The following is a 72,089-nucleotide window of genomic DNA, read 5'->3' as shown; positions in this document are numbered from 1 at the left end:
TGCAATTAAACAGAGAAAGTTCAACATTTCTAGGGAGACGCACTGTAACTGGTTACGGTATGCCGATAGTGAATTGGTGTTTGCACATGCAGATGTTAGGCACATAGAATTTAATTGTTCACCATTTAAAGATTGGAAAATGCTGTTAAGGGTTAAAATAGGTATCTTACCAAGTCACAACAGTTCTAAAACACATGTGTATTAAAGAGGTAACCGCTAGTGTGATATTTACAAAAGGTTTGTACAGGAAAAACAGAATCGATAAATGCGTTGTTGGGCACAGCTTATTCCGATAAATTATTCGAAAACAGACATGTTCTTATTGCCATAGTTCACCCAGTTATTATAACACTTTCATCACGAGAAATTCCTCTTAGAAGGAGGTGGTTAAAAGATCAAAACCGCGAGGGTAGCAATTTTAACTTCTTTATTAACTGGATAAGCAGACATGATGAACAACTTTCCAACCATCTGAAAAGTAGTCTAAAGAATGCGAAGTATACATCGCAATTCCAAATGGAAACATTACATGTATGGTTGACTATATACGTGAAAAGATTGTATGTGATGTTTCAAAATGCCATTTTTTTGGCATCATAGTTGATGAAATGACTGATAGTAGTGTAACAGAACAGATGAGTGTTTGTGTGCGGTATATTGTTGGTAAGGAAATAAATGTGTTTTTTTAGAACTGCCACGAAGTGATGCAAGGACCATTTCAAACAACCTTATTGAAAACCTACACAACTGGACATAGATCTAACGAAGTGGCGAGGGAAAGGGATTGATGTTGCATAGACAAGGAGAGGCAAATCTAATTATGCACTCAGGTTCCACCAATTCACAATTGTATGAGCACCTTTCAACATCTTACTCACTTATCTTCAAAAAGGAAAACAATCTTAACAGACACATGTCGGGTAAAAGCGCAGTGTCGACCTTTTTAGCCGATGCATCAGAGTGTGAGGAGGAAAACGGGGCTGTCATATTTCAATGTGCCTCGAAACGACAGACTCTCCCAACACTCAGTGTTTCATTAGTACCCTGTTGGTTCATTATGAGCATATGTACGACGCACTAAACGATACTGTTGAGGAATCGTCTGGCAAGTCAGCTATTGATGTGTCAAGTTATTTGTGGTCAATGGAAATCGAGTTTATTGTGGAGGCATTTTGACCCAATATATATTGGCATTCATAAGGCCACTACATGTCTGTTAAGCCTGTGACTTGTTACGGCCGGGCTCACATTGAAGCTAACAACCTTGATATCCGCAGAGGTATTAGAGCCAAATCCATCTATTTTAAAAATATCTATGACAGGTCAGTGAGAATAGCTGTACGAAAAATTATTGTGCAGTGTATGTTTATGAACCCCATTGTTTTGCTCCCCATAGCTTTACAGAAGAAAAAAAGGTATATATAGATGAATTTATATAGATTTATAAATATATACTTCTTATTTCAAAATCATGTGGAACGACGGTTGTAAATATTTGAATCAGTTGCAGGCGTACTGATATATGTGAAAAAGAGTGCCGGACGAGATCGTTGAGGATCTGCTTGAGATATGTGTGCAGATCCGCCGTCTCGTCGGGAAGGCGGCGCTTAGTAGTGTCGTCGAACTCCTGCCGAGACGTCACGCGTCAGCTGAAGAGCGGCGGCTTGTCTTCCTGGTCGTCAATTCCCAGCGGATCAAGACGGCGGCAGTTGTGCCAACCAGGCACATTTCAAGCGACGGTGTAAACCTCACGCACGAGGGTAATCGCGTTCTGCTCAGGTGTCTGTATCATGCAGTACCGGTAGTAAAGGAATATAACGAAATGGCCCTTTTCAGGGCCAATAAAACATTACGGAAATAATGTCTTACAATTGTCAATCAAACACCACCAGTTTCTGTTCTATATTCTGTTAATTAAGTCAAGTTTTATTAGATTTGTTCATACAAAATGACATTAAATGGCGATTAATTAACACTGTCTTTTATATTAATTATTTGTATCCCTTTTTATACAAAACGGACAAACGCGGACATCATACAATATATACGTCTTCAATAATAATTCACCATCCTATAAGTGCATTGGATGCAGCGGTCTTACATTTCTCACGACTTACATTTCTCACACCGTAGTGTGAAATCTGTAAGATCTTGCAAATCTCACGGTCTGATAATTCTCACGCTACACCGGTTTTGGCTGACAAGTCTAGCGGTTAGTTCGGCGAGACACTTTCAGCGGCTGGTTTCATTCTTCCAGTATGGCAGATAGGGGCAATATCCTAGATGAACTTACCAACCAGCAACTCGTTGATAGTTATCGTTTCAACAGGGCAGGCCTCAATTACCTTGAAACATAAGAGTTTGTCGGCTTTTGACAAACTCCTTATTACTCTAAGGTACTTAGCAACAGGGGGAATGCAGCTAAACGATGCTGACATGCACAATGTCTCACAGCCAGCAGTATCAAAAATACTGACTGAAGTGACAAATCATCTGTCATCTGCTGATGTTTTGGGAAGGTTTGTGCGTTTCCCCACTAACAGTGTGGGAGCTTGATGCACAGGTTCAACAGTTTTATGGACTGGCTCAATTTCCAAAGGTGGTGGGTGTCAGATGGTACCCACATACGTATTCAGGTCCCTTCGGATGAGGGGCCGTCTTTTGACAATATGAAGGGTTTCATTATGCAATTGTGAATAAAGCAATTGAACTCAACATATTGATACACAGTTATCTTTTCTTAAACTCAGGGACAGAGACTGATTAAACACCACATCACATACCCCATCCAAAGTACCCAGTACTGTGACAGTGACATTGCATTGGAAAGAACTGAACGCCTGCCTGCCCTGATGCGCCTCCTGCTGCACACAATTCGGCTTCTCCATTTCCTACATCAGTCCTAGCCCCTCAACTCTGCGCGGAAAAAGATCAGGATTGCTGTTCAATCAACACTCAACAAGTCCTGCATGTCAACATCGTCTTGAAGCTTTACTGACGATGAAGCTATAGATCCGGATTATAAAACGGAAGTCTCAGTCTACAGTGACTTAGAAGATGATAACCCAAGAAAGTAGGTTAGGCCTTCATGAATTGTCCTGATTAGTCTTTGTCATATATAATTTCAGTATTAAAGGAAATCGTTATCATTGTGCAATTTCATTATCACCAACATATTAAGTCAATATGAGAAGTAAATTATCCGCATAGGGCTACTTGAATTGATAAATTGATTCCAGGGCAGATGTACTTGAGCAGAGGAAGTGTCTTGTGTTTGAAGACAATCTGTTAGAACTGATTAAGATATGTGAAATGTACCATCTTTCAACAAAAGGCAAAGTCTGCATAGTCAAGGGATAAGCTATGGCCATCAAACAAGCTTGTGAATATGGACATACCAGTCACAGCCCAAAGTAAGAGGTGTGCCTGCTGGAAACATTCTTCTTAGTGCTGGCATTTTGTTTTCCTGATGTTCAACTTCGAAAGTGTTGATATTTTCTATTTCGTTAACATTTTATCAGTCTTTCAACTTTATTTAACCATCAAAAAACTGTATTGTGGCCAGTGATTGAGAGTGTGAACAAAGCGTAATGACCGACTCATAAGGGACCTACTAGGCTAAGAAAAAGAGCTTGTGATTGCTGGAGATGGACGTTGTGACAGACCGAGACAATTTGTAAAGTTTGGGGTATACTCCATGATTGATATGCACACCGGGAGAGTAGTTGCCATTGAACTTGTGCAGGTTTGTTAATATAAATCAGATTTTATCATTTTAAATATATGCAGCCATTTTAGTCAAGTCACATTGGCTATCAATTGAGTGTTTATAAGTCATTTATTATCATGTGTCTCTCCAAATGCATGAAGTTGTCTGCTGGATGACTTGCCATGCATTTTGGGTTTTAAGCAAAATATAACATGACAATAAACATGGCACAGAAGTTGATCATAGGATGCCTTCAGTTGTGTGCAAGACCCATGCATGTATGTCAAAAGTAAATGTCACACAGAATTGTCAAAACCTAGCCATAGAAGTTTTGTTGATTTCGCAAGAGATGTACTTATTATCATGAGTTGTTAAACAGATCGACAAAATATTCCATACGAATGCCTTTGATGATTACCTACTTTGTAAGTTGACATGAGAATAGATTAACTGCAAGTCAATGGTTATTATGTAAAAAATGTCTTCACTGATTTAACAGTTACATTGTATGAATATGTATACCAGGGTGATTTAGCAACATGTTTATTAATATGATGTATTTGATATAAACTATCTTGGCTATTTGTGAAAAGCAGAGCAGAATAAATTCATTTCTATTATTTCTGTATATCTCTTTCAGTCCAATAAAGTGAATTCAAGCTATTATATGGAGTTGAAAGGCCTAAAGAGAGCATCTGACAGTCTGCGCAGATGTGGCCTGTACCTTGCAAGATCAGTGCATCTACAAATACAGAAGTGGATTAGAGAGAATTTTCCTGGGACTGTCCATTACTTTGATGTTTGTCATATTTGAAAAGGTAACAAACATTTTGTGAAGCTGTGAAAACATACATGTATTATCTAATGTATAATCATATTGAATGAACTAGATTGTCGGTCTAAGTCTTAAACACTATAATAATATGTTACAAATTGATTAAGCCAACTACTTCGGCTAAGTACTGAAGATGAGCAATTGTAATTGTTCATTATCAGACAAAGCGTGGTTAATTTCAACCAAAATTTGCATAAACAGTCACAATGAGGAACTATAGGATCTTACTTCAAAACGTTTGTCATATAATAAGAAATACCTTATTCTTCAGTGATCATTTCAAAACCAATATGTGATTAAAAACGAAAAACCAAGATTTGGCTTATATCACTTTCCAAAGGTTGCATTTAGTACATTTTTTACATACATTTACTGTGTTTCAGCTATGAAAAAGAAGCTCCATGCACTTTCTAAGGAAAAAGCCTGCAACATAGTCTGCAAGTGGATGAAGAGTATCACCAATCACCTTTATTGGTCGGCCGAATCCTCCCAGGGAGAGGATAGCTCCATGATTGTAACAAAGTGGACATTAGTAGTCACCCATGTTAAGGACATTCATACTGGACATGGTGACCTCTACCGGCAGTGCACAAACGGTCCCCTTGAACCCCGAGAATGGTTTAAAAGGGCTCAAAGGCAGCTGCCAAAATGTAAGACATTCTTCTAAACAAGAGACTGTGGATATCAAAAAGCTGTCCACAGTATTTCAAACTTCATATCTGGTATCATTTCACAGTGTTATCAATCACTTTGCACCAAAATATGACAGCATATTCCTTTCACGGACAAATGTGTTGCCAGTACCTGACATATCTACATTTCAATGAAAATGTGCAAAGAGGGAAAACAATGTCAAAAAACGGTTCAACCTTAAGATAATATTCCTAAAATATAAGGATGACTTTTCAGTCAAGTTTAGGTGATGAAATGACCTTTGGTTATGTGAAGGAACATTTCGAAGTGTGCATGGAAATCTGTGGAGAAAAAAAGCATCAAGATGTCAACCCCAGCCCCGCCTCCCCTCACACCAGGAAAGAGAAAGCCGACCAAGGTTGAGGTTACAAGGTGTTTAGGCAAAAGCAAAAGGTTGAAAATTTAGTGTTTGGGAATAAAGAAACAACATGGATTGTGACTGTTTGTATATATATGCTAATTAACCAAGATTTGTCAACAATTTATATTTTTTTCCATTTTTATGCCCCCGAAAGGTGAGCATATTAAAATCGCACCGTCCGTCCGTCCGTGTGACCGATAACTTGTGTCCGGGCTGTAACTTTCCCTTGTATGGACAGATTTTAAAATAACTTGCCACATGTGTTTGACATACCGAGATGACGTCTCGGGTACAAGACCCGTGTCCCTACCTCTAAGGTGAAAGATACTCTTAAGTGTTTATTCACAATGGAATGCTGAATATAAGGACATAACAGTGTAGGTTGTCAAGTATGGGTGCTATATTTTTATGTTCAGAGGTAATTTAAAATAACTTGCCATATGTATTTGACACGTACAGGCAAGATCAACTTTTCTTGTACTGACCTTGTTCATAGGTCAATGTCACATTCGGGGGCATTCGTCACATATTGTGACAGCTCTTGTTTAATAGTATAACTTGTGTCATAATTGAATTATTTCCCGTGATGGTTGTTTCTGTATAAACGCATTTATAATCTAATGAATCTTTGTGACAGTGAAATGTCTTTTTTGTATTATCCTTTCACTAAAGTTTTGAAAATTGCTCCTTAAAAGTAACTTCATGGTATCTGTAAGATGTCATTATCACCTTTCGCTTTTTTCTAATCCAGCCTCTTGATCCGATTTCAAAAGTTGTTGTTTTCTATTAATTCAATGCTAGAGATTTGTTGTACATTTCATTTGGTGCCTCTATTGTTTGAAATAACAATCATCCTTAATATAAATGACAAACCTAAACCCATACCACATCTTATTTGTTTTAAGTCCCCTACCGGTTTCATCGGAGGAGACTAAAGGTTTACCCTCAGTCCGTCCGGAATGGAGATTATGCACTTTAGTTTATTTTTTCTTCAGACAAGGTAATGCAGAGTTATTGCCCTTGCCATTAAAGATTAAAGAGCCAATTTGGTCATGTGATGATTCAAAAATGTGACATTATGTATACGAAATTGAGAATAGGATGTCTGAAACACAGACAAAACAAAAACTTGACAGTGTTGGTGACTTTGTTGACAATATAAAATCACAGAATTTCACAAGCGCTCAGTTAGTCATTTTAAGTCAGTGGCCATCACAACAATGGTGAAGGTGGGAATTTTGTACTAAAAAACATTAAAAAGCAACTTAAAAGGTGGATCCCCCTGGAATGCCAATAGAAAAACACTGGACTATGTTTGCTCGAAATTCAGATACTTTGCAAAAGGCACGTTTAATCTGTTTCTGATTCATGTATACATTAATCACGCCAAATGCGTATAGGTAGGTAATGGGTAACAGTTATATACATAAAAATATACCAGTAGGTGCAAGAATGGTAAAGTTATAAGAATTCAAATAAAAGTGTTTGTGTATTTTTTTTAAGTGATGAATTAATGAATGTTTGATATTGACTTGTAGATTCGGAGAAAGTTAATTGACATTGTTGGAGTATCCGACGAAAGCCCCGTTGTAATATATCAGTAGAAACTACTGCAAGGAGATATCTTGTGGCGTGCTTTCATCCAAACGTCTGGTGATTTGAACGACCACTTTCAACATGCGTATGGCGTTTTAATTTCTTATGCGGATACTAAAGTTAATTCAAACATGTGTAAATTTAATGCAATATACATATAACGTAATTTCATTTCCATGTATGGATTGTGGTTGGAATAAAAATATAGTTTATGCGATACAGAGAGCACAATTCCATATGCGGAAAACGCCCCCTTGACTTCGGGCTGATTGAAGTTAATCGAAATGCCAATGACAATTTTGCCAAGTATATCACAGGTAATGCATGGAAAATACAAGTATTTGTTAACCTAAACGAGTTTTAAATTTAAATTTCATATCAAAACAGGTTAATAAATCTGAGCATTATCTCTATCCTAATACACGGACATTAATAGGGTTCTTAACTACAGATAAAGAGTACCACTCACACCGGTGTTTTTTACCCCAGAAAAGCGGCAAGAGAATCATAATATTGAAATCAAAACAAAAGCTGAAATAGCAATTTTTATTGAAGGACTCACCGAGGCTATGACAGAAACCCATACCCAGAACGGTTTGGTTTATAATCCAACTTGGCTCGCTAGGAAGGTATAGTGTAACCCCTTTTATTTGCAAGCGGTATTGCGCATTATATACAATCCGCTATAGAAGAAAACTTACGGACGTGTCTGGAAGTATTCCTTCCAAATAACAATTGGTACAGTTAGACATGTGTTTCCGTCTGAGCTAATCTATATGCATGTATTCATAGACATACTTACCAGAGTGATCCTGTCCTGTTGGGTAGGAGTGTTTATTAGTTTTAAATTGACGGCAATAGATAATTTCGAGTTGTATTTATGCATCAAAGTGTTAATTTTTATGTACGCCGACCCGTGTGGCCAATACCTGTTCCTGCATATTTTCCCGAGTAACGCGAAAAATGTACTGAAGCCACTGAATTGTACACGCATAAACATGTTTTATAGGCATTTAACAATGTTTTTAGAATTTTAAATAAGTTTATCATTTGCCGAAAAAAACGTCAAATATTTCTGGTCAGGCCTGTACTTTTTCACAGATGCTACTGTATCTTACACATCACAATTTGCAACGAGCATTTTAACGACATCTACGCAGGCGATACACGGCAATTTTCTAGATTGAAACAAAAAATCACTGAAATATCACGATTTTTTAAGTTTTGCGTCGGTTTAACGTGAAAAACGGTAGGTAAATGTTTTTTCCAAGAACCCTGCGCATTTATGAGCAAGGTATAGAATTATGCTGATTTATGATTTGGTAATAATTGATCATAATGCATCCATCCATGGTGCACAGGAGTTCGCCGTTCATTACATCTTTGTGAACAAAGCAAAAAAGTAAACTTCTTTTGTTATAAATATTGCCTGATCGGGCAATAATTACCCAATGGAGCAATATTGCCCGATCTGGCAAGTTTCACAAGCCTGTTCAATATCTCCAATGCTGTTGTTTTCAAGTATTATTGTGATTAAAATTTCAGAAGGTTTAATTATTTTTGTCATCCTTCGCACCGCCGTGTTTTCACAACCTATATTGAATGTCATTGAAACAATGGTTGCAACAGTGAGCAGGAGGTTGCAACATTTGGCAACATTTGGCAATAATTCGCAGCCGTTGCATTGATAAGTTGGATATCAAGTACGCCGATTATGGACCGTTCTGAGCCTAATACGATTATTAGGTTCTCTTCATCTTTCATTCCTGGTACTTCCTTCACCATGCTCTGGTTGAAAGGGACGTACAGCTCTCTGAAATGACAATTTCATTGTTTCTTTAAGAAGGATATGAATACATGTGTGTGTGTGTGTGCATAGCAGTGTATGTAGCTAAATGCAAATTGACTGTATTAAGATTAATTTAAGACATCCAAATAAATCCAGTAAATGTTGCACAATCATGCAAGCCTGCACTAAATAAAATGGCAATGTTTTCCGGCCTTGTTCAATTTCTTGGTCAACTCTGCAGTGGTAGAAAATAATGTCATGCTAGCTGTAGTATAAGGGTTTGTTCCTTCAAAACACTAATAAGGACTAAGTCCGGTTATTGTGATTAAGGTGTCTCTCTTAATACTTATGTAAAATTAGGCTCAATGTAAAGGATATATATATTTATATACTAAATGTGGTACTACAATTTATCTACATCAATTATATTAAATCTATATGGATCAAGTTTTTCTCTGTGTGTTTGTGTTATATATATATGGCAAATGAATATTTAGATGAATATTTAGATTTTTACCCATGTTTTGCCATTATGCTGGCTAGCAGTCTGAAGCAGCGCTTTGACAAGCAAGCACACACCAACGCCTTCTTGAAGATTCCTCCAAACGTTGTGTGGGAACCATATCCCTGGAAATAGAAATGTTTCACATTCTAGTGGCTTCCTTAACAGTATAACTCTTCTTTTTTTTTTCCTCTATAATTCAAAAGTCTAAAGTCAATGTATTGATGCATTGTAGATGAAATGAAATACTTGTCATTCTTTATTTAACAGAAACAGAAATTCAATTTAACAATGATTATATCATACCGAGTACCCCATAAGTCCTTCACACTCCCTCCGCCATTTGACATCTTTTGTGTTAAGCATTGTCATCTCTGTGACGCCTGACAAGCCCGGATGTATGTTGCGCATTACCTATAAGACATTTCAAAATATATTAATATAATGATATTTGATTTATGAGATTAATATTAAGCCATAGATGGGCATACTAAAGTATGTGTTCTGGTAATTAAGTAGTAACATACCGTAACCCTCTCAGGGAACTTCATTCTGCAAACAAACTTTCCAAGCTGTAATCTGGGCTCAGCTGAAACTAGACAAAAGGAAATTTCGGGCATCAGTCAATGCAATAATAAATTCATTGGTTGTTTATTCATTGGTTGTTTAATAATAATAATTAAATAATGTGTATCCTTGTAACTCATCCCATAAAAGTTTCACATATATTTATACATTATATATGTATATATATATATATACATAAATTATATGCATCTATCTAAAACGAATCGTAATTATTGTGATACTTACTGCAGGTACAGAAGGTAATTTGCTGGTCATTCATGATTGTCATCAGATTTCGGACAAAATTCAATGGTGTTGGTGGCATGCTGCAAGGTACTGAAGTGGAACGATGTTGTCATACATGTGTTGATACCCAACATCTCAATAACTGCCTCACCATCTTCCTGCAAAAAGACACGGTCAGAAATGTACATAATTGCGGCATTAATGTAAACTTGTATTAGTATGAAATTATATGCAAGCCATGTGCATTCTTCAAAAAGTGTTCCAAAATGTATAAATTCACTTTATTTAACTCCATCATCTTTGACTTTGATATTAAAATTCTTTCTGCTAAAATTATACATGCATTTCGGAAAAGAACTTACTTGATAGCTTGTGATCATGATCAACTCTTCACTTTGGGGTTTTACTGCAGATACCTGCAGATAGAAGAGGGATTGTAGCTCTTCCTACATTTTAAAAAAACAACATTATATATATATATATAATACTTAATTACACACAAAATGGGCACAAAATTATGTACAACTTACTAATTTGAATCATAATTAGTAATATTTAAACCAGTTATTTCCGCCAGTGCCTTGCAAATTTGTAAAATAATTGAGATTGGGAAAAATACAAAATAACAAAAAAGTGAATGGCATATTAATGAAAATTAATAAAAAAAATCGCAAGAGGAAACAGCGTATAAAGGGCAGTTTAAAATTGCACCATGATTAACTCTCTCAATGTCACTGGGGACTTTGAACAGGCCGGCTCATTTATTGAAAATCATCTCAATTATATGAACTTTCATCAAAACTGGCTAACTCCTCAAAATGAACCAGTTCATTACAAATTTATATTCTATGATTTGCAAGATTTTATCGATACATATCTAAAATGTAATGGTCAACATAACTGCATGTCTCAATCATATACTCACACATCATTCTTTTTAAAAAAATACACCAAGGGACTAGACATCCGATTGGCAAACTTAATCCGGATGCTGTTATAAATGAAGCTTAAACCAAAATAAGAAATCACATATTTTATTTTGTTTATAAATGATTTAATGTAAAGCATTCTTATACTATGTTATAATCATACCGCTTAAATTATGTTTCGGTGTTTGTTACTGAGTGTGACAAAGAAGATGCAACTGTTTTTGTCATATTTCCATATCTAGTTCATGTCGCTCGTCTTCGTGATCAATTTGCTTTTTAAGCAAGGTCATCCTGACATCATTCTATCTGTTGCCTCTCCAACACCTACATGTAACAATGGTGACATAACATTAACGCGGGTGTTTTTTTTATAAATATGTCATCATTGTTAACGATTTAGGTATGAATCGTTAGTTAGTTATATAAAAGCAAATCAAGAACTTATTAATGTATGTAAAGCAAAGAAGTTAAGTACCATATTTATACATAACAATAAAATGCTATGAATATAATGTTATAAAAAATAAATAAACATCTACTGTACCATAACCAGGCATCTGGGAGATTGGCTTAACATGCATACTGCTAAAGGTCATGATATAACAGATAAACTCAAATCAATGAAGCACATAATAGTTAACCTTATATAAATGATAGACACACACAAAATACTTAAACTATTGCAACAATAACGACGCTATAACAAGACATCGTCATAACGATAAACCGTATCGTATTGTATATATTAAGCAAAATATCAATTAAAAAGACAAATATTCATACCAAAGACTTTCTCGTTGTCGGGCCCGTCGTCGTCGTCATGGTTATAAGGTGGCCATATCTACATCTGCTCACGAACACGACAATAATGTGCCAACGCCTGGACACAATATTTATTTAATTTATATAAGTCTGTCTTTATAATATCGCCATTAAACATGAAATATTTCCTTGCAATTATCATCATTATTATTATTCATAATAATGTTCTTACGAGCCTTTCTCGCCGTTCCTCTGAATTCTTCTTTGCCCTTGCTTTTAAAATCTCCCAACACTTCTTAAGTTGTTGTTTACACAGAGGGGGGAGGACTTCCCAATAAAAAATAAGTTCATTTGCTAAATTCTATCCATGTGCTTTTTAAATAATTGCTTAAATATCAGTATTTTTACATTCAAGTGTTATTATTTTTATTGACTTATTCCTTTAAAATGTTAATTTCACATTCAGAATATTATTGGCGCTTGTTTTCGCCATTTCTAACAAAGAAATACACAGATATCAAATAAACATATGTAAACCTTGACATCTTTAAACCCAACAATCAAACAGATTATCCGATATGGTAATAAATAAATACATGCATATTTACTGCATTGGTCACTTGGCGAAGTCGAATGTTAGCGAGGCGTTTGAATACGTAAAGATCACTTGAGTGCTTATCATGTTTTCTTTGCTGTCACGTAGAGCGCGGTGTTCGGCAAAGATCCGGATGGAGGTAGATCTGGCCCGTCATTATGATTTCCGTTTGTTCGTCGATCATGATGCTATACCAGCTTGAGGACACTACCTCGTCCCATGACGCTTTCCATGTGACTTAACCGAGCAGCAAAACAACGTAAACATACAAACCGAAATCAGATTTCTTGAGAACTACCTTTTGACATGATATTAAAGTGATGCGTCTGGTTACAAACTAAAACGTATGGTGTTATAAACAAGAGCTGTCACAGAGACAGCGCGCTCGACTATTCCGCCGCTTTTCAGTGTAAGGATTGAAAAGTTTTGGCGAAACATGCATGGATCACTGTTGATTTAGATTTCAATGCAATACATGATGTGCTGAGATATTAACATAAATGTATTTACATGGAACATTTTGACCAGATTTTTTAGTCGAATTATAAAGGGCCATTATTTGCAAAATACAGTTATCTAACTTATTCAATTACGCTGGGTGGTTGAATATCACTGTATTAAGTCTCAATGCAATCTATCAATTATTTGCTGAAATATTATCCTATGTGTGCTAACATGCAAGACCTTAACCAGAATTTAGTCGCATAATAAAGGGGCAAAAATTATATAATATGAAAGATAGAGTTATCTTAATTGATTAAATAAGGTTAAATAGTTGAGAGCATGTATGTAAAGTTTCAATGCAATACATGATGTATTCGCCGAGGTATTGACTTAAAAGTGGTAACAATCAAAACCTTAGCCAAAATTTCTATGTCTAAAAAAGGGGCCATTATTTGAATATAATGCAAACTAGAGTTATCTACCATTGTATCAAGTCTCAATGCAATACCTCATGTAGTTGCTGATACATTTACCTATGTGTGCTTGTACGCAAAACCTTAACCAGAATCTCTAAGTCGAATAATAAAGGCCCTATTATTTGCATTAAATGCAAACTAGAGTTTTCTAACTTGGTTAGTTAATTAGATTGGATGGTTGAGTACCATTGTATAAAGTCTTCATGCAATACCTCAAGTAGTTGTCGAGATATTAACCTATGTGTGCTTGCATGCAAAACCTTAACCAGAATATCTTATTTGAATAATAAATGGCAACTGCTTACATTAAATGTAAAGTAGAGTTATCTTACTTGGTTAATTAAGTAGTAGGGATTGTTGAGTACCATTGTATAAAGTCTCAATGCAATACCTCAACTAGTTGCTGAGATATTAACCTATGTGTGCCTGCACGCAAAACCTTAACCAGAATTTTTAAGTCGAATAATAAAGGTCTATTTTATTGCATTAAATGCAAATTATTTTTCTAACTTGGTTAATTAAGTAGGTTGGATGGTTGAGTAGCACTGTATAAAGTCTTAATGCAATGCAGTAGTTGCTGAGATATTAACCTATGTGTGCTTGCATGCAAAACCTTAACCAAGGCTTGGGTGAGTAGTATAGCACTCCATATTCTTCGAATAGTCGATCTAATAATGCGAATTGAAATACCACTTTATTTTCATACGTTCATTAGATTTTATCGTTAATGTTTTGGTCACCCCAATGCCCTTCACTTTTTCCAATCTAACCTTGTAAATGCTCTCGTGTGGTTGTTCCACTTGACGCAGAAAGAAGAGAAGGCACATTGGCACCTTCATCGCTTCCCGGATGACGTCACGTTGGATTGCAAACCCAGTCCTCACCCTTCCCGATATGGCTGCATTCGACGTCACGAAGACGGTAGTCTCCGTGTGCGAGTCGGACTCCCCGGGGTTTTCTGTGTCTTTCGAAAGGACATGAAGGGGACGTTCACCCATATGGTCTGGTCTGGCGAACACTTCTTCGGACACCGCTGGGTCTTTGCGCAGAATAAACATAACATCCCCTTGCCTGCAAACATAATTTACAACTGTGTATTAAAATTTGATCAGCAATACATAAATAGTTTTAATGTTTAATGAGTCACACATATTCAATTTTAGAACAACATCCGAAACATGTGGTCCACCGTGGCATGTGCTACTCGTGCATTTCGTGCTCTTGTTTTTAGCTCGAGTATTCAAAGAATACGTGGGCTATACTACTCGCCCCAGCGTCGGCGTCGGCGTCCGGTTTAAGTTTTAGGGCAAGTTGGGATTTTCACTTATAAGTCCAATACCCTTCATTCAATTGACTTAATACTTCACACAGTTGTTCAGGGTCATCACATGATAGGTTAGATAACTCCATATTATTCTTTACACTGATTATGGCCCCTGATTGACTATGGAACTTAGGTTAAAGTGTTAGGGCAGATTGGGATATTTATAAATAACTTCTATACCCTTCATTCAATTGACTTAATAATTCACACAATTGTTCAGGAACCATCACCCTATGAGGTTACATAACTCCATATCTCTAATACAAGTTATGACCGCTGATTGACTTAGGTTAAAGTTTTAGGCAAGTAAAAGTTAAGGGCAAATTGGGATTTTAATGAAAAAAAATTATACCGTTCATTCAATCCACTAAATAAAATTCAGAATTATTTACGACCATCTAACAACAAGAAACATAACTCCATTTTAACCCTTAATCCAAATTATGGCCCTTGATTTTTTTGATTTTTTTTAAATTTCTTTATTTGTATATTATTATCCACATTTTCATAATGGGAAATCAAGTTATTTGAATGACTTGCGTCATTGTTCGGGCGGGCTGGTGGGAGGGCAGCATCAAAGTCACCTTATGTATCGAATAATTTTGGTTAGGTTTGACATAAAGAGACCAAACTTGGTATTATAACATCGTTATTGTATTCACTTCTAAGTCAAAGCGGCGTAGTCGAGCGCGCTGTCGTACGACGGCTCTTGTTTATACACATCTAACTAAAACTCGTTTTTCGTCCGACTTATCAATTACATACTCCTTTTCCCTTTAAAGACACCTATCTGAAAATATGTAAACACAATCGTTAGATTTTTGCCTTATAATATCTGGAAATACAGAATTAGAATTACGACGACCATTTGCTATCAAGTAATAATTTATTAGACACCAAAAGAACCTTTAAGTCCGCGAAGCTGTGTGGTAGTAGGTCATACTTTAAAAAGATCGAAAATGATATTAATTCAGTAAATTGTTAATTTTCATGTTATGAAATTGCCTCAGTTTTTTCACAATTCGTTTCCTACTAAATTACTATTCATGAGCACCACAACCTATTCATTGGCACCACAACGTTCAGAAAATCGAGCGTAGTGCAGCAAGTATAACAAATAAAGTTCTGAAATATTTAACGCGGCAACCTTTTGTCAATAAAAAAGCCACACACATGTAAAGAAATTGCTTAAACCTAAGGTACAAGAACAGTTCTCAAGAAAATCCAGATGTTTACGTTTTCAACACTAACGTCTAGCAAGTTATGCAAGTTCTAGACGATCAGATATTAAATTTTATGCAGAACTTTACACTTAGAACAACTCATGGCCATTCCTATGTGGAACTACATTCTCCATTTTTTCTTTACTCGTATAAACCTCTAAAAATGAAAAATAAGAAACCATCCTCACTGTTTACATCCATATTCCACTCATTGGCACTATAACGGAAGACGCGTTGGAGCATTTTCAACACATAACAAAATGTTATGGCTCCAATGATTACCCGCCATGAGTATCGCTATTGGTAGATAATTACATCTAGTTCAAGTCAAATATTGATTGTATGAAGGCCACCGGTCCATATACCGATATGCATAATCCGAGTTGACCGGGCATAGAATTCTCAAAATATTAATAGTTATGTTTTCTATTTCATTTCATTTTATGCCAAACATAAAATATTTATTATCTTAACCTTAAGTAAAGACAAACAAAGGAACACAATATAGGTGTGCCAACAAGCGGGGTATTTTATTTTGTATATTCTGACAATTCAATAACATTCACACAGGCACTGATTCCCTGAATAGCCATAACATGGTGAATGGCTCAATGTTCCTATACACAGTGATGAATGCTTCTGCATTGTAGTAATGTCCGGAATCAATGCCACTCACAGCCCTCTACACGAATAAACTCCCATTCGTACGTTGGTAACACAAACAATACCAAACTGAAAAATAAATATGCGTTAATAACACAGAAACAATCATCTATTTATATATCATTTTTTGTAATCAATAAAACACGTTACTAGTGTACAATGACACGATCCTCTCCGTACCCCACTTGCTTATCGAATGATTTCCCAAATCAGTACATAACCCGATACTTGTAATTTCCTCGAGGAAAATGTAAAACTTATATAAACTACAGTACCCTACAAAATCTACCTCACAACCGAATTTTACATTATCAATTCCGATAATAAATACATTTATGTTTTCTATTTCATTTCATTTTATGCCAAACATAAAATATTTATTATCTTAACCTTAAGTAAAGACAAACAAAGGAACACAATATAGGTGTGCCAACAAGCGGGGTATTTTATCGACAGTAAAAGAACGGGTGCGTAAACAACAGTCAAAAGTATATCAATGAATGAAATATACCTAAATTGTATAACAATTCATGTAATCTATAAACCAAGATTAAGAGATACAAATTTCTTAGTGTCATCCGATTCCCTGACATAACGATCTTTTGCATTTTCAGATTTCCATCTGCCATGCCTTTTGAACAATCGTTCAGGGACACCCCCATTAGCAGCCGCCGTAGCACCCCCTGAACGGAAAGATCTATATTCTGCAATGCATAAAATAATCCTCGCACTCAGAGTACGACTTCGCAAGTATCTGATACAAGCGGAACTGTCCAAGGGACTAAACATATTATGTTATACTTCGCACACAGTGTACGAACCTCATTTACATCAGATGTAAATGGTATAAGAAACACACATTTTCAAATAATATCTTTACGTAAGTTATTTTAAAATAACTACGAAATACGATGATAAAAACCTTATTTTCTCATCTCATTCTCATTTCACCCAAACAGTCACTATCATCATGAAAGTACTTATCATTGTTTAGGCCCTCCGATGCCGCTCTCTCGTTTGACAGACGACCCGCCGACCAGCTCGCACTCCCGCCGGAAGTGTCCTTTCCGTCCGCAACCGAAACAGATGGCGTTGGTGTTGGCGTTGGACCTCGCTTGGTAAGGGTGGTAGGGGTGAAAAAGCTGCTGTCTATCCCTAACCATGACCATGGATGTCGCTCGATTGGAGAACGCAGGACTGGAGAAGTAGCCTTGGCCGGAAATCGCTGACGTCACGGTGGCCGTTGGCGGTGGACCAGCGCGGCGAGAAAATGAAACAAAGCTTGTTCTCCCTGGCCACGTGGCATGCCAGCTCCTCCTTCCGGTGTGTCGCTACGACCGGCCTCCGACTCCTTCCTCAAAACACTGCCTTTCCGTCCCCCCAAACATAGCCTAGCAGTGGCTTATTAAATTAAATAGCAATATTAAGTATTTAATTTCTAAATTTCCAATGTCCAAAAAAAATAAATAGTGTTCACAATAATAAAACACGCTACTAGTGTACAATGACACGATCCTCTCCGTACCCCACTTGCTTATCGAATGATTTCCCAAATCAGTACATAACCCGATACTTGTAATTTCCTCGAGGAAAATGTAAAACTTATATAAACTACAGTACCCTACAAAATCTACCTCACAACCGAATTTTACATTATCAATTCCGATAATAAATACATTTATTGTGGCATCCTAAATAGTTATTAGCTATTGACAAATTGTTTCTAATTGTGTGTGCATAAAACAAATACAAAGCTTTTTTTACAAAATTTCTCCATTTGTTGTTGCTATTATTAGAATGAATGGTAAAGACTATGGTATACTTAATACGTAGATGATGTATACACTTCTCTTTTATTTCTATACACTGGACATTTAATAACAATATGATATTCATCCTCAACAACATTTTTACAATATAAACAAAAATTATGTTCCCTAATAATTCCGGTATATTATTCAGTTGTAAATTACTAGCTATTAACAATATCATTTCATGCTTCAATACAAAGATTTATATTTTCACTACATTTTAGTTCTTTAATATGATCATTTTCAATGCAGATGTTTGAGGTATACTTTGTATTTCTTCCTCCGGCTCACTGTCACTTATAGCAATGCCATTTGAACAACCAGTTAACCATGAAATCGATAGAACTCTCTGACACCGAATTTATCAACTCATGTAAGATTTTCAGGCATAGAAATAAAATAATCCATTAAACTAGTCGCAGATTCTCCAACAAAAGCTATTTGCCTTCTATATCATCGTCATTTATCCCATTCAAAATACGCTACCAGTCTGTTTACATAAATCTAATAATTATAATGATATCGCATGTGAAATTTTGGATCTTTTAATCAGAGACCGGAGGTTGACATGTATGCGCTCCGTTATATGTTGAAAGATTTTCTATGCTAACAACTGCTTAGTTAACAATGAAATTTAGTTAAATTAACCAAATAATAAAATGCAATTGGTGGCCTTTGAAACTCGGATTGTAATATTAATGTAATAATAAATAAAGTAAACGATAAAAGGGTTTATATTTGTTCCGGCGCACAATGAACTATTATTATGTTTATTGACCCATTACAATGCAAATTTTATAAAAACTGAATCGGACATTGCGATTTTTAACCTAAATATGATAATAACGAAATAATTATTGATCGAACTCATGGTTAATTGTATAAAATCCCGACCAAATTAAGGAACAAATTTGACTTTGATGTGTGTTAATGACTTTTGTAAAACTCTATCGTGTCTGTATAAAAAGGGGTATTTCAAAAGTAGCCATGCACAATCAAAGCTTTGATTTGAAATAAAGACTGTGATTGGTTTAACTTGTGTTTATTTCAATTAATGCTACATTCAACATGAATATTGAATCAGAGTACAAGACATATAATGTTTTCGAAAAGGACGCCGTTCAATGCATGACACTTAAAGCATTTCATAAAAATGGTGGGTATTTTTCGTCTCTCTTCTGTTGTCACTTCTATGATTTTGGTGAGAACAAAGTATTTTATAAAAAAAACATTTCAAAAGAAGGAAGATTTGTTAAAAACTGAACTATGTATAAAATAGAAATACGTTTAAAGCAGAGGTAGCGTACTACCTTTCTTTCAATTGTATTTATAATCTACTGTGAAAAACTACAAGTTTCAAGGCACTGCGGTTATAGTCTAAAGGAAGAATACGAAAGACACAGCTGTCGTACATAATGGTGAAATAACTGTTTTAAGAAGTTACACAGTACTGCGAAAGCATCATATTTAAAAACAAACAAAATACAAGCCTTATTTGCTATGTGGCCTTTTGATAAACGGCATGGATGGATCATGCATGATGTCAGCCCAAAACGGAATGTATCCTGGTCGATGAATGCCTTAAAGGCCTAGTTTAAGGAATGTTTAGAATGATAATCCCCTGCTGTGCATCAGTACACCAATTTTTTTTGATTTGCTTTATTATTTATTTTTTTTGGAGGGGGGGGGGGGGTCACTTCTAGATGACTTAAACTAGGCCTTCAAAGAAGTTCTTCAATAGTGATTCCCATGTTTATATAGCAATTGTATTATTGTTTTATTTCTTATGTGGAATTGTTTCACAGCGGATTTCCATTATTTGCTATATATGGAAACAACAGTGTTTACACATTTATTCGAAACTTTCGGAATACAATTGCTTTAACGCTGTATTTCTGAAAATAATAAATACGTTATCCGTTGATTAAAAGCAGGAATTGATTTTGTTTCAGTCTCCTCTGTAAGTTTTAAAAAAATACCTCCAAACCTGGGCTGGTATTCAATATTGGTCTTAACTGGACCTAAGAACGATGTAGCTAATCGGATTATTTGTTATTAAAAACTGACCAATAGGGTGAATGAAGGCAATAATGTGTGACCAAAGGATTGACTTAAATCGCATATCGAATGGCACCCCAGATAAAGACATCACCTGTTAGTGAACAAATTAACACGGGCAGTCGAACGATACAATCAAACAAAAATCGATCGTAATACTCAGTTCTACAATGGTTGAAATACTCTTAAAGGGACTAGACCCAATGTGGTCCAAATACAGTATTTCCTCAAAACAAGCCCAGAATTGTCAAAGCGAGCTAGAAGGAGGCCGATACTACATAATTTTACATGATTTAAAGAATGAACACAAAAATCATGTTGCTGTCTCATCTGAGTTTCCACACTTAAAAATAGCGCATAATGGTTTCCCATTAGTATTTACCTATATCCACGAATTGAAAAAAATGAAATGAACAAATAAATAAAAGATAAAAGCAAAAATAAAAATTATTGATTTCATGATGAAACCAATGTAAACCTTACTCACTCGGAGCTCGATGATGTCTTCATACTTAAAATTGGTTACAAACATTTGGATCGGTCCTTTTTGATGTATTGCTTTTTGGAAACTCTATTCTGATTACATATGAAACAAGAATTCTTTAAAGATGGAGCTGTTAGACGCGCATGCTGTCTTAGTGTGTCTTTTTGCCGTTGTAACATTCCATACAGGTATTCCTTGTATTTTTTAAAGATGTTTAATGAAGATGTACGTAATAATTGTGACATACAGTTTTCCGAGGAAATTAACATTTAAAGTTTTCGTAAAAAGCGACAGTCTCGAAGTTCATACCAGCTATGCTTTATGAGGTTTTACCCCGCTATTTGTTACGGGATGTTTTAGAGCCTTTTGAGGAGAACGTGCATTCGGAGCTCCTTAGCCAGTTTTATCAAAAACAACGTATATGGACGGTTTACAAAGTCAAAATTCGGTACACTTTAACAACGCTGCAAGAAAATCGCGTAGTAGTTTTAATTTAGCAGTTTAAATTAATGACTTCACTCTTGGGAATCTTCATGATGTTTGCAATAAAACACTTCACTGGCAATCAATTTAAACTTAGATGATACAAATACACGTTAGAACGCTACACTTAATTAATAATATAATTCAAAATTTTACGAACTACTTCTACTGATGTACCGGAATGCATCCAAGGTTGTTTTCGATAGAAAATGGCCGATGAGTTCCGAATGGAGAACGCGGTATTGCATGGAGTGGAACGCGGTACTGCATGGAGTGGAACGCGGTCCAGCATGGAGTGGAACGCGGTTCTGCATGGAGTGGAACGCGGTCCAGCATGGAGTGGAACGCGGTACTGCATGGAGTGGAACGCGGTCAAGCATGGAGTGGAACGCGGTACTGCATGGAGTGGAACGCGGTCCAGCATGGAGTGGAACGCGGTATTGCATGGAGTGGAACGCGGTACTGCATGGAGTGGAACGCGGTACAGCATGGAGAGGAACGCGGTACACAGAAACACTTTAGTTTACCAAAATGTATATTTGTGATACTTTATTTTGTAGGATTATGCCAGCAATGCGCTGATAACACCAGGTTTGGTCCAGGTGGAGATATGGAAAATGGAAACTTGCAGGGACCCGGGGGGTTGACGAGTAGGTCATTCTTTTTGTGAATCTAATATCTGTTTTATTATTCATTATTTCGTAGAGTCATGCAACCATGTTTTGTTCAAAGTGATACGTTATTTGGTGAACCTAATATCTATATTTATCATCATTTTTTTCCGTAGATTTATGCTACCATGTTTTACTCAAAGTGACACGGAATGTAGTGAATGTAGTGAACTTATATCTATTTTATTATTCATCATTTCGAAGATTCGTGCCACCATGTGTTGTTCAAAATGACATGGAAATAAATCGTTTTATTGCGACGACATTTACAGCCAAACTCGCTAGGTCGAAGTCGTTGGGAGCAAGGTAAATAGTTCGAGATAACGAACATTTGATATAACAGAAATACAAAACATGTTGACCTTACTTAACCCAACACATTCGAAACAAAATCGACATAACTAGAACAGCGAGATAACCGAGTTCGACATAGCGTGTTTTGGCTGTAGTATGAATATCTATTAGTATCCGTTATAATACATTATTCTGTAATGTAGATAGTTAAGCCATTAATCGGACCACGCTGGCTAAAGTAGCAAAATTGTGCTTGAGCCTATAAAAGCATATTATATCCTTACATGGTATATGCCGTCAGTTGAAAAATATGCAGTTATCAACTATATATCTTCGGGTATTAAATGTACAATTTCAAGAATTTTGGAAGCCAGGTGACCCCATATTATTTCATGTGACCAATAATAATAAGATAGCATAATTACTCATACGTTATTGCCAATGGCTCTATGAACTTACAAGCTAAAAATGTAATGGTTCAACCAGTATACATGTCAGATAGCAATACCATACTCATAAGCATTCAATCTGATAAAAAAAGCTGACCAATAGGATGAATACCTAAAACCACTGGGCCCCAGAATATTTTTCTCTATTTAAGCTTATTTGTACATTGGACAACTTAATTGATTGTTGAGAGGTTTCAAAGTGAAGCAGCCTGCATGGCAAAACAAATTTCGTTTTCTCACGGACCTGGGGAGGGGGCGTGGTTACAATTGACTGGTGCATTATACGGGGCAGATCTCTTCAAACTGACCATATTACACAAATTATACCAAAACAAAAATAGCTTTCTATCATAATGTCATATATATATATGCTAACTTTTTAGACCAAAAGAAATACAACATTCGGAACACATCGGCTATTTCCCATCCAAAAATCCTCGCATGAATATGGACGTTTTACAATGTCAGAAATCTTTACATTTAACTACGCTGCAAGTAAATCGCGTATTTATTTCAATTTAGCTGTAAACCTTAATACTTTACTATTAGGACCCTTTATTATTTATGCAATAATACACTTCACTTGCAATCAATTTAAGCTTAGTAATACAAAAAACACGTGTAAACCCTATAATTGATTAATACTATTATTTGTTTTATTACGAACTACTTCTACTGATGTATTGGCATACTTCCGAGGCTGTTTTCGATGGAAAATGGACGAGGTGTTCAGAATGGAAAAACAACTGTTTGTATCTGATTTCATTATAGCATGAATACCAGTTTCACACGGAAACCCGTCGCAATTTGTCTGAAAACGTTAACTGGTATTTCCAATAAAAAACTAGTGAAGTTTTATCTAATATTGAGAAAGAAACTTTAACAGACGGGACAAAATTGTCCACCGGCAATAAGAAAATTAGGGTAGGGTGCTAAAGCTTAAGGTATGTCGGGAAATCGGACCCTTTTTGTTTTGGTTTTTACTTCTTATGCTTTTCTGAAATAATTGTGTTTAACCAAAAACATCGTCAGGTATAAGATTGCCATTACTAAATACTAGCATACTTTATTTAACTGTTTTTAACATTAACAACCTTCAAGCACCACTCCAAGAAAGTATACCTAATATTTATATAAGTATATACCTGATGTAATATTAATTTGTAAGTATTTGTAAGTTATAGTTCGTGAGAATTTTTTCCAGACACAGCATTTGTGAGTAAAACGGAAGCAATCGACTGTTGTGGAGTGCTTGACCGGTTTGAAGCATATGTGAGGAACTCCGGTACCTTGTACTACCATATTTGGCGGCCAAACAGCGCGGGAGATTACACAATCATCGGGGAGTGGTCCCAATCCTGCCAATCTCAGAGTGGTCTGTATGCTTTTTAAAAACAAAAGTATCGATTTATGTTATGTTGTCTATGGCTGTTTGCTTTATATTACCCTACCTTTGTATCTGCCCTGAGTTCAGTTAGGTCTAGCAATCGCTCACATTAGCTTACGTTTGCAAACTGTTCTGTTTTGTACCCGTTAGCCGAAGACTACTTTACTGAACACAGGTCTGGTAGATGAATTGTTAAACACAATGTACAACCTGCCTAGTAACGATAATGAAATAACGACATTATACAAGAAAGGATACCATGTGACTTGTCTATTACGTGTCCAACTATGGCATTTACTCGGAGACTGCGACCACAATGCGCCAAACTACCGTATTTATTAGCAGACAGTGACCATTATGCGCCAAACTACCGTATTTACTCAAAGACTGCGACTATTATGCGCAAAACTACCGTATATACTCGTAGACTGTGACGATACTGTGTCAATCTACTGTATTTACTCGCAGACTGCGACCATAATGCGCCAAACTACCGTATTTACTCAAAGACTTTGACCGTAATGCGCCAAACTATCGTATTTACTCACAGACTGTGACTATTATGCGCAAAACTACCGTATTTACTCGCAGACTGTGACCATAATGCGCCAAAACTACCGTATTTATTCGTAAACTGTGATCATAATGCTGTAAACTACCGTATTTACTCGCAGTCTGTGACCATAATGCCCCAAACTCCCGTATGCACTCGTAGACTAAGGCCATAACGCTTCAAACTACCGTATTTCCTCTTAGATTGAGACCGTAAAGCTTCAAACTACAGTATTTACTCGCAGACTGTGGCCATCATTCGCCAAACTACCGTATTTACTGAAAGACTACGATCATAATGCGCCAAACTACCGTATTTAGGCGCAGACTGTGACTATAATGCGCCACACTACCGTATTTACTCGTAGACTGTGGACATCATTCACCAGACTACTGTATTTACTCTAAGACTGCGACCATAATGCGCCAAACTACCGTATTAACTCTCAGACTGTGACCATTATGAGCCAAACTACTGCAATTACTCGCATACTGTGACCATAACGCGCCAAACTACTGCAATTACTCGCATACTGTGACCAGAACGCGCCAAACTACTGCATTTATTCGTAGAATTTGACAATAACGTGCCAAACTACTGCATTTACTCGCATATTGTGACCAAAACGCGTCACACCCCTGCATTCACTTACATACTGTGACTATAACGCACCAAATTATTGCATTCACTCACATACTGTGACTCTAGTGCCAAACTATTGCATTTACTCGCAGATTTTGACTATAACGCGCCAAAGTATTGCATTTACCTGCATACTGTAACAACAACGCGCCAAACTGTTGCATTTATTCGCAGACTAGTTATCACAAGCCAACCTACTGGATTTACTCACAGACTGAAACTATACCGTGTCACACTACTGCATTTACTTGCAGACTGAAACTATACCGTGTCACACTACTGCATTTACTTGCAGACTGAAACTATACCGTGTCACACTACTGCATTTACTTGCAGACTGAAACTATACCGTGTCACACTACTGCATTTACTTGCAGACTGAAACTATACCGTGTCCCACTACTGGATTTACTTACAGACTGAAACTATACCGTGTCCCACTACTGGATTTACTTGCAGACTGAAACTATACCGTGTCCCACTACTGCATTTACTTGCAGACTGAAACTATACCGTGTCACACTACTGCATTTACTTGCAGACTGAAACTATACCGTGTCACACTACTGGATTTACTTGCAGACTGAAACTATACCGTGTCACACTACTGCATTTACTTGCAGACTGAAACTATACCGTGTCACACTACTGCATTTACTTGCAGACTGAAACTTTACCGTGTCACACTACTGCATTTACTTGCAGACTGAAACTATACCGTGTCACACTACTGCATTTACTTGCAGACTGAAACTTTACCGTGTCACACTACTGGATTTACTTGCAGACTGAAACTATACCGTGTCACACTACTGCATTTACTTGCAGACTGAAACTATACCGTGTCACACTACTGCATTTACTTGCAGACTGAAACTATACCGTGTCCCACTACTGCATTTACTTGCAGACTGAAACTATACCGTGTCCCACTACTGCATTTACTTGCAGACTGAAACTATACAGTGTCCCACTACTGCATTTACTTGCAGACTGAAACTATACCATGTCACACTACTGCATTTACTTGCAGACTGAGACTTTAACGTGCAAAAAATTTGTATTTACTCGCAGTGTGTGATTTTAATGTGCCAAACTCCCGCATTATTGTTTTATTCACAGACTGCGATTATAACGTGCCAAACAGCGAGGAGATCACTGTAATGTCTGGGGATCTCTTTGGATGGTGAGTTCAGAAAAAACTTGGTTTAAACAACTGTTGGCATTTTTTGGCATTATTAATTCAACGGTTAACGGCCGAGATCCATAGCTGTCATTATTATTCAAAGTACATGTAATGAAAGAGATATCACCGCGCAGGTGGAGCAGCTCGGAGATGATTGAATACGAGATCCGTTTGGAGACGTTCTACACGTATCAGTCTACGGGGCTCACCAACGGATCTACAGCGTCCTTATCGAACTCTGTGAACTTTCGGGAATACGCCTTCCGGATCACAGTTGACGATAGTATGTGGTAACATTAGTTCAGGTCCTAATACATTCTGAGCTCCTCGGCCATTTTCATCAAAAACAACCTCGGATGTATGCCGGTACATCAGTGGAAGTAGATTGTATTTTTTTGAATTATTTCATTTATTAACTGTTATGTTTTAGACTGTATCTATTGATATAAGTTTAAATTGATTGCCGGTGAAGTGTATTAGTGCAAACATTATAAAGCTTCCCAAGAGTTAAGTCATTAAGTTTAAATTGCTACCCAATCTACTTGCAGCGGACTTAAACATACCAATTTCTGAGTATGTAAACCATCCAGATACACCCGAGGTTGTTTTCGATAAAAATGGCCGAGGAGTTTCGAATGGTCCCAATATCACGAAAACACAAAATCTCAAAGTACCTTACCACATTACCGCATAGCATTATTTTCTTTACATGTTTTACGATGTTTAAAGCGCATTTTTTTAGATTAGTATTATATAAAAATGGTCCATGTTTTATAAAAATTACTCCAACAGCAAAAATTAAACTTGAGTCCTTTTTTGAGTATTAACTGAATATTTACATGAAAAACTACAGAAACAAGCTCAGTAGCAAAAGTTTAAACATAAACCCCGTTTAATGACACAGGGTAAACGCAAAAGACATAGAACACAAAAACAAAAATCACAAACAAGAAACATGACACAACAGCACAAAAATCCACAAACAACAATGTGCATTTAAAAACAATGAGGTGTGTTTATCATTTATTAAGATCATTTTTTGTTCCAAAACGACAAAAATAAGAAGCAAACAAAGGTTACAAAAATAATGAAAACAAGTGAGCACTGTCATCGATATTAAACCAATGGTATTTTTTACATAGACACAGTTTTTCAGAACTTTGTTTAAGTAAATAACGTTGTAACATCATCGTTTATCATAATAGTTCACTTTTGAATATTTAATTTTATTGTAATGGATACACTTGCATATTAGGTGCTTCATGGAATTTGCTTGCGTGCCCTACTGCGTTCATACATCATAAACTCAAGAAAAAAAAATGATATCAATCCTTTATTGGTATTTTGGTTGTTCTGTTTTTGTTTTGTTTTTAATCTTTCATCCGTCTTAATATTATAATTTAAGATCGTAATCCGTTTTTCAACGATCTGGCAAATGACGGATCGACCAGCACCGATGTGCTTGAGACGACTGCTGTAAGCACTTCCATATGGCAGGTTTGTTCCCTACTTTTGCACATGGCCTTACATTGGGAGGAATTTTCATTCAACTTGACCCCAATTTTGTGACATTCCCTTTGAAATGTTCATCCCACTAAAACATATCTGGATCTCGAACTAGCATGTTTGTCGCATGCACTTTCATTTAATTTAACACTTACAGTCGTCTGCTATGTTTAGCTTGTCCTTCTCCATCATCGGCAACCACGGTAATTGATTCGGCTAAATTTTATATATACCGTAGAACAATTGACTGACAAAATATCGTTTAAATGAAAATGCATGAGACAGGGGAGACAACTTCTTCTGCCAATGAGTTCGCAAGTTCCAAGTACTTATTCTTCAATAACCCTAAAGTGTACAAAGCCTCCGTGGCCGGGTGGTCTTGACAGCTGGTGAAATTTATTTTACAAAAAGGACAGACCCGGTTTGATTCCGGCTTTCGCCAGATTATTTTTCTATAAACATGCATCTGGTACCTTTTGGTACCAATGAAACTCCCTCATTTATTATTCATGATTACGAGATTTTCTCAGCCAAATCGCCCACGGTACACAACGAAGCATAGCGTAGTATTGTATCGTTGATATCCGACGATTGTCCTCATGTTAAAGTGCCACTCTTATTCAAAATCAATACATACACATGTATAACAAACACAAATTTTGAGTGATAAATCTTAAACTACTTACTAAATAATGCGTTTATGGAAAATATTAATTGCTAAATAACAAAATTGTAACCGTGTGTTTAATAGCTGAAAACGCAAAAATATTAAATGATTGGTAAATGCTAAAAGATTTACTGTGATTTACTATCGTCTCATAAGGTAGAGATACCGTGTTAACTGCAGCTTTCTTTCAAATTAAAGCCGGTATCCAATATAAGAACTATTACCTGTGATATTTGTTCATCATTTTTGGTATATTTAAACAAATGTATTAATTGTGGTAAATCTTATTTGGTATAACGAGTGCATCTTTAAGCTTATTCAATGCATCCATCTGGTAGATTCGTACCATGTTATGTAGATTTCGTCCCAGTTAACTATTTACAGGTTCGGCCATATAAAATAAAACATAATAAAATACTACCACCTTCTGGCAGGTTTGTCCAAAATACTTTACATTATCTGCTTCTGGTAGGTGTTTGTTATGGTGGCATACTTCTGCCACCAGATAATCATATTACTAACTAGTTAATTAAGTGGTTAACTAGTTAACTACATAACTAACTAGTTAATTATGTGGTTAACTAGTTACGTAACTAGTTAACCACTTAACATTAAGCTGGTTAAATAATACAAGAATGGCAGTTGTAGGCACTAACATGCATTTATTTCCCGTTATGATCTTTTATTTATAGTTACGTAACTAGTTAACCACATAACTAACTAGGTAATTAAGTGGTTATAAACTAGTTACGTAACTAGTTAATTACTTAATAAACTAGTTAGTTATATGGTTATCTGGTGGCAGAAGTATGCCACCATAGTTTGTCAATTATATAAATTTAAATGATTTTTCATAGTTGGAAAGTTTTGTACTACAGTCGAAACTCGCTATGTCGAACTCTCTTATCTCGATGTAACGGTTTTGTCGAACTTTTTTTAAATATTTTGTGTTAAATTAGACATGTTTTATATTTCGGTTATATCCAATGTTTGTTATTTCGAAATTTCTGAGGTCCACATAACTTCGAAATAGCTACTTGTGACTGCATACACTTTCATTCGTGTGTACGTGAAAATGTTTACCGTCTTTAAAAACATAACTAAAATTGCTGATGAAATTTTTCTCCAGAATATTTATGATTAAGGAATTGCAATCAACAACAGTAATTATCAATAAAACGGTACCTTTTGCACATTATAAAATCATTGCCTTTCCCTGTTCAACGCTTCATACTTTTTAATACAATTTTACAGGTTGATCCAGACGACAATGACATAAGTGACGTCACGAGCCTCACTGTTACCATGGCTACCAACGCCTACTTCAGCTTCGATCCCAGCACAAGTAAGGCAATTGGTGATAGTCAAAACTTGTACTCGTTAAATATCTGGTTCGTATGCACGGGTATACAATCTTTAACGAATATTTACATCGTACAATAATGGCAATATATTAGTTTCACTAAAATACATGTATATGTCTTCGACTACACAAGTTACTTACGCAAAACAGTACTAATCAGTACGAACTTTCCCAAAATTATCTACAGACTGAAACTCCTCAATTTATTATCCAGTTCACTTGACTGTTCGTACACAACCTGTGTTTGTATTCCACGTGATAATATATGCTACGTCGGAAGGCAATATTTTGCTTAAATATAGACTTAAATCAAAGATAACTTTTCTGTTACTACACCATTTTTACTGAAACAATGGGCAGTCTATGCCGCATAGAGAGACGCACCTTTGTTTTATAACCGGAGTTTGATAAGGTCATTCGTTTTATCAAACACTTCGACAAAACAATGTTTCGACAGTGTTCCGTCAGACGGCCGTATCTTGAAAAGGTTTTTCGAAGTGTTATAAGAAACTAAACTCTTAATCAAAATTTGGTAAATTTGGCTCCGTAAGCGGCATAGACTGCGCTATGTTTCATTTAAAATGGTAAAGAAAATTCGAAGCAAAATATTGCCTTCCGACGTAGCATTTATGACGCAAATTATCAAGTGGTATATACACACACTGATAACGGCACGACTATATACTTTCCCAACTATCCCACTTTGCAGACGACGTGTCGGTGTCTAGTTCTCTGTTCACCGCGCCATCGCCCCAGGTATTGTCATTCACCGTTGTAGACCAGTGTGGCAACACAGAGACCAGGGTACTCAACGTCAACATAATCAACTTCGTATGTCACTTTTCATAACGTATACTACATGTATACTTATTTTCAATACAGTCAAAACCCGCTTTGTCGAAGTCGTTGAGATCACGGGAAATACATCGAGATAACGAACATTCTATAAAGTCAAGTCAAGAAATTTATAAAGTAATCAAAGGCCACCGGCCCAAAATACGTGACATACATAATAAAACAAATAATATACGAGTTGTGTCAAGAAAAGGAATTTAAGCATATATCCGGATATAAGTGTTTCATTTTAATTATTAATTTCTAAAAGAAGATGATATAAATACTATTAGAAAGACTCATAATTAGTTGCTATAAAACTAAATACAAAACGTGTTTATAAGCCCGAACCCATTTGATAAAAAAGTTCGACATAACCAGACCATCGAGATAACAGAGTTTGACACAGCGAGTTTCGACTGAACTACATTCGAAGTGTTCGGGGCCACATACCAGTTGTAATCATTCGCTGCTTTGCCGATTTTTTGTTTTTGTTTTTTCAATTTGTATTAATAAACTGAAATCGCTATTCTTTATATATCGTGATTTCGAAGTCGAAATAACGGACAAGGGGCCCGTTTCTTAGTTGTAAACCTTACGCTGTTTAAGTGTTCTCAGTGAAACCCGTAAAGGTAATGGCATAAGCTATACGATAAATGTTCTAACGATAGTTTAATTGAAAAGTAATGTACACCAAAATGAGGCTACGATCAGAAGCCTCACGATCTTTATCAAAACAGGACCCTGCTACGATCAACGACCAAGGGGGTCCGTTTTAATAAGATAGCTTAGAAATAAACAGCACGCTGCTTAAGAGTGCTCCCATTCAGGCAAAATCTATGCGATCAATGTTCTTAAGATATCATTTACGCCCTAAACGAGGTTACGCCTGAAAATCTACGTTCTTAAGGCATAAGATATTTATTGAAACGTGACCCAGATTCGGTATTTCAAACCTATTTATCAATTATTGTTTCGAACTCGGTCATCCCATAGTCTACGAGAGATTGAGATGGTTATGTAGCACAATCAGCGCAAGAATGACCAATACTTCGTGAACGTTGTCATTTTCTTATAACTCTTAATCCGAATTATCGTTAAAGCGAACTTTTTTGTATCTGTCCCGACGACCTAGAATTAACAGAATTTAGATGTACGTTAGTTACCTTCGATGACAAGTACTTATTTGAGTGATTTCGCTACGCTCCAACTGTTTTCGTTCACAGTTCAACACTAGAGTGGGTTATACCGCCTGCGTTATTAACTAAATTATTTCAATGCTGAAATTACCACATCCTTTCATATGGCGATTTATTTTTACATGTTATACATTTTTTGCTCTTGGTCAGCACACTTGTCTTGGTACTTACCGTCGGTCTTAAGTGGACTTATTTCACTATTTCCCAAGCGTTCAGTCCAAGCGTATTAACTCAATAAAACTCGGTACATATCTGCAGCCTCCGTTCATAGAAAATCTCCCCAACGCCACAAGCATCCTAGAGATAACTGAGACGTCGACGTACCTGTACACCGTTAACGTGACGTCATCAGATGTGGTGACGTGCATTATAGACCAGGTCAACCCGAACAGCGGCGATTTCAACATCATCCAGGCGGGAGGAACGTCTACATGTAAGAAAAAGGGAATTTATAATCAATAGTTTATAGTTAATAGTTCCATTCATCTTAGAAGGTCCCTTTTCCGCATACATTTGTGTATTTTAGTTTTGTGGCCTTTAAATAAATTTGTATATTTCTACTTAATGCAAAGAAACAGGTTAATAAATAAAATAATGATCAAGTGTTACAAATGCAAATAATTCGTACCTAAATTCATTGTAGACTGGGATATATCCACGATAAGTGGCTGTTACTTTGACTACGGTACGGCCCAGGCGCACGTGCTCACGATCAAGTGCTCGGACACGAGTGGAGACTCCGATGAGCAGACGTTTACTGTCAACCTGATACCCAACCAGGTAAGTAAAGTCATGACAGAGACATTGCTACAGTACTATTTGCTCTATGCAGTTTTGGGAGTGTAACCCGTTCACGAAAATTTTCTTTTGAAATCCATTTATAACATCTTGTTTGGGAAATCATTTATGAAATCTGCTTTAGAAATCCATGGGTAATATATGGTTTTGGATTCCTTATAAAGCCACCGGTGATCAACAACCTGGCCAACTCGACGGAACTTCACGAAGATACGGACACAGAGTCGTTCCTCTACAGGCTGGACGTCACCGACGCCGACAGCCTGTCCGTCACGTGCAGCTTAACGGCGACGTCAACCGAGTTCCGTGTACGTCAGGTTACCGGGAGTACAGGTATGGCTCTTTAGACAACGTCGTGCGTTCACGTCTTTGTAAATATGTTGGTTGTATCATACTTACACTATTTGAATATCCTAGGGGTAGTCCAAGTCATTATTGATCGAGCATTTCAAGCCAATGTTCTAAACAACATAATACCATTGCGCTTGGTTCATTTTGAATATTGTATTGGAGGTGGTGAGTTTCGGGCAAGAATACCAGTCTTAATTAAAAGGTATTTCAACGTTTCATTTCTCTTTCCATGCTATAAAAATGATGCGATTATCACTTGCTGTTCCACCAGCAGTACGACCTTGAGAGTGTGGGCTAGATCCCATCAGGGGTTCTTTTGTAATTTTGCATCAATTATAAACTACAAACTGGGACATCTTGCAGCCCTGCAGGGGCGGGGTTCGACAACGACTATGTCAACTTCTACGACCTTGAAATCATGGGTAGACCCCATCAGGTCGGTATTGGACTACAACTCGATTAACTTTTACGACCTGGAGATTGCGGGCTAGTTACCCACCAGGAGAACTTTTTATAAACAATAATCCTCGGCTTTGAGCATTTATAGTCTTGGAAGGGCGGTATTGGACTACTACTCGATAAACTAGTACGACCTGGAGATTGTTGGCTTAATACCCATCAGAGGTACTTTGTATAAATTTTAAACCTCGGCCTTGGGCATTTATAGACAAGCAAGGGCGGTATTGGACTACTACTCGATAAACTAGTACGACCTGGAGATTGTTGGTTTGATACACATCAGGGGTACTTTGTATAGATTATAAACCACAACCTTCGGCATCTATAGCTTTGAAGGGACGGCGTTCGACTACAACTCAGTCAACTTATACGACGTTGAGATTGTAGGTTCGACCCCCACAATGTGTACTTTGATTAAATTTGTATGAATTATAAACTACAGACTGGGGCGTCTACAGCTTGGCAGGGGCGGCGTTTGACTACAACTCAGTCAATTACTACGACATTGGGATCGAGTGTACGGACGGGCGGGACGCCGACACCGGCATTTACACAGTCTACCTCATCCGAAACGATCCGCCACAACTTACAAATGTGCCCGGTAAACTAAAATGAATGTATTAACTTTCCGTGTTATATGCCCGTTAAACGTGCTGTTCTTTTTTTGAAAACAAATAATCATTTTGCTTTTAAATATACGTTGGTATTTAATGACTTCACTACGTACATATCATAACACAATGGTATTAAATCAGTAGTTCTATTGCTCAGAAGTATATTGCTGTACACTGTGTAGGAGTGTTGTTATCGATGAATTTGAATATAGTATTTGCATAAGACTATAAGGATCTCGATGGTGATAGTGGTATAGGTATCTGCCTCCCACCCACTAGGTTGCGTATTCAATCTTCTCTAGTGTGAGTGCGTTTTTGCGGTATAGAGATAATAAGCTTATCATCCATGAGGTTGTGGGTTTTTTCATGATCGAACCAACAACCTCACTGAGTGGTCTAGTGATATAGAGATTTGCCTCTCACTCAAAAGGTTGCGGGTTCGATCATCACCAGGCTGAGAGTGGTCTAATGATAAATAAATCCGCCTCACACTCAAGTGGTTGTAGGTTCGATCAACACCAGGGTGCGAGTGGTCTAGTACTATAGAGATCCGCCTCACACTCAAGTGGTTGTAGGTTCGATCAACACCAGGGTGCGAGTGGACTAGTGATATAGAGCTCCGTCACACTCAAGTGGTTGTAGGTTCGATCAACACCAGGGTGCGAGTGGTCTAGTGATATAGAGATCCGCCTCACACTCAAGTGGTTGAAGGTTCGATCAACACCAGGGTGCGGGTGGTCTAGTGATATAGAGATCCGCCTCACACTCAAGTGGTTGTAGGTTCGATCAACACCAGGGTGCGAGTGGTCTAGTGATATAGAGATCCGCCTCACACTCAAGTGGTTGTAGGTTCGATCAACACCAGGGTGAGAGTGGTCTAGTGATATAGAGATCCGCCTCACACTCAAGAGGTTGTAGGTTCGATCAACACCAGGGTGAGAGTGGTCTAGTGATATAGAGATCCGCCTCACACTCAAGTGGTTGTAGGTTCGATCAACACCGGGTTGAGAGTGGTCTAGTGATATAGAGATCCGCCTCACACTCAAGTGGTTGTAGGTTCGATCAACACCGGGGTGAGAGTGGTCTAGTGATATAGAGATCCGTCTCACACTCAAGTGGTTGTATGTTCGATCAACACCAGGGTGCGAGTGGTCTAGTGATATAGAGATCCATCTCACACTCAAGTGGTTGTAGGTTCGATCAACACCAGGGTGCGAGTGGTCTAGTGATATAGAGATCCGTCTCACACTCAAGTGGTTGTAGGTTCGATCAACACCAGGGTGAGAGTGGTCTAGTGATATAGAGATCGGTCTCACACTCAAGTGGTTGTAGGTTCGATCAACACCAGGGTGAGAGTGGTCTAGTGATATAGAGATCCGCCTCACACTCAAGTGGTTGTAGGTTCGATCAACACCAGGGTGCGAGTGGTCTAGTGATATAGAGATCCGCCTCACACTCAAGTGGTTGTAGGTTCGATCAACACCAGGGTGCGAGTGGTCTAGTGATATAGAGATCCGTCTCACTCTCAAGTGGTTGTAGGTTCGATCAACACCAGGGTGCGAGTGGTCTAGTGATATAGAGATCCGCCTCTCACTCAAGTGGTTGTAGGTTCGATCAACACCAGGGTGCGAGTGGTCTAGATCAACACCAGGGTGCGAGTGGTCTAGTGATATAGAGATCCGCCTCACACTCAAGTGGTTGTAGGTTCGATCAACACCAGGGTGCGAGTGGTCTAGTGATATAGAGATCCGCCTCACACTCAAGTGGTTGTAGGTTCGATCAACACCAGGGTGAGAGTGGTCTAGTGATATAGAGATCGGCCTCACACTCAAGTGGTTGTAGGTTCGATCAACACCAGGGTGCGAGTGGTCTAGTGATATAGAGATCCGTCTCACACTCAAGTGGTTGTAGGTTCGATCAACACCAGGGTGCGAGTGGTCTAGTGATATAGAGATCCGTCTCACACTCAAGTGGTTGTAGGTTCGATCAACACCGGGGTGCGAGTGGACTAGTGATATAGAGATCCGCCTCACACTCAAGTGGATGTAGGTTCGATCAACACCGGGGTGCGAGTGGACTAGTGATATAGAGATCCGCCTCACACTCAAGTGGTTGTAGGATCGATCAACACCAGGGTGCGAGTGGTCTAGTGATATAGAGATCCGCCTCACACTCAAGTGGCTGTAGGTTCGATCAACACCAGGGTGCGAGTGGTCTAGTGATATAGAGATCCGTCTCACACTCAAGTGGTTGTAGGTTCGATCAACACCAGGGTGCGAGTGGTCTATTGATATAGAGATCCACCTCACACTCAAGTGGTTGTAGGTTCGATCAACACCAGGGTGCGAGTGGTCTAGTGATATAGAGATCCGTCTCACACTCAAGTGGTTGTAGGTTCGATCAACACCGGGGTACGAGTGGACTAGTGATATAGAGATCCGCCTCACACTCAAGTGGTTGTAGGTTCGATCAACACCAGAGTGCGAGTGGACTAGTGATATAGAGATCCGTCTCACACTCAAGTGGTTGTATGTTCGATCAACACCAGGGTGCGAAAGGTCTAGTGATATAGAGATCCGCCTCACACTCAAGTGGTTGTATGTTCGATCAACACCAGGGTGCGAGTGGACTAGTGATATAAAGATCCGCCTCACACTCAAGTGGTTGTAGGTTCGATCAACACCAGGGTGCGAGTGGTCTAGTGATATAGAGATCCGCCTCACACTCAAGTGGTTGTAGGTTCGATCAACACCGGGGTGCGAGTGGTCTAGTGATATAGAGATCCGCCTCTCAACCAAGAAGTTGTGTGTTTGATCCCCACCAAAAGTACTTTCTCATTGCCCCTCAAAAAGCATTGATTTTGGTTTCTACTCAGGTTATGGAATTGAGATTGATTGCTAAAACGAAGTTGTATGAACTTATAAGGATATGAGTTTAAAAAAAAAACATATATGATTAGTGGCTTGATTTTTTCACAAATGCATGTCACTAGGTTTATCTATAAATCTCATTTTATTCACCGTTACTGTAGCAAACGTATCGCTGTCGACGTCGGCGCCTATCGGGTACACGGTGTATGAGCTGACGTCATATGACGCTTCTGGGCCAGGGGGCCGTATGGACCAACTGACGTATTCCATCTCCTGCAACCCGTCGGGGTGCCCATTCACAATACTCGCTTGTAGGTACCCTGAATTGTATATTAAATAGAATATTTGTGTAAGACATTAAGCTAACTGTTCAGAACCTTGTTTAAAGATGCACTATTACTCCCAAATAAGATTTAACACATTTGATTCAATTGTGATAATATACCAAAAAGAAGAACAAATGTCGATATGATTCTTATGAAGGATACCGAGTTTAATTTGAAATAAATGAGCATAAAACACGGCATTTCTACCTAATGAGACTATAGTAGATCACAGTAAATATTTTAGCATTCACCAATCATTTAATATTTTTGCGTTTTCGGCTATTTAATAGACGGTTAAAATAGTGTTAATAATAATTAATATTTTCCATAAATGCATTATTTAGTAAGTAGTTGAGGGTCTATCACTCAAAATTTATGTTTGTTTTACATGTGTACTTATTGATTTTGAAAAAGAGTCTCACTTTAAGTAAACAACTTTGTTAACGTCATAGTTGTTAACTTTCAAAATACTTTTCTTAAGTTTTTATTAACACAATTGTGTTCTGCAGTATTTCTAACCACATTTAAGACAACTGTTTCAGCTGTTTTTGTTTTATTTAAAAACACGAGCATATAAAACAACATTTAAAATTTACAAGTTCAAAACGATGCCGTTAAAAAGTTGTTAACTTTAAGAAAGTTCTGAACAATGGGCCTTATTTTAAAGAAGTATAGTACAATTGAGCACAAATGCGCAAACGGGCAAAACTGATTGGAAATGACGCCGAGACTTGGTCGAATGTTTTTAAAAACTTTTCGGCATATCTACAAAAACACATTAATATTAGATGTATTTGGGGGGTCTGGGACTTAAGTGCGTATATGGGCGACGCAAGTGGCAGAGAATATTTTTGTCCTCGCTTTTAACGGTTACAACGACGCAAAAATATTGAAGGCTGTAAATCTGTTATTCACGAAGGACTGTAGCTAATCATAAAATATGTTAATAATCTATCGGTAGAATATTATTATCATGTTTTGCAGACTCCAACTTACGATTGTTTACACATTATAGCAGGACATCTGGAATTGGACTCATCGATCTCTGACCTCAGCCTGGTCGGATATGACGTCACCGTCACCGTGTGTGACCACCGGAACTGCGGCATTAACCGGATACTTACGGTCACCATTGTCGGTAGGTAGGGTTGGACAAATTTGAACATATGTCGTAGGGTAAAAGCAACACATAAAAAAGTCACCCGGTTTACAAAAGAACGTACTATACAAAAGCTTGATAAAAAGCAAGCTTATTTATGTTATAAAAATAACGTTGCCTTTTAAAGAAATATTAAAACATTTGTTCACTTTTTACAGTAACGTTTTTGTTTCAGACATCAACGATCTACCTGATATTACCAATTTGAACCAGGCGTTCAACGTCGCTGAGAACACTGACGTCGGAGAGACCGTCGTTAAAACCGCGTGCACGGATTTTGACGTTCCTGAAGACACGTTGACGCTCAGTATGACGTGTGTGCCTGCAAGCGGGACTTCTCTCTTTAGAATTGATTCAACAAGTGGGTGTATTTAAAAGTGTTAATACTAAAATTGTTTACGCAAATTTATATACCTATATTGGATATAAATATTAAAATTAATAAACTAAATAATAACCTCTGTATTCAAACAATGTAAGTAAACATCTTCATCGTTTTCCCTTATATTTGTTTTTCTATGAACTAATGGCTTTTGTTTTTTATGTAGCTGGCGAAATTACGGTGTCTGCCGTTATTAATTATGAAACTTTGACGTCAACGTCATTTACGTGTGTCGTGACATGCTCTGACGGACAGGCGACGGACACGGCGACTCTGAATCTTGACATCACTGATGTTAACGAAGCACCGACGTTTACGCAGAATGCGTACAGCATATACGCGGATGAAGGACCGGTATATGTGTTATTATTATTGTTGTTGTAGTTTTCAATTATAACTACACGTGTTTTTGTGAAAAAATGATTGCATTTTCAAATTGGTACATGGTTGTGTGTAGATATTTCGAAACTTGAAAAAATCCTTTGGTGTGGTCCAGTATGCAAATCGGATGCGATTCATTGCCTTTTAAAATGAATATACTCTTGTTTATTAATGTTCCAGTGTAAAATAAAACAATACACAGTATACATTTTAATTAGGTTTAACCATTACTTAATTCTTCAAGACTAGTGTATTTAGGCTGCCCCCTTATGTAAATGCAGACAGCTTATCGAGTGGAGTACTCGCTTAGCGGTCTGCATTTATATAAGGAGGCAACCATATTTATATGACGCGGGTGGGGATTGAACCTGCGAGCTTCGACGGGTTTCGAACGCTCTATAATAACGCTTTAAACTAGGCTGTATTTCATTTAATATCTTACTTCATGAGAATTTTCAAAACTGATTGACAAAAGTTTGATACATTTGTTTGAAACAATAAAGCCTTTGTGAAATCCCTTTACGTATGCAGGGCGGTACGGAGCTCCAGGCGTCACCACCCCAAGTGAACGACCAAGACTCGGACGAAATACAAACCTTCACACTGGACTGCGGGAATGACACTGGTAAATATCTGCAGCCAATTTTATAAAACTGGATAACTCTTTGATTTCGTCAAAGGTGGAGGATCCGTGGTCTAGTAGTAACACATGCACTTGACTGTCAATCCAGAGGTCGCAGGCTTCCGGGAGGGACGTTAAATGTCCTGCTATACACTGGTGCACTTAAAAAAAACCGGGTGGCTACAGCTACCAGCGTTACATTCTGTCTGTGAATTTTGCTCCAAAAATGTAATTGATGTGTCGACATTTATCCAATAATTAATATCAACCGATCAAATCATTTAAATGTACAATTTAGCCGAAAGATAACCTGCGGACAATCATCAAAGGTTAATGCAACTATATGCTGTACAACATACCTATTTTAACGAATAACGCTACAAGCGTGTTTATGAAAATAAAAAGCCAACCACCACTGTGGATTCTCTTGTCAAGGCATCTGTTCATTTGTGATGCACCAGTCAATTGTAACCACGGTCCCCACAGCCCGAGGAATGGCGGGGACATTGACTTTCGCTCCAGCCAATTCCGGGTAAAATCTCCATTCCCCGTAATTTTCGGCGCGAAAACAAAACCACCGCATTCCCTCGGCAGTGCGGGGCCACCTAGAAGGTAAAAACACTGCCAACTTTTAACGCTATCCCAGGTTTACTCCCGGACCTGGGGACCGTGGTTACAACTGGCTGGTACATAAGCCCTTTAAAATACAAAAGATTGCACTGCATATACATGGCATCATACTGTTGGCTTTTAAACACCAATTCTCGTTCCGTTTCCAGGTTACTTCTACATAAACGGTAACACGGGGCTGGTCAGTTTCGCGACTGACTATGACGTTGATCCGGCTGGAGGGCGGCCAACGTACGTCACGTGTTCCTTGGGCGTCACCGACAAGGGCGCCCTCACCGACACCGCCAGTCTAAGCATAACAATCAGTGAGTGTGATTTATATAATATATAACTGACTAAAAAAAAATGTGCAATTCCACAATATATGTGTTCAAATATAGTAATAGATAATGCCATGCATTAGAGGCGTGGCTTGCATATGGTGCTTGATTTCTGTCATGTCGTACTAACACACCAACACGCCAGTAAGACACAATCACGACACTAATATAACATATACGGTATTGATCGTTCTGGTGTGTTGATCGGTAACAAACTCGACAACAACAGAATAACAAAATATTTTCACCATAACAATTGCGTATTCACTGCTAATGTTCCTTCTTTATTCCATGTCAGACAATATCAACGACAATACGCCCGTGTTCCTCCCGGCGTCCTACGCGTACTTTGCAGACTGGAATGCACCAACCAGCACGGCCGCCCTTTCGCCCGCCGACCCCGTCTCCGCCGTCGACGGCGATCTAGGTGATTACGGCACTCTTACGTACAGGTAAGCGCTTGATATGCTTTATGATTTAAGATTGTATTACAGAGGTACGGCCATCTGTTTTTTTAGAAGATTTTAAACTTGTATTTCAAGGTATTTTCTTATTTGCACTACTTCGTTATGTGTAGTAATTCAAGTATAGTCAGGCGTTGAGACCAACCTGTCACAATTAACATTCTCCACTAATTATTCTAAATGGCTTGGCAACCAATTGATATGCAGTACTAGTGCCTTGAAATGTAGACAAGACAATATACCACAGTTTTTTCTCAGCCTAGACCAGTCGAGTTTAGGCAACCAGTACTTCGGAATCACTCAGAGTGGAACCATATTCGTCGTTAAGTCCATCCAGTCACTCGGATATGGTGGATCAGCCACGTTTAACGTGATAGCAACTGATGGTGGCGGCTTGGAAACACGCGCTAACGTCACCGTGGCTGTCATGGCGACCACAACCACATCCACCACTTCCACAACTGACAGGTATGAAGAAGGTTTTGTTATTAACAATACGTTAAATGTTAAATTATTTCCTGGGTTTAAATGATTTATACGCTGGTTGTCAATTGGCCAATGCAATGAGTGTATTTCGTTAAAAGTAAAAGCACATGGTTTTATAATCAAATGAATAACTAAGGCATCTCTGATTTAAACATATATTTTGTTATTAAAAGAATCTTACAGAGTGTGCATTCTCATACAAACAATATCAAAATATAAGATTGGGCTGGCATATGGTAAACAACTCATGAAAGCCCTTCCCCACATGCTATATGTTAAACGCCCCTGACAAACAATCACTGACAAGTGACTAGCGGGTTATACATTCTTTGGAATTAGTTTCCATAAATAACCAAACAAAACTACCCATATATCTAGAACGCGCACTTAGTTCATATTGCCCTCATGATTAGTGTGCAAGTATAGCACAAAGTACAGAGTAAATAAATATACCGCGAGTAAAAACGTAAACGTAGAGATAGGTTCAATTTTAAATGATAACGTGTTTTGCATGATAACGTGAAACTGTGATTGTATTCCTTCACGTCAGCACTGATGATCTCCAACGATCTCAAATAAAGCAGCTATAACATTATATATCGCATTTGCAGGTTTCTGACGTTTTTCATCTTTAATATTCTCAAATAACGTCGTTCCCAAATAACGTATAACCAGACTAATACATTTTTATCGCATTTGCAGGTTTGTGACGTTTTTCGAAGACGATGGGAACCTCACGTGGTTTCCACTAGCCATGGTGATACTTCTGGTGGTCGTTGTCACTGTCGTCTACATGGTGTGTACGTACTGGGGCCGGGGCGGCGAGGCAACATCCAGGATTGCATGTCGATGGTAAGACGTTTGAATTTATAATTTATATAAATTGTGAAATACAATGCCCTTAAATTAATTTTGAATAGATATGTAGACCTTTAAAATATGTTAAATATGAAAACGTTTTTTACAATTAAGTATCTTGCGAACAATTTAATACGCAAAATACTAAATGCATATATATTCTGAAATATTTTAATATTTTAGCTGCAAAATTGAGAGAGTGCCTAAGGAGCCTAAGAAATCCTACAACCTATCTCCCAGACGCGACTTTCCTAAAGGTAAATCACAATCGCAAATCAATCTTTATACAGTTTGATATCGTATGAATATGCTTGGCGGACTACTTTTCAAAAAGTAATGCGTTCTACATATTACTCCGGAGGAAAAGCGCGATCTTAATCAATTTGGGGTACCTACATATTCCAATTAGCTCAATGTTGAACGAAATGTACCCCGTGGATGACATCACCGCCACTTTAAACTACTTCATTCTTATAAGTGGGTACCCATATGTATTGTTCAGTTGTTAATAACCAGTAATCCGATTAGTTACATCGTTCTTATATTCAATTAGACCATTAATGAATACCTGAGCCCAGGACACACTCTCTTTATAAACAAAATGCATTGTAAATATGCATTTGCGTGCTCTTTCTTGAAAATTATGACGTACCTTTTTAATTCCTTAAAATAGCTAAGAAACACTGTCTTAAATTATATTTGTCTGCCTACGTTTGACTGGAATGTACCGCTATTACTTTGATACTGCCTAATTACTTATATTACTTGTATACGTATTGTTTAGGTGGTTAAATAAAACAATATTTGTTTCAGCCCGAGGGAATACCTTCGAGTTTTGGCACGCTTGTAAGTTGAAATCTATCATTTACAATTGCATGGGGGGCTTTTAGATAAGCTATCTCATGATCATTTTCATTATAAAATACTTAAGAACTAAAACCATTTTAGGCGGTGGAATAGGTGACCGCCAGTGTAATGGGTCCTTGGTCTGAAACTTTCGCTGTGTTATTTCGAGTTGCTTCTCCAAATAGACACTGACATTACTGGCTTGTAAACCGTTCACATGTGCGAGTGTGATCCATATCAGTTATAAGGTATCCTCATTATAACGCTATAAAACGATGCCATAGGTTGTTTATATATATATGTATATATATAATGCTTCGTTAAAATTGTATATTTTTCTGTTTTCAGAAACGGATAGAAACGACAGCAACCAGGAGGACCTTTTGATGGATAAATGTGACGTAGACGACGACAATAAGTCACATGGAAGCAGTCGAGAAAAACAAAAACACAAGATTTTTACAATTTATTTGATTAAAAACAACGACAAGAATTCTATAGAATTTAAGAAAAATTACGCCTTAGTTCATATTTTCAAATGTACCTGTAAACCTCAGATCTGTGACCAACACCACAACCGTCTCACGTAAAGCTAATAACGACTGAAAATAAAGATTATGGTTGATGATACCGAATACTGTTTAAATACATTGCGACATGTTAAATTTGTTTTGACAGGTAAAATGTAGTGTTTACATGTCTCAATGTCTTGTGAAGAAAAAATAGTTTGCATTTTCTGTGCATCATGATAAAACATTTACAGAGAAACCACTGAAAAACTAACACAAGGTGTGAATTAAAAAGCGCATAAAGTTAAATCGAATGTGTTACTTTAGCAAAACATATTGAAAACAGTTTAAATTACATCAAATTTATCACGAAATGTGAATGTGTTTCGTAACTTGCTGTAAATGAGTCGCATAAAATAATGAACACGCGCACTTTGCTAACGAAACATTAAATGTTATATATGCATCCAAAGGCAATACGGGGTGTGCGAAAATATTTTATTGTTTATCTTTCTCTAAAACAACTTTCAGATTTATATGCTGGATTCATTCATTAAAACTTAACAGTACATGTGGCATTTAAAATGTATTGATTGTGTGACAGCGATATAAAACTTATATAAAACAGCAGATAAAATCATAATTGTTCATTTCGGTAAATATGGTTTTCAAATAGTTTGAATTGAGCAAAATGAAAAGCGTAGGCATTTATTTGTCTGCAAGGCCACATGTGAAAATGATAGATAGATTCTAGTAATTATAATATTTTGTTATGGTCAAGTGGGTGAACGACAGTCTTTGAAATATCAGTTCAGTCCAGAGTTTTTGTCTTCCAAACTTATCATTTTGATAAAGGTTACCCAGGGTCAGTGTTTATTAACACCTCTGTGATAATGATCTAAAGCAAGCCACAGAGTTATAAATACTCACTGCACAGCTGGTATTCAATTCCTAGCACATTTTTCTGAGAACCGAGCTGTACATCGTAATATAACTTGTTTTTGTCATTTAGAACAGTTCAACTTGTACGTTGATGAATTATTTTTGTTGTATTGCATAATTATAACATTAACTATTAAGAAAGAATCTCTGTTAGGGGATGTATTAAATAATTATATTTAGAGTTATCACTGAATGCCATGAATATCCCCACACACGCATGCCAAGAAATCCTGTCCAATTTTCGATTAAGAAGGAAACCCTTGTTTTCAGGGGCTATGCCTGCATATACCTGGCATATGCAGGATTTTCCAGTCAATGGTTTTGTGATTCTCCAGGCAACTTTTATCTGTTATCTGCTAATAGCTAAATCATCGAAATTTAATGGCCATTACGCCAAGCATGAATTTCATTTGAGCAATGACTCTGGTCAGTTTTTGGAATAGTGCATAATTCTCAGGTTTTAAGCTTCATCTCATTTCTTTATATTTCGATACTTGTCAAACATAACACAAATATTTCAATAATGGTTTATTACTGAATATAGACATGATTTCCTGAACTATAATTAACTAAGTATTAAATCTTTGATGTTGTTTAAAAATCTCCTTAACAACAGAGTGTTAACTCTCTAAACCAAGCATTTGAGTAATGTTTAAAGATTGAAAATATCAAGTATAAATGTTATTTACTATACATCTAAATGTATTAAAATAGCGCCTTTAGCTTAGATTGTATCGATTAATTTAACAACTTGATTACGGTATTTTTGTTTAAGAGTCTATTAGAATTTGGCCTGCGTAAGGATGTATTTTAACTCAAATAGAATTACCACCCACTCATTATTCTTTAGCAAAATGGGGCACTGGTCACACTTTATCGACTACCGCTTTTCACCAAGACGACCCACGTTCGATTCCCGGCATTGGCGCATGTGAGTTTGGTATGGGGCCAGACAATTGGTTTATCACTGCTTTCTCCGATTTCCACCACACCGTTATCGTGTTTGGCGATAACGAGTAATGACAATCCCCAGATGACTGCTGTAGATGACTATTTAAAAGTTGCAGATGATAAACACGTACATACAATCAGATAATCATGAGTTATACATATAATGTTACAGTTAATATCTATTTCCAAATTTATACAGGAATACAAAACATAGTGATAAAACCATTAGCCAAAAACCTCCTGTATTATTGTTAAAGGACACATACGGCAAGTGCCAGAATGCCAAATCATTTTAAATCTGACCTTGTATGACAAAGACGTAGACCGGACACAAGCTATCATCAGTCAGGCTCCTAAATAAGAAAATATCAAGTTCAGATGGAAATTGTGATCGTGACCTTGAAGGCTTAGAATCACAGATCTTGTGTGCGACACGTCCTCATAGACATAATATGATGGTCACTTCTGCCAAATAATTTTAAAGCTGACCTTGTATGACAAAGATATGGACTGAATAGCAAAACACTGTTGCTTTGACCTTGGCATCGAAGGTACACCAGTTTTAAGGGGCGACACTTCATCATACTGGTCACTCCTGCCAATCATAGGCAGATTTGTTCAAATCCGACAATTAAAATGTGCGCGACGCATCCTCATGCTATGGTCGTCACTTCTGCCTAAAATAATCACACCATGAATGAGACAGATATTTATAAAGAGTCGACAAAAAGGGACGGATCCGGAGGGACTGACTGTCGTACAGCTGTACTTGACGAATGATTCCAATATAATCCCTATCTCACTTTGTGAAACAGAAATATAATGAATTCATTGTTTTCTGTGACCAAAATGTAACCTAATCAGGTGCATAAGTTGTTACAAATTATGCAAACAAAAAATAGCAAAATACACATTGCAGCAAAGTTATGCATGTTTCACCCTTTAACAAACGCAAGAACCGAAAAGAAAACATTGTGATTTCATGTTTTAACTTTTAATGGGGGGGGGGGGGGGTAAATTCTCTTAACGAGCTTGTATATATCATCTGTTTTGTATGTAAACATGTAACCCCTTTTCATTTTTTGGACGGTGCCCCTCAGGGCCCGTCCTAAGTAGGCACATCAGCCGAGCAAACTACAAGCCAAAGAACGCCAGTGCGCTCAGTAAATAGTTCTCATCATTTTTTTGAATACACAGCTGATTTAAAGTGGCTGTTACATAGTTTTTTTTTCTAAAATGTCTGGGCGAATAGTGAGAGAAGTGGGTCATGTATAATTTATTGCCAATTGGTACTGAAATCAAATTTTTATATTGATAAATCATTTCGCCAATATTGACTACTAATTGGAAATAGTTCCACTACATTACTACAAAAATGCATTCGGAACTCCTCGGCCATTTTACTGTATCGATAAAAATAAATCCGTAAATGTTTCGAACTGAATACTGAAGTACATTGTTGCTAAACATAATTAATTCAATACTTTGAACTACTGAAATATTTTAAAATCTATATCATGCTGTAGACTCTTTAAGTAAAATCATCAAAATATGATGTGTTAATGGCATGACCCAAAATGACCCGGTTTATCCAAGATGGCGGATGAATCAAAACATGTCCGTGGAATTTCCGATGTCAAATTGGATTTAAGGCATCACACTCGAGTTTTACAATGGATTGTTAGTGCTAAAAAGGAGAAGTAAAAATAATTAATTGAATAACATCATCACCTTGTGGTCAAATTGGCTGAATTTAACGCAATACAATTAATGACTGATATACATCTGGTGAAAGGTCACCCACGACAAAAAGGAAGTTGCCGTAAAACACGGAAATACAAACTTAGTGAAAATCAAAAAAACAATGACGTCGTTTTGCTTCGTGCCAATAATTGTTGCAAATATTGATGTGAAAAATAATGATAATATAAATAACTCGAAACAACTTGCATCTGCGTCACAGTTGTCATCTTTTTGCATAAAACATACATTACAGTACAGTAGGTACTTCAGATTTTCTTTAAAATGCACCAGTCAATTGTAACCACGGCCAACCCAGGTCCGGGGATATACGGGGAATAGCCGGTGAAATGGGTCGTGTTTATGCTTGTCAGGTGGCCCCTAGTCCAAATAATTGTACGTTGACGGATTTTTTTTTAGATTTTTGATATGGCAAATCCTTCGCGTACAAATTGTTTAGTATCAAAAGTGGGTAGTTGTTCCGATCAGGATTCCGGGTTAAAGCATATAGCGTCTATAAAATATCATAAAAACAAGAAATATTATCAGATAATGTTATTTTATATTAGTTCCGTATACAAAAATTAAATATCCAACTTAAAATAATGAGTTTGACGGCTTTTCTTCGTTTCTTTCTGTCAAAACATAACGATATATACATGAAGGGCACCTGCAAGGCTTTAGGGCACAGTTTTAAATCGCTCAGAACATTTCGGCAATTGGCCGAGTTGTTACGATTGTATAACGAGGTCTGTCTCGAAGCTTTGTCGGAGGAGGCCGAGTCATTACGATTGTATCGAGTTGTTCCACTTCGCATAATTGTTGTCTGTGTCAGTCAACTTTCGTTTTATTGGAAAGGTAAACAACTTGTTTTAATGCATTAAATGCTTGTTCAGTGCAAAATAACATTTCACTTACATGGCAAACTATGAATATAACTCTTTATGATCAATTTCAACCATAAAATACTTCACTTAAAATAATTTCAATATTTTTAAAACACCCCCGTTTTTTGCACATTCCCGTTTAGACGTTAGGGATTGGAAGAATCCCGTATAACACGTCTATTATTTTAGATTAAGGTGGCCCCACATTGCCTAGTCCAACTACACATTGCCGGGTGAATGCGGTGGTTTTGTCTGTTTTAAATACAGCGGGTAATTGGCCTTGCCTAGAGTCCCCGGGGTGCAGGGACTTTGGTGGGGATTTTACCAACTGTTCGTCTCCGCATGGCATGGAATCTAGCCGGTGTTGGCTGTACTGAAAGTCCAAGTCCCCGCTATTCCCAAGATCTGGGGGTGGGGGGGGCGTGGTTACAATTGACTGACCAGTGCATAATTTGGTTCCCTTTATGCCATGTTGATCTGATTCCTACCATAGTAAAATATTTTCTTCAGCTGTAACAACACTTCTATATTTAACATTGCATTGCAAAATAGAAACACGAAAGTTTCACATAATTTATCTTGAGCCAATATCATTGTTTAATCACACAAGTGTGTATAATTACACAAGTGTTTCATTAAACACTTAAATTCCGATCAGCTTCTGTCAACATAGCATTGTCATTTTGGACCTATCTAGCTGATGCGCGTCATCTTGAAGCTCAATATACATCAAGTCGAAAATTATAGATGTGTTCACTATGTGACGTGCCATATCAAAAATGGTAAAAAATCATTCAATGTACAATTATTTGAACTAAATAAACTTAGTGCTTGAAATGTCATTCTTAGCTAGGAGAAAAAGTTGGATGTGGACATGAAGACTCGCCAAAACAAAACTTGTCCAAGACTCTGAAGTTGCTGTTTATTTGGACTAGTCAAGTATTAAACTTTTCAACAAGATAAAGTTACTATAAATGATCCTGGCATTAGGACATGGAGCTAGCCTGTCTGTATTATCTGGATGGTGCTAAGCCCCTGGTGAGCCTTAAATGCCTTGATTTGAAATCTGCCACTTAATTATTCTCTATCATTGTCTACACATTTTTTAGGTAAGTGTAAAATACAGTATCTTTTGTATGTTAAAATTAACAATGGTAAAAGATTGTGCATGCTGGGGATATCGATATTGTATACATGCATATAGCTTTACGGATATTTACAGTGTTTAAATAACTCAAAAGGGTCTTACTAAATGAAAAAAATAAATCAAAATACTAGAATGTAGACAGGATTTTGACATTTTTTGGCAATTAATTAAATTCAAGGGTGTAGCCAGGCTGTACTAAATGTGAGAGGCTATGGGATAGGGAATCCCTGTAACCGTAGGAGGTTAGGGGGGGGGGGGGCTGCTCCCCACGGAATTTTTTTTAAGTGATTTTTAAGGCTGTGTTAGCTATCTAGCACAGAGAAACAATGCTTTCTATAGCTGATCTACCCTTAAAGGTTTTATTCTGATGTCAAAACATAACCCTCGACTTTGATGCCATGTTTGACCATTTTTTTCATTTTTCAAATTGATGTTACGCATGTGCGTAAGTGTGTAACGCTGGCTACGCCCCTGAAATTGTTCTGTTGCGATTTTGGGCAAATCATTCTCATTGGTATGCCTATCAAGCATCAAACATGTATGTCTAACAAAGATCAATAAAAACAAGCCATATTACTGAAATGTTCAAGGCCAACAGATCCCTTCAGAGAAAATCATGCATAACCCTTTTATCTACATATATTCTCCCTCCAAACAGAGACCTGGTATGTTAATTTGCATATTTAATCCAGGACATCCACATACTATGAATGCATTTCCCCCTTTGGCAGAATGTTACATTACCCTTATTCGTTATTTCAATTTATTTCTGAAGACAGCATGAACTTTTATAGAAAAGGAGTGTCAGTAATTTAGTCTGACAGTCTGTGATTTTTTTTTCAATCAGACGGAAATTTTGCAATTTTAACATGGCCATGTTTTGACATGCTTGCACAGTGTGTGAATTTTGATCAAAATTGTGCTTGATTAATTTTGTGCTAATGCGTATATCATGGACTTGACATATTTCTTAGTTAACACATGGCTTGTTCCAAAGGGTAAAGCATTTGGAAATGTCAGTTCAAACCTGATAAATATGAAATTCTTTTTTAATTCAATTTTGATATTTTCAAAACACCCTCTTTTTTAAAAACTTGTTTTAATAGATGTTTATGGATAAGAAGACTCTTAATTTGAACATCAACTTGTTTAGACTAAGAAATAATGAGACCTTAAAGCTGCACTCCCATAGATTGACTATTTTAACACCTTTTATTTTTTGTTTTGGAAAGAGCAAATTATTGCGTAAATATATATGTGCAAACCAATAATAAGATATCTGATAAAATATCAGATCTTAGATTTTCATATTTATGTTCCAAAATTGATGCTTAATGGCTTAATCTGATACTAACGGTTAAAGAAAAAATGCATAAAACATCAGTTTTTGAACTTAAGTATAAGAATCTATGATCTGATTTTTTGTCAGCAGTCTTATATTACTGGTTTCCATGGATTTTCGCAAAAATTGGCTCGTTCGGAAACAAAAAATAAAGCAGTTGTCAATACTTTCAATCTGTGTGAGTGCAGCTTTAACAACAAAAATAGAACAAACCTACAATTAAGCAAATGAAATTTCAGATAGGTATAAATGAAGTGCTATCCTTAATCATTAACAATTTCATTCTTCAAGTTGGGTTTTTCCTCAGCCTACTGTCACTCACCTGATGCACAATCCCTGCATAAGATTTTACGTCGACAATGAATTAGACAATGAGGTTGTTTTTGAAGTCAATTAAATGACCTAAAGTAACAAGCTTAATGATTAAGAAGGGCTCATTATCATCAATCACTCCACCCATTCTGAATAATGTTTATTCATAAAGATTTTATTTTTTTCGTGTTTTTTATTTACTTGTATACTTTATATCCAGTTAAATACAGCCATCACACATTTTTTCTCTCCTAAATACACATGGGGATATCAATATAACATTGGTCTATTTCTATTGGTCAAAAAAATGTCACGACTCCCAATATTTATGAAACACCGCTGTTGGTCAAGGACAGGTCACGCGGTGACACCACATTTTTCCATTTTCCAAATTTAAATTACAACAAAATGGCGTCTTTATTCGGATTTGATGAATATTTCAATGAATAAATAAAACATTTAAACAGGAGAACAGGTTGTCAACGTTATACTTACATTACGGGGTTAGTAGGTGACATGGTATTGGAAATATGGGGGGGCAAGAATCCATATTTAGGTTCGAGCTTCACTCCACTGCAATATGGTTTCCTTTACATTGAATATCCCGTATCGCGGGTTACCTACTGACCATGGAACTTATAGTATCCTTCCACATGTTTTTAAACAAATTCATTGACAAGAATGTTTTTTTCAAATGACAATTTGTCATTTTGTATTCATTGTGATGAAAAAAATGTAAAATTAAATTTCCAACCAATTCTTAAGAGGAAAATGTGATATTTATCTTATCTCCTGATAAAAACTTTCAATCACGTTGGGTACTGAATGGGGTACTATATATTGGTTTAAATAGGAAATGACGTCATGAACACATAGTAATCTATGACTTCATCTTACCGGTGACCATTATGATGTCACAATTAAAAAGAGTTTAGTTTTTTGTTGTTATTCCTTTCTGCTGTACTTGATATCACCTTTATATGTATTCTTCTTACAAACAGTGTGAGAATGATCGCATGATTCTTTGGTTTGAAATATTTCCTAATACAAATTTTTGCAATGCATGTTTGTAGTCCAGAGAATAGCATCGCTTTAATGGTACATGTATCCTGTTTTTAGCTTGACTATTCGAAGAATATGGAGAGCTATATACTACTCACCCAAGCGTCGGCGTCACACCTTGGTTAAGGTTTTGCATGTATGCACCTTTAAGTCATTATCTCAGCAAATACATCATGTATTGCATTGAAACTTTAGATATGTATTCCCAACTATCTAACCTACTAAATTAATGAAGTTAGATAACACTTATTTGAATTTAATGCAAAAAATGGGCCTTTATTATTTGACTTTGAAATTCTGGTTAAGGTTTTGCATGTAAGCACACATAGGCTGATATCTCAGCAACTACTTGATGTATTGCATTAAGATTTTATACAATAGTACTCAACCATCCAACCTTCCTAATTAACCAAGTAAGATAACTCTAGTTTGCATTTAATGCAAATAATGACCCTTTATTATTCGACTTAAAAATTCTGGTTAAGGTTTTGCTTTATTATTTGACATATAAATTCAAATACATCATGTATTGCATTGAAACTTTATACACAGGCTCCCAACTATTTAACCTTCTTAAATAATCAGGAAAGATAACTCTATCTTTTATATTTTATCATTTTTGCCCCTTTATTATGCAACTTAGAAATACTGTTTAAGTTTCAAGTATTGGACCATGTAACCACATTCATGTTAATATCTCAACAAATACATAATGTATTGCATTGAAATCTAATCTAATTTTACAGTGATCCATGTTTCGCCAAAACTTTTTAATCCTTACACTGAACAGCGGCGTAATAGTCGAACGCACACTGAACAGCGGCGTAATAGTCGAACGCGCAGTCTCTGTGACAGCTCTTGTTTACTAGAGAAGTAAAACAGGTAAGTTGTTTTTGTTGTCTTTACTTAAAGAATATTTTGATAAAAAGATACTAAAACTCGTCATCATATAATAGACTGTATTATACAACTCGTCAAGGAAATATGTTAGTAAGATCGACAAAGGCTAAGTTATTTACACATTTCCTGAGGTTGTTGAATATGTTTTTTAAAGCTTCATCAATGAAAACTTGACATCAGTACTGTTTTGAAAACAAACATATATTTATATATGTCGTTCTCGGATGACCCTGACTGGGACCTTTTTGACCTAATTATTTTTTAGAGCTATAGCATTTTAGACAGTTTTGAAAACAATATTTAATGTTGTCTTTTGATGACCTAGATTGTGGCCTTTTGACACACATTAAAATTTGAAGCTTCAGCCATGAAATTAAGACCATTGATTCGAACTCAAAAATCAAAATTGTGCTTTGATAACGTTGTCCTTTCGACATATTTTCCTATTTTTAAGCTATTTCAATGAAAGTTTTTTAGTACAGTTTTCAAAACAAAAAGCAATGTTGTGCTTTGATGACATAGAATATGATTTTTGACATACATTCTATTTTTGAAGCAACAGCAAAATTTTTTAGACCATGTGTATGACTTTTAAAACAAATATCAATTTTGTACTTGGATAACCTTGATAATTACCGTTTGACCATCTTTTCTATTCTAAGGTACTGCAACGAAAGTTCAGTAAGTTTTGCAAAACAATTATCAATGTTGTCCTGAGATCTTCTTTACTGTGACCTTTTGACCCTCTTTCATAAAATGTACTGCTTTAAGAATAATTATGAATGTTGTGTTTGGCTAACCATGATTGTGACATTTTCACTTACTTTTTTATTTTTGTGGCCTCTGCAATAAAATGTTGCTATGTTTGGAAAACAATTCATCATTGTTGGTCTCGGGTTACTTTAAAGGGACTGTACACCAGATTGGCACCATTTTTTTTTCCTGTAACGCAACTCAGGACAATTATTTAATAGAATGTGTTAAGCTTTGAATCATAATTTTAGAGAAAGGACCAAAATGTAAAAAAATAGCAGTCCAGTGTTGTGTCCGCTGTGCTACAAAGGCTTACTCCAAACGGGTGATATTTTTAAGCTATATACCTTCGTAGACATACCCAGTAATTATTTAATGGAAAAATACAAAATCACTGCTTAGCTAAAATAAATTGTAAACTATGTGGTACTTCAGTTAGTAAGATTCAATGCTTTGTACACATTAATACCAAGTTTATGTCAGTTTTCGACAATTGTTTTTCTGGCAGATTGATCATCTTGTGCACAGTTGCTTCAGCTAAGGCCTACGTTTTTAATTTTGAGTACAACATTAAACTTTGGACCATGTATACTGTTTTAAAAAACATCTGTTAATGTTATGCTTCAGTTATCTTGATTGTGTCCTTTTGGCGTATTTGTTATGCAACTGGAATGAAATTTTGACTATGAAGTAGTTCTGCAAACAAACATTAACGATGATATTGCCAGGTGACCTTTTCATCAACTTTTCAAAGCTACAGCATTAAGATGAATAATTATGTTTGGGAAATAAATATCAAGCTTAGATATTTGGTTTGAAGCATTGTCTAATTGTCCTCACATGAGAGTGTTCAAATTATGTTTCTATATTCAAGATTAGGTTCCGATGATTTTCTGTGTTTATAAGAGAAAGGACTTAGTTCTATACTTGCAGCAGACCGAACAATGTCACCGTCCATCAGCACTTTCAGTGCTTTGATTGATACATTATTTAGGACAAACTCAATGCTTACATACTGCAATATTGGTCAGAACATCTTGAAATAGTAACACACAGTAAATAACACAGCATGATGGCCTGCTAAGTGGTGATTAATTGACTGGTTTAATTCAATGCTGATGTCATGGACTGATAAGCCCTTTTCAAAAAAATGACGGTTTGTGAGGCTGTACTGAGTTACAGACACCTGCTAGATGTGTTCTTAATTACTGGACAGACTGAATCTTCTATCTCTATAAATGGTAACATGGTTATCAAGTATCCTACTTAGATCAAAGAAAATATTAACATAAAGGTGTGAATTGGATCGTTATGAGGTCGGGTATGAAGGTGAAATCAAAAGTATGTTACTTTAAGGGCTGGTATGAATGGCAGCTTTATTAGTATTTTGTATGCTTGATTATTTTTATATGGGTGTGGCTTAAAAAGAGTAAGATGCAAGGTAATTAACACAATTAATGTGAGGGAAGGAATTGCATTGAAAGTAAGAATAGGAAGCTTTACATTTGGGTAAGTGAGTAACCATTTAACTTGAAATTGATATTAACCTCTCACAATAAATAAACAATAAAACAATGGAATATAATAAAATATAGAAATATATATTTGTGTCCTTGATTATAAAGGTATAGACTACGACGCATATATATTTATAATAATTATAATAAAAAATAATGATAATAATTATTATCACTATTATTATTATCTTTATTTTCACTATTATTATCATTATTTATCATTATAATTATTATTATTTTTTTTTTTATTATTATTATTATTATTATTATTATTATTATTATTATTATTATTATTATTATTATCATCATCATCATCATCATCATCATCATCATCATCATCATCATCATCATTATCATTATTATTATTATTATTATTATTATTATTATTATTATTATAAGTTACTACTATGTTATTATAAATTATAATATAAGTAATTATTATTATTATTATTAGTAGTAGTAGTTGTAGTAGTAGTAGTAGTAGTAGTAGTAGTAGTAGTAGTAGTAGTAGTAGTAGTAGTAGTAGTAGTAGTAGTAGTAGTAGTAGTAGTAGTAGCAGCAGCAGCAGCAGCAGCAGTAGCAGTAGCAGTAGCAGTAGCAGTAGCAGTAGTAGTGGTAGTGGTAGTGGTGGTGGTGGTGGTGGTGGTGGTGGTGGTAGTATTAGTAGTAGTAGTAGTAGCAGTAGTAGTAGTAGTAGTAGTTGGTAGGAGTAGGTATTTGTAGTAGTAGTAGTAGTAGTAGTAGTAGTAGTAGTAGTAGTAGTAGTAGTAGTAGTAGTAGTAGTAGTAGTTAGTAGTAGTAGTAGTTAGTAGTTAGTAGTTAGTAGTAGTAGTAGTAGTAGTAGTAGTAGTAGTAGTAGTAGTAGTAGTAGTAGTTAGTAGTTAGTAGTTAGTAGAAGTAGTAGTAGTAGTAGTAGTAGTAGTAGTAGTAGTAGTAGTAGTAGTAGTAGTAGTAGTAGTAGTCTTAATTTCACAATCTATCATATTAGGAATATTAACGGGCATCTTATTTTCGAATAAGAACAATTGAAAAATGATTGAAATCTTTTTCACTATGCCGGTCGGTACGCGGACTGGGAAGTCCCTGAAACTGTTTCATACATGAATTATTATTTGAAATACATACTGAGCTTTAACATGAACCTCACCTATAAATACATTTACACCTAAACTTTGAACGGCCTTTCGCCAATTGCGAATATATTTCGACAAACTCAACATCTTCGGATCTATTCGGATCGCAAGTCATTTTAATATAAATTTAAAATAAAAAAATATCTTGTTTTTTGTTAAGCATGTCACGACAAACGTTTATCAACATGTCGACGAGTGTTAATTCATTATTTGTTTAATGTATTATTATCATTAGCGTTTTAATTAAACGTTTAAAAGTGTTTTGAATTACATTTTTCCGCGTTATTGTGACGTCATATAATAAACTGTTTCCGGTTATGGTCGAGTCGTTCTATTAACATGATGAGTAAGAAGGAATAACTGTAAAGTTTTCTAAAATGAAATTACGATACGATACGATAAGTTTATTGCATAAAACATTATACAATGTTCATAGCATATAACATACAATACAATGAATGGAGAAAGTACAGAAATACAATTTTCTGGAGCGATTTAACATGAATGATATAACATCCTATAGTTGTTCGAGTGTGGTTATAAAAATAGAAATATAGCTAAATATGTTAGGATAATTACATTAAATAACAGCAATTCAGGTACTAGTTATGTAAAACCTCCCTTAGCTGGTTAGCAAAGTATATATATTTAACGTTGGCCAATGGCAAAATTAAGGCTTAAAAAAAATCTTAATTCCCTAAATTTTGGGCACACATGTACAAAATGAAATTCAGGTTCTACCCGATTGCATGATACACATATTTTTTCATTTACGGGTGTGTTAGTATATCTGCCCGTCTCGATTCCAAGTCTATGGGCAGAAGTTCTAAATCGCGCAAGAGCATATAGAAATATGTTTTCATGGATTGTTTCTAAATATTTTTCTCTAATGAAAGCATGTTTAAATAAGGCGTATGTTCTTAATCTAGGTGAATTATTGATATCTGCGTACCAGCTTTGGCAATAGTTGTCTATAATTATATTTTTGATTACCTCAGATGTGTAATTATCAATACTTTCAGTTCGCCTTATATCAGAAAAACCATGTTCATTCAAAATATTTTTAACTTGAGTGGCCCAGTTTTTATTTTTATATGTTTTATTATTTGAATCTTCTGTTCGTAATATGTTATAAGTATGTTGGATTAAACAATTATCTCTCGAAACAATAACTTTTTTCGAATATTTGACTAAATTTATTTTCCTATAACCTATCATTGGTACCCTTCCAAGTTCTTCGTATAATGCAATTAAGTTTGTCGATTTTTTTTTTACTCCAAGTATATAACGAAGAAATTTCACATCAATCATTTCTATGTCGGTAGCTGTATTCATACCCCAGATTTCCGAGCAGAAATTAAGAACTGAGCCCACTAACACATCAAACAGTTTAATTTTCTGATGAATGAATTATTTGTATTCATAATGCTGCAAAGAGTTAATGACCTATTGTTGTAAATATATAAGTAATGGATTATCGGGGAAGTATACTCAGTTAGGCTGGTTGAAGTACGCGTGGGGTCATTTGGACACCACACACCTTAACTAGCCCAACTGATTTCACACCGCGATAACGACATCAATCACGCAATTCATTCCTAAAACAAATCAAAGCGCGAGGCGCTGAAAGACTATCTGCGGGCAAATATGTGAGAACTTCAGCAATAATTCCATTCAAGATGCACAGCTTATCACTTAAGGCGACGTATCCCTATGTATTTAAAGTCACAATCAGAGGCGTAGACAGATTTTTAGCTTAGCCCTCGACCTTTCATTTTTTTTTCAAATAAATGTTACGCACATGCGTAAGTGCGTAACGGTGGCTACGCCCCTGGCAATGCGTGCCTCTTTCAATCGCTTCTAAAGATTTCCAGTGCTTTGATTAGATATCATACAATATGCAAGATTTATGCACATACACGTTTTAATTGTTTAAGGAAAATGATTTTATTTTTACGAATAACTTTAGCAATAATTACTATCAAAATGCAGAGCTTATCAGATGGTCGTTTTCCTGCGGTGAAGGCAAACATGTGGTCAGTTAATGTATGTAGAAACTATTTTTAGAAAATCAGTCAGTTGAAACTATTTCTAGATTATCGGAAATTGTCTGTTCTAAGAATGGGAATATGATTGTGCCGTTTCAAGTATTATTGATAAATAAATGTTTTGTTATGTTTTATGTAAGTATCTGTTTAAAATTAATACTAGTGCTGTTATGAATGCTTCGCACTCTTTAATTGTCTGTTTTACAGGTTAAATCCGAACTAATTTGCTTCATCAAAAGTATGCATAACTCACTGTCGTATCAGGGCAAGTGTGTTAGAATAAATTGAAAGGCTAATGTCCAAAACTATGCCAAGAATACATCGGAACGAAGCTTTTACGCAAAAAATGTAAACCTCTTATTAGATGGATAGTATTTTGTTATTGTATAGCAGGCAAATCATAGTATTTGAAGCATTAGCAACACGAAACCTGGGATACAACTATTTTGATTTTCAGACAATCATTTTTGTTTCTTAATTCATAAAAGTAATATCAGAAATACACCCTTACAAATAAGCGTGCTTCATAGTCACACCAGGTTATAATAACAAACCCTTCAGGCGATGGTACACTTGCGGTCGGTAATAATTTCTAAAACATCTTGGACTGAACTCAGAGTGAATATCATAATCAGTATGTTACCATCCTACCAGAGCATCTATTATTTTGACCCACACTAATCTGATAAATATAACGATCTATAAATAGTTATATTCTGCTAAAAATAAAACGCTGGAATACAGAAATACAGCGCGGAAATAGCCGAACAAGCAAGAACTCATACTAGGATAATCTATTTTTATGGTTTCGACGTCATTCTGCTACTAAACATAGAGCGCATTGAGACAAAAAAAATGGGTTAAACGACATGAATAGAAGTAGTTCTTTGGCGTTTGCGGTCTTAAGACTACCTGCGCGCATGCGCAGATAGTCTAAAAATGACAAATGTATTTTTTTTCGTCCCTTATACTTTTGCTGCATCAATAGTGAAGTGACATCCTGTTTCCGAAGCGTGGCAATACACTGCAATTCAAATAACTAAGCAACAGTCTTGTTCAAGTGATATAGTGTTACTATCTGCTAACCTTTTGCTGGATTGATTTAGAATTGAATGCTTGAGAAAAAATAGCTAGGACATGACAGTTTAACAAAGAAAACATGGAAGCACACAAGTACGAATACACAATATATAACAGGGGGGCTATCACTTACCTTGAGTGGTATTCATTATTCAAATTAAGTTAATCCAATGGTCATACATCATTGACTTCATTCACTCTTTCGGTCAGTTAATAAATACAAGTTATCCGATTAGCTACATCCTTGTTAGATTCAATAAAGACCAATAATTAATACCAGTCCAGATAGTTATGTAAACAGCAAATGCAAAGGATACGTAGTGGTGTAAACAACAAAGGAGAGTTAAACGACCAACATCTGAAAGGGTACAAAAGGTGTTCTGCCTTTGCAATGACACTCGCAGACTGAAGCATGGAAGCAAGTGAATTTTTAAATCAGTTTGAAACGCACACTCCACATTACCCTCTTTAAAAAAGATACATTTTATAAACAAGAAAGTATCCAATAAAATACACTCGGTGCATTATGACAAAAGTCTGAAAAAATCCTTAAATTAGAGATATGCACTTGCCGCACCGGAAAATATCCATGCATAGCAATACGGAATACTAAGAATTTATCATTGAACTACTGTGATGTGTTTTCTGACATTTACCATAATTATAGGGAATGTTACACACACAAAACGGTAAGAATTCAGATATAACCATTTCGGAGATCGAAATATGTAAGCAACAGAATTTGAGGCACCAAATGGATTATAATTGTCTTTATTAAACTGGCATTTGTACTTGAAATAATCAACAAAACATTTCAGCACTGAGAGCATCATGGCTTATTTAAAACGTTGGCGACGAAATCGCGCAGCTGTGATGGCATCGGCTATGTATAGCAGTGAAAGTGAAGACAATGTTCAAGACAACATTGAACAGGACATTCTTCATCAACATGAATTTGAAAACAGGGAAACAGATATCGGAACTGATGGGCAAGACAGTGAAACAAGTAATGTAAGTGATGCATCAGACTTTCTAAGAGATTTGAAGCATTCATCTGAGTCAACATAAAATGAATGTAAATAAATCCTTCAAAGAAAACCTTCCATTTTCAACGAAGTTTGCAATGTATTTAAATGCCATGCTCCAGTCTGAGCTTTAATAAAGACAATCAAAGACCACATCGGTTAAAATGCGTGTGAACGATATACGATTAAAGGACATTGAACAAATAATCGTTAAGTATTTCATTCAGTAGTAGAGTGTATGGCAAGAAGTGATGAAGCTACTGAGCTTGTTTCTGTAGTTTTTTGGGCTGTACGCCGCTAGGCCTGCAGCCATTTATAACCGTCGCATCGGCTGATCGACAAAACATTTTTAACTAAATCGAATTAATGTGCGCAGATGAACTCTATAAGCTTTGCTTTCGTTCCAATCCATTTCAATATTATAGACAACTTGTGTGTGTGTATATTCTGTGTAGTTTGTTTGTATATGTTGAATAAAATATGTTTAAATCAATTAATGTGCGCACGGGCGTATCAACCCCAGCGCAATTTGAATTGCGGTGGTCACCGACCTAATTTACATTAACATTTACATCGAAAATACCTAGTATGCAATCTGCTCTAATTGCTACGGACTACGTTCTGCATATTCATTAGCTTGATATAAATAGTGCTGTTATGAGTTTTCAATCTATCTTATGCCGTTAATATAGTTCGAAAAAGCTGCGTTTTGCGTAAAATAACGAAATTGAAATTGTACAAAAAGCAACTAATTTGATATCGGCGAGTAACAGAACGCAATATAAATAGCAGAATCCGCAAATAGTTTTTAAAATGAACGTGTTCTGAATTAAATAAATGCATGTATCATATACTTGTGTTTAGATTATTTTAGGGCCGAGGACCGATAATATCTACATGTATATTATAGTTAAGAATAGAATCTGAGTCAGCGCATTCGGAAAAGTAGTTCATTCATTATTATTTTCTATGTTTTAAATTGCCTAAATCGGCTATTACTTGACATTTTTATTGAGATTGTTAGTTTTTACTTGTGTTTGTAAAATGTGTGTTGCATAAAACCATTATCTTGTGTAAGTACATACTAACAACCCTTTAACCATTAATAAATGAATATTAAACACAATTCTGTTCAAATCAAATCGCGTAAAGCGTTGACAGGCTATCGACCTGCTGCAATGTTGTGTCCTAGTCATATAATGCCGAATGAAACGGGATGTATGTGAATATTTTCTCAGTTTGTCTCAGTAATTTCAGTCAAATATCTTGAGCATGTAGCATAATGCATATGCATATTTAAAAACACAACTGATATAAATCTCTTCATTTTGTCCATGAGTGACATATGTTGAGGGTATTATTAAGAAACTTGTACATAAAGCATACAGGGACTAAATAGTGTGTGCTTGATTTGATCCAGAGGAATTTGACGTTATAGAAAGAAACCTTAAACATAAACCTAATTAATATGTCCAATGCATTTTGTTGGGATGCATTTGGTTAAGCTGACATACCCTTGTAGTAAATTAAATATGCATAAGTCAAGTTTGAAGTGTAGAGTAGATTTTACTAAAAATTCCTTAATGCTTTATCCGGGGCAGTGTATTGTTTATGAAACCAAAGCTCCAGCTAAGGTTTTATATGATATTGAGAATTACTCCATACCGTATAAGTAACTATTTGGCGTATTCCACATTTCAAATGACTTATACTTCATGATCTCATTGAGAATCAACATTAAACTCTAAAAGTTTTCGCGAAGGAAATTATGAGCGCGTATATGCTATCTTGAGATGTGTATGTTAATAATTATGTTTTACAATTACATGACTATACTCACAAAACGTTACCGGCCGAAAGCAACGCTTTAAGCGCTTTGATTACATACATATTTACTGCTGGGAGATACGATTACTAAAGCACACTCATTTACAACAGATAATCGATTGCTTATTACTGATCAAGAATAATCTAATTTATTGATATTTCCCTTAAGTTACTACAGAATTATTGCTTATTACAATCTCAAGTCCGTTGTCTGGTTAGCGCAGTGGCGAGCGCACTCGCTTCTCACCTAGGCGACCCGGGTTCGATTGCCGGTTCGGGTGCATGTGAGTTTGGTTCGTGGTCACCAAGCCGGACAAGTGGGTTTTCTCCGGTTTCTCCGGTTATCCCCACAACAAAAGACCACACTCTCGCGTAAAATCGTGCCAACGAGAGTGATTAATAAAATGTTGTAATAACTTGTTTCACAATCGTTGTAAAATAAATATGTTTAAACTAAACAATATCAAGTATTTAGTTTATCAATAGCTATTTACAGCTAATGTAACCTTTTGATGCCATACAATATTTATGTATAAATTGTACTTGCTGCAAGCAAACTTTATATTCATAGTATACTTGCAAGTAATTACCAAATCAAATCAGCTCCATGTTTGTGCATTATGTCTAGTAGATGTGGGTCAGAGCAGTTTGGAAAGATGACGAAAAGAGGGAGGTAGAGGGTGTGATTCCGCAAAACTGGGTGCAGGACAATTGTGTGCTCTGGCCGCCTGTAGCTGAGGCTAGGAAATCATTGAGGGACAGGACACACCCTCGGAGCACATGGAAGAAGTTTCCATTGATCAAAATCAATATAAAATCTGGTAAGAACCGCATTGTCTTTCTATTCATCCTTTATTTTTTCATCTGAATTTTCCAGTTAAACATTTTATTGTTGAGATTGGGTAAAAGATATTCCAACATTATATAAATCCCGCTGCATTAGTATATTATTACAAACAGCAAATAGTTTACTTAAAAGCGTTTGACTTAACGGATTGGTAAACGAATATTTCAATTTCACAGGACTGTGCAGATGCATGTTTTCTTCTGATTTTTTGTTTAGGGAAAAAGGCTCTACTCTATTGATTTCATTCTGTAAAAAAAAATAAAGCCATTTATGGAAAAATGTTTTGTTAGTACAGGCTTAAACACTTTAACTTTCAGAAAAGAAAAGCGAGTGTGAAATGTACGATTTCACCTCAACGATGGGGGCGTGGGATGTTGATGAACCGGTGGAAGCAAAACGCACAAGAATGAAGCGACGATTTGAAGACTCCATCACTGATAGGATGGAATATCCAAGCACACCGAATAGGCATTTTCGGTGAATTCAGCCGTGCTCGAAAACTGTATCTGTTTTTCCCATGATAGATAAGTCACGTGCTGTGACTCATGACATTTTTATTTCGTTAAGTACAAAATTTATGTAAGCATACTTATTTCAGTAGACGATTTCAATAAACATTTAGTTTACAAAACATATAGCTTCAAAACGAAACAAAATAACCCTTAAAACAATATATTGAAGGAACTTATTTACGTATGCAGTGAATAAAAGTTATGGCGCGCCATGACGTCAGTAATCATCACCGCACGTTTTGTTTTGATGAGATGTACAAAAATTCGTTTTTCTATGTCATTTGTTCACAAAAAGTTAAATCAAGGTATGCTAGAAAATATAATAATCGTATTTGTCCGGGCACGCTCCTTAGCCGGTAACTCGATAGGCCTCGTAGCGCAGATGCCCTAGCTCGGGTCGGTTTTTTCTATCCGACTGGAAACACATGACGTATATTATTCGTATATTGTGTATCAAGGGATCAATCAATCAAGCAGAAGAAAAGGCACTTTTTAAGGCACTATTAACCCTTGGTAATTGTAGTTTGCCCTTTAGATGTCAGAAATATTTCAGACCAATTTGGATTAGTCACAAATCATATCTTCAGAAGTACCGTTTACTTGTGACAATGTGTGGTACAAACATATGAGGCCCGTTCTTAACAAACAACTGGCTTACACCTACCACAGGCAATATAATAATGGTCCGGTCAATAAGTAGCTTAATTGAGACTTGAGATACACATTAAGACAGTTTTATTCAAACGATAGATCTAGAACGTTCTACACTATAACGTTGTTGCTTTTTCAGAATTAAGCAATGGAACTGGTTTGTCTTCGAATCGTGATCTTACGATCAATTCCACCAAGTCAGCAAGCCCGTCTACTGATCTAGACCCTCAGCCTAAAAAGGAGAACAGAGGCGCTGTCAAACCACTCAGATTTTTGCATCACCCACACTCCACGAAAGCCAGCCATTCACAATCAAATTCACCGCAACACTTACGATCCACATCTCAGCACTCACACTCAAGGTCAGAAAAACGATCACAATCAAGGTCACCACAATCCAGGGCATCACAGCACTCACATTCAAAATCTTCACACAAATTGCGGTCGATGTCAACACACCACTCGCAGTACAAGTCAAGCACTACTCTCAGTAGCAAATCACTTGCCAGGACATCTTCAACGTCTGCCTTAGGACGGTCACGATTACGATCATTCGATAATGCCACACGCAGTCCACTTTACTCACAACACTTTGTAGTGTTCTCAACACCAAAGGAAGGAAGCAGCCAGCAGAATGAACGTGATATATTTCCTTTGCCAACTGGAGGTAAGTTAGATATTTGCTTGAGTTTCACGTATGTCCGGTTCTACAAATAAGCAATACAACTCAATAATCCAGATCCTGTTTGGAAACTAACCGACATGGAGGTGAAGTCCTGTGGTTTGATGTCCATGGTCATAACCCCTCGGCCTTTTGTTATCAATTGAGTGATTTGTGTTTTCATTCAAATTCGAAAAAAATATATGGGAATATTGTCATGTTGCCAGAGTCGTATTGAAAATATACCATTGGGGTTTTTCTGTTATTAACTGTTTAACAAAGAATTGAACAATTGCAAATCAGTGGAAGGGCAATGATGCAAACTTATCCTGTATAAACCTTTTACTCCCGCTTTCATAAAATATATATAGACTCTTAATATATTTCTAAATTGGACTGATTAATGTAGACCAATAACCGACTACCCAGTTGATTAAGACAAGTCAGTGTTAACATTGGTTGAATATGTAACCCAGCTAAGATGTATTATTGCTTTAGAGTTTCAGAAGCGTGTCCTCATGCTACTCAGCGATATCCAGCATGAGTTGGCCGAACTGAAGCGGCAGTTGGTCCCAAATAGCCAGTCTGTCGATTCGCTGGAAGTAGACATCTGGCCAGCAGAAACTTTGGACGACTTCCATCAGTTAGATGACAAGTGTTCAAACACACAGGAAAGGAAAAAAACTGGTATTGTTTAGAACAAATAATTGTATTGAATAAGTAGACCTTTACAGTGTGTTTTTTACGTCATTGCTCTGCAAACAACGTGATATCAGGCTGAACCTTGTAAACATGTTTTAAACAAATCCTTCCTTAAGCTGTGTTAGTTTTACCGGTTTAATCCAGTGTGTCCTAACCCAAAAGGGTGAATCCCACAATAAAACATATAAGACCAATTCCATTTTTAAAGAAATAGGGGATGGGTTTCTAAATGCACTTGTGCCTTCATGTTACAATTAATTATGATAACGTTAACTGTCTTTGTTAGGGGAATTTAGTCCGATTATTACTGACGTGTATTCTTATAATCATCCTAACATTTGAATCTTTAAACCTGGTTGCAGTTGGCACAACTCCCATTATTTTCAGTAATATGCATCATATTGTATTAACAGGTTCAGGTATTGTCGAAGATTGGTGGTGTGGATGCCAAGGACAATGTCAAGAAAATCATGGAAAGGTAAACACGTTGTGTATTCTCTTGACGCTTTGCATACTGAAATAGAGATGAGGATTTATAAAGAAAGGGATTTAAGTATGTAAAAGTGTTGTAAATCCAAAATGGGGAAATATTCTAGTTTGCATAATCTATAATGTAATGTTAAAAGTAATGAATAAAGCCTTGAACATAAGTTTGAAGTTATAAACTACAATAATTTTTCAAATTCAGTGTCTCTTCTAGATACTAAGGAAGAACCTCTTCCTTTTTAAAATGAGTTTGAATGAGTCTGAAGACGATGGTACAATAACATTTCAACTACAAGTAATTCCGCAGAAAGTATGAATTTTCATGAATTCATTTGAAATATCTTAGGGTCTTTCACTATTACCGAGTTTCATCTGTTAAATCCGAAAAGATATACAGAGCTAACATTTGGACCATACACACGATATATTTAAGCAATAAACGTTCTGTTTATGTAACCCATGACCCACTTGACTATTTGCGGTATACAGTTTCACCGACGGTTACACTGTTTGAAGTAAATGTATATTTAATTTGATTATTCCTGCTTTGTTGTATGTTCACAGGTTGATGAGCAATCGCCTGATAGCCCTCTTCAGCATGAAGGGCAGGTCCACCAAGAATGGAGAGCCGAGGAAGCTGGGTGTCCAAACCTCTTCAGTTTACGAAGTAGTCAAGGGTATGTTTAAGTTTATTTTGTTCAAAAAAGAAAAATAAAGGAGTATAAAGTTTGGATATGTATATCCCTGATCACCCCTCATACAATTGAATGAATATAAATTTTATATGCTGCAGGTTTCATGAACAAATATTGGGTATAATTCAGTTAATATTTTATGGATATCTTACCCAGGAATGTTTAAACACAATGGGCTATTAAATTTATTCATGCTAACCATTCGTGCATACTGCAGCAATAAGAAATGGTCAAAACATGAATAATGCTGTACACAAGTTCAATGATATATTTTCAGCCAGTGCCTTCAACACCTACATGAAGGAGGGCTTAACAGACCAGCACATTTATAAATACACTGGAGATACACTGAAATATGTTCCCGATCGTCACGGTGGAGGCGGTAGAAAATTAACATATATACAGTGATACCTTTCATTTCCTTCTTTTTTAATGTATTTCGTGTGTATATGTGTGAACTATCAATGTGCTGATTTAAGTATAAATTACCTCGGTTTTTATCTGCTGTAGTGTTGATTTACTTATGAAATGCCTTTATTATTAATGCAGGGACTGTTAAGGTGTTGTTCAAATGTTGTTTTACTGGTGCTTTGATCTGAACACGCTAATAAATGTTGCATATATTTAGTACATGCATTTGATTTTTTCTGTTTTGTAAATATTATCATGTTGTTTTTAATGTAGTTGTGTTTACTACAATCACCGTTTTTCGGTAATATTAACAATTTTATTATTAAAAAAGTCAACAATAATTATTTGAATAAGACAATTATTGTAATGATTAAGTCAAAACGCTAGTTTAGAGGCTATATAAACAAATTACATGTTCTCTTTTATATGTATATAATGCTTACAATTATAGTTAACCAAGCACTTGCTAGCACTAGCGGTTAAACTCTTTTAGGGGTATGATATGTTTCACTATAATTCTTATGTATTTGGGATTACATGTTATGATCTTATAGTATTGAATAATTATGAAAGACCTTTTTGATGACCTTATTCAATAATTAAAATAAATCTTGTATAAATTATATTGTGTAAGTCGGTGAATTGTCCCCCATGTTACTTTCTAGTATGTTAAAGAACTTGCAGGAGATAATTGTATACCATAATTGGCGTATTAAAATCATATGAAAATATGTACTTGTTTGTATCACAATGTCCATTGTATTGTTCAGGGAAAATTCTTATGTTTTACTTTTTGTGCTAAAGAAAAATAAGGATTAATTGAGATATACTTGTTTACAATATGATTAGTTATGCCATTTATTGACAATATTCAGATACTCTGAACATACTTAGTTGACCGACAGGGAAATGCCATTTATCCAACGTTTGGGTATGACATCTAAATAACTTTTAAATCCAACCGTTATGCAATTTTTGGGTCTACCGTTAGCACAACGTTAATCCAACATCAAATGTTTACTGTGTAGCTGATATGAGTGCAAATATAAATCTCCCTGTACATGCTCCGACAAGCAGAAGTCATTGTCAAGAGTTATTTGTTCACTATAACATGTGTTTTTTGTAACCAGTAAGATGATTTGTGCCATGAGAATACTTGTAGTGCATTTGCTATAAAAAAGCATGACCATGACCCGATTAACTAGTAACGTGTAATTTGTTACGTGATAAATACAATCCAGTGGTTTTCTTGTTGCTTATTTCTATTTCATGCTTTTCGGTGATTTATTATATTAAATATCAACTTATTTTTACTTTCAATGAGATATATGCATGAAATAAAAAGAAAAATGGTCGTTTCAATGATATTAATAAAATAAAATCAGTCTGAGCCAATTGTAAAACATTTGGATGAATTGTAACGAGAGTCTTATGTTCACATTTGAATGAAATGAGTAGTTAGTAGTGTTTATATAAATGTTTGTATAAATATTGACCAATCAGTATCCATTTTAGCTTACTTCGAACAAGTCTAAATAAAACAATTTTATATAAATGGATGATTATATCCAATGAACATTTTTTGATGTTTCAATAATTGTTAGGATCTCATTAAGAGAGTGTTAAATTTCTTTTAAATTGCACCATTAAATTGGCTTAATTGAAAGTCCGTGTTTGAAGACCCAAAACGTCAAAATAGTTATTTTCAATAAATGGTAATCAGTAAACCATATGCTGCAATAATAACGCAAATGATTTCATAGCTGATAATTATGATCTTGTTGACTCGTTGTATAATTGCAGATGTATCCAATGTTAATAATAGTTGTTCAGTATAATTAAATAAATATTACACGTCATGGAGGTTACTAGCATTTAAGTTTAACCCTCCAAACGTCAACGTCGGTATGCTTCAGATATGTTCCTCGGTTTTTACCAGTTGTTCGGTAGAATAAAAAAAGTGTCCGATGCCATGGCCATGGCTGACGCCTCGGTTGACATAAACGTTTTCCATGGCATCTGATATTTATATAATAGCTTTTATACAGTGTGTATAGAACAGAAAACTGAAAACAACGGAAACCCGTTAATCAATTTTACACCAAAAAAATGCACGTAGAAAGCATTTAATCGAAATAATGTCTCGTTTGCACATTGAAAGCTTTTAACGCAGTATTCGATTAACGTGAATGCACGCAAACAACAGTTTAAAAGATAACATAATAGTTGAAGTCGGTGCATGTCCTCGTTTAATTCTGGGAAAGATTGTGTAGGTACACCTTCCTAATAACAGGTCATATTTCTTGACATCAATCCCGCAAATAATAACGCCATATGCCGCCTGTTTGCTTTGGCTTTGTAAACTATTTTCTTATTTTTGATTGGTTCGCGTTTTAAAAGTTAAAGCAATGTCAGAAATAGGATCGAGTAACGACGTTCTGTTATCAGTTGATGGAAATGCTCGTCTTCTGTGGAAAATTCCGTGATTCTAGGAGATTTGTATAAAATCCTGGTATTTAATAACTAAGAGGTTGTATCAATAATTCCAGATACAATATTTCATGATGTTTATTAATGTAGCCAAAGTCCATTTAGGAATTATTACCGTAACTGAAAGGCTGCTAATTGTTCCTCTAATACGCAAATATTTAACAATAACACCATCATTCCTCCTGGAAACATGAACGTGACCGGGGCTGCTTTTGCTGTTGCAAATATTTCAATGGATGAATTTGTTCATGAACTTAACCATAATTTAACAATGACAGTTTTGCCGGTCACAATTTTCATCGGTTTGGAAGCAGTGTTTGGCTTTTTTGGGAATATTATGATTCTTCTAATCTACAGTCGACGCTATGAGAAAAGTAATTTTAGGTGTTTTGTGTTGACGATGGCTGTCATTGACCTGACCAGTTGTCTCACAACGCTGCCAGGTGAAATATTTTCTCAGCTTAACTGGTATACATACGAATATGACTGGATTTGCAGGGTGAAGTCTTACTTCAATGTCTTGACGGCCTGGGGCTCTGCGTCGATACTCTTGCTGCTTGCGTTCGATCGCCATAGGAAGATATGTAGACCCCTCAATTGGCAGGTCCAGCCCTCGCTCGCTTGGAAAATGTGTCTCATCTCAATTATAATGTCCGCAGTGGTGGCCGCACCGATCGCAATATTGTGGGGGAGACAGACATATGCTTATGAGCACGAAGGGATAACCGTCAATGTCTCAATCTGTGAAAAATCCGAGAAGTACGCTAACGATCAGTCGCCATTAATCTATATCGGATGTGTGTATATATTGCCTGTTGGAATAATGATGGTAGTAGTCTGTTCACTGAATTTTCTTACTGCAAAGCAGCTATTTGGTCGCAAAAAAGACTTGGCCATTTTGTGGACAGAGTTGGCACGCAATGCTGGAAAAACATCACGTTCTACAATGTCCCTGGATGCGGAAACCACAACGGTGTGTGATCTACATACGATTAAAGATTCGAGCATCACAGATAATAGGAATAAATTGTTTTCAGCATCGAAGGCAAACACAATAAGACGATGCCATTCTATGAATCAGGCGTCAGCAGATTTTGATGAAATAGATTGTCAAATGAGGGCCAGTATTTCCGTCATTTCGCTACCATCTTTAACAAATAACACCAGTGACCACGAGTTTCGTATCGGCATAGATATAGACTTTCGACAGTCACCAAGAAACAGAAGCAATACTATCAACCATGAAATCCGTCAACAGGCATCCGATACCTCAACGAACAAATTGTCGCCAGTATCGAGTACAACATCAGACTTTCATTGTCCTAGAGACTTCCGCCGGAAGCAGAAAACAGTTATTATGCTTGTACTCACAATTATGTTTGTAATCACAATGTCTACATACGTGATATTAATCAGCTTTGTTGCGGGAGCAGAGAGTATTTTGAGACAAATGAACGACGCGCAAAAAGGTGTGTTTTTCTTCTTTTGGAGACTATATTTCATAAATACTGTCATCAACCCCATCCTGTATGGATTTATGGATCCGCGCTTTAGGTCTGGCCTTGTTGCACTGTTTAGGCGAGATTTGTTTA

The 72,089-nt window shown here is 36.2% G+C and overlaps 1 protein-coding gene across 1 annotated transcript; it reads left to right on the top strand.

The window, feature by feature from the left end:
- The first annotated feature begins 21,759 nt into the window (after positions 1-21,759).
- LOC128210469 (cadherin EGF LAG seven-pass G-type receptor 2-like) lies at positions 21,760-68,004 on the top strand. The gene is made up of 27 exons (XM_052914817.1): positions 21,760-22,009; positions 22,111-22,200; positions 24,169-24,339; positions 26,669-26,732; positions 26,867-27,015; positions 28,138-28,229; positions 30,160-30,250; positions 30,978-31,099; positions 32,560-32,734; positions 32,945-33,081; positions 33,264-33,432; positions 34,352-34,510; positions 37,555-37,704; positions 38,735-38,857; positions 39,054-39,239; positions 39,427-39,614; positions 40,173-40,266; positions 41,043-41,198; positions 41,512-41,665; positions 41,936-42,145; positions 42,866-43,015; positions 43,205-43,278; positions 65,192-65,719; positions 66,212-66,405; positions 66,829-66,893; positions 67,466-67,578; positions 67,874-68,004. The coding sequence occupies exons 1-27, from the start codon at positions 21,760-21,762 to the stop codon at positions 68,002-68,004; spliced, it is 4,185 nt and encodes a 1,394-aa protein (XP_052770777.1).
- Positions 68,005-72,089: the final 4,085 nt, after the last annotated feature.

The sequence above is a fragment of the Mya arenaria genome, chromosome 12 (assembly GCF_026914265.1).
Source record: "Mya arenaria isolate MELC-2E11 chromosome 12, ASM2691426v1".
Classification (NCBI taxonomy): Eukaryota; Metazoa; Mollusca; class Bivalvia; order Myida; family Myidae; genus Mya; species Mya arenaria.
Note: the sequence above shows the minus strand (reverse complement) of the source record. Positions and strands in the feature narration are given on the sequence as shown.

Bases quoted from the DNA above. Each gene is read 5' to 3' on its own strand.
- LOC128210469 (XM_052914817.1), top strand. From the start codon at position 21,760: ATGGCCGATGAGTTCCGAATGGAGAACGCGGTATTGCATGGAGTGGAA. The intron at 33,082-33,263 runs GTAAGTAAAGTC...TTCCTTATAAAG, and splicing joins TCAACCTGATACCCAACCAG to CCACCGGTGATCAACAACCT. The intron at 33,433-34,351 runs GTATGGCTCTTT...TATAAACTACAG, and splicing joins TCAGGTTACCGGGAGTACAG to ACTGGGGCGTCTACAGCTTG.